Source organism: Cyprinus carpio, chromosome A4, assembly GCF_018340385.1.
Source record: "Cyprinus carpio isolate SPL01 chromosome A4, ASM1834038v1, whole genome shotgun sequence".
Lineage (NCBI taxonomy): Eukaryota > Metazoa > Chordata > Actinopteri > Cypriniformes > Cyprinidae > Cyprinus > Cyprinus carpio.
The window spans coordinates 241,422-310,000 of NC_056575.1; the positions used below are offsets into that span (position 1 = coordinate 241,422).

At 34.8% G+C, this 68,579-nt stretch overlaps 1 long non-coding RNA gene and 2 pseudogenes across 1 annotated transcript; 2 read left to right on the top strand and 1 right to left on the bottom strand.

Annotated features, from left to right (window-relative positions):
* The first annotated feature begins 4,128 nt into the window (after nt 1–4,128).
* On the top strand, nt 4,129–5,183 carry LOC122139452. Its single transcript, XR_006156311.1, has 2 exons — nt 4,129–4,502; nt 4,624–5,183. It is a non-coding gene; the product is annotated as an uncharacterized LOC122139452 (long non-coding RNA).
* A 25,215-nt stretch (nt 5,184–30,398) lies between these two features.
* Nucleotides 30,399–58,327, bottom strand: LOC122139281 (annotated as a pseudogene).
* A 9,790-nt stretch (nt 58,328–68,117) lies between these two features.
* The window catches only part of LOC122139285, a 5,665-nt pseudogene continuing 5,203 nt past the window's right edge, over nt 68,118–68,579 (top strand).

Consider the following 68,579-nt stretch of genomic DNA (forward strand, 5'->3'; position numbering starts at 1 on the left):
ATTATCTTTATTATTCTTTATTTTATTTTTTTTTATTTTTATAATTTTGTATTTACATTGTTTTATTTTATAATTTATTTTTTTTATTTTTTATTATATATATTACTTATTATAATTTTTTTATTATATTTATTATTAATTATTTGATATATTATTTTACATAATTTATATTTTTCTTTTATATTTTTATTATTGTTTATATATTTTGATATTATATTTTATTTATTATTATATATTATATTATAGTGAATCTTTATAATGATTTTATTTTTTGTATTATTTATATTTTTATATAATATATATTTTTTTTTTATTTGATTTATTATTTTTATATATTTTTTATTATATTCTGCTAATCTTATTTTTATATATTTTATATTTGATAATATAATGTTTTTTATTTTATTTTGTATTTTTTAATTATTTTATTTGTATTTATTATAATTATTTATATCTTTTATATTAAGTTGGTATAAATATATTATGTTATTTCTTAATATATATTTATATATTTTTATTTATATAATTTATATTTTTTCATATTATATAAACTATTATATAAATTTATTATATATTATTTCTTAGTATATTTTAATATTTTGTATTTGATATTTATTTTATTTTCATTACATTATTTTTTTTATTTATATATCCTTTTTTTTTTATTCTATCTTAGTTTCTTATATTGTCATAATTATGTATTATCTTACTTAACCATTATATTTCTTTAGTTTAATTATTCTTTTTATTCTTAATATTATTTTAGTTTCTTTTTTTCTATTTTTAATTTTCTTTTTTTAATTTTATATGTATCTCTTGATTCCTTATTGGAACTGTTCATACATCTTTATAATTGTTTTATTTTGGTTCTTTACTTATTCATATTGTTTAGTGTTTTATTCTTGTATTTTATTGTTTGGTGGATATTATTTAATTTTAAATTATTTAATTCATTTTAATAATACTTATTACACCAATTTTTTTTTGTTATTATTAATAGTATTTAATTATATTATGATTTTAATATTATATATTAATTTTTTATTTAATTACTTATTATTATATATTTAATTTTTATTATTTTCTATTAGTTTTTTTTTATTTATTTATTTTTTATTATCTATTTTTATATTAAATATTATTTAAAATAATATATAATTATTATAATAAATATATTTTCGTATATTATTAGATTTTAATTATATTTTTTTAAGATATTATTATTTTATTTTACTATTTTTTAATATATATATTATGTTTATTTTTATAGGATTTAGATATTTTATATTAATACTTATAAACCCTAATAATTCAATATTCTTTACACCATTTAAGAAGACAATTATATTATATTAGGGAAACGTCCAACAAAAAGACACACATTAAAAAAAAAAATTTTGTTAAAAAAAAAAAAAAAGTTAATACGACAAACCATTAGATATTTTTATTATTCATATTTATTGTATAATTATTCGCAATATTAAATTTAAGATTATTTTATTGTGTTGTTTTTCAATATTTAACAGGGAGGCCCGCCAAATTCAAATATATCATCATCTATTATCCTATATATAGTTTAATTTATGTGTTACACCAGATGAACCATTCAGAATGACTATCCTGACATATTATATAAAATCATATAAATCGTCTATTTGTGAGCTCGTCAAAAATAATAATGAGATATATAATCGAATCGACCTATTACTCAGATTCATAACATTAAATGAGAGTTAGTTGTGGACTTAAATGTCATGGAGCCACAGAATAGCAAGTTATTTTACAGCAATGATTACCAAGGCAATGGCTGCTTTAAGACAACAAGAACAAAAACTAAAAAAACATATTAACCAATTACACAACTAAAATTTACTCGAACTAACCATCTGAGCCCGCCACAACTTTTATGGAGTTACCGAAATCTTATGGGAGTGGGCTTAATATATCTAATATTCGAAGTCTGGTTACTGTTACAAATGCAGGGTTCAACAAGAACGGCTATCAATACGATCAATGTCATTCAAATATCACAACGAAATATCAAATCCAAAAAACACAACACCAAACTGTTTACTTTTTTAAATTCGTTTTTTTGTATATTATTTTATTAATCTTTTGTGTTTCGTTTAGTGTTACATTGTTTGATTGTTATCTTTATATTCAGTTTCATGTTTCAACCATCTTTTTTAATTCGAGAATGAATGGAGGAGGGGAAACGCGAATATATATTATGTTTTGTTATATTGAAATCAATTACATATAATTTTAGTGTTTTATCTAAGTCTAAACACAAACGAAAACATTGCTTTAGCTACTTACGAAACTTAACTGAAGTAAATTACTATACTGGAATTAAAAATTACAAATTACACAATTAAAATATGTAAACTTAAAAGTTAATCAAACTTATATAAAACTATAATAGTATATAAATAGACTAAAAAAAACACTGCTTTCTTACATAGGTTACGCTTTCTCTATTACTTTTAATAAGGGTAATAAAAAAAAAAAAAAAAAAAAAAAATTTTATAATTATATCTAGATAATTTCGAACGAAACTGGCGCTACTGAAATTAAATTTACTTTACCGGTTAAACTTAATATATCAATGTATAATTAAATATATAATAGAAAATGCAAACAATATTATTAGTTAACCCTAAATATCTGTGACAACAAAAGCATTTATGAAAAAATAAATTGAAAATGGAAAAGAAAATAATGAAGCTACTTCATATTAATAAACAATAGAAAATTACATAATAATAATTACCAGCTTTTAGCATGTTATGCTCAGGCAGAAGCTAGACTTTTAGATGGGTTTGTAATTAACTAAACTTATAAATATTTTTTGTAATTGAAAAAAGTTGAAATAAATACGTGAAAGTTGCATTTCAACAACCAATAAACATTACTACTGGAAATAAAAAACTAAAACTTAATGATAAAGTAAGTTCAAAATTTAATAAAAACTCCAGTAGTAGGAAAAATAAAAGTAAGTAACACTATTTCTAACATGTGTCTCTCTCTCAGGTGGAAAGACGGGTTGTTGGGATTTCAGATTCTCTATAATCCGATCGTCCCAGCATGCCAATGGCCCCTCTGAAACCAACCGTTTGACCTTTCAGATCCCCAGACTGTTTTCTGGTACGTCAGTAGCCTTTAAACAGCCCTTCTGTTCATTAAATAGTCAGTCGCGGTGGTTTGTAATGTTTTGCTGTTACTGTTCCAACGCTGTCCGAGTGGGCACGCTGACTCTGCACATGATTCATCGCAAAGATAGTGTCTGAAGTCACCTCACCGAGATGTCTCATCTAGACCAAACAGTTACGTGCACCTTAGGGATGAGATAAGTCAATGCATCTGACCGCAGGCTGTTGTAATCTGTCCACACAGGGGCCGAGTGTATTCAGTTTCTTCAGGAGATCTGCGTCGCTGCAGTCTCATGCTGAAAAAAAAGCACACGAAGGTAACTGACTGCTTCATCAGGATTCAAGCATCGCATTTCAGTCCAACCTGTAAATAAAAGTTCGTTTACTTCAGTGACACGTGACACATTCTCATGTAAATATAACGCTCTTGTCAGAGTAATCTATCCTAATAAAGGTAAGCTTATTTTTAGGTAATATCACAATGTACTTACTTTTCATTTTAACAGTACACCTGTTCAATAAAGATTCCATTTTAATTTGATGAAAGATTTAAAATTTTATGCTTCATTTGATTGGCCAGCCACTATTTTTGATAATGGCATTTCTATAAAGCTCATCAAAACATACATATAAATAATAAAAACACCAGAGAATTTCTGAATCAATAAAAGTTTGATTAATAAAATCTAATTAAATCATCAAATAAATGATTAAATTGATAAAATGTAATTTTATTCAATTGATTAGACATGGCTTTGATTAATTAAAATCTAATTAAATCATCAAAACGCAATTTAGGAAATAAAAAATAATAATAGAATAGAATAAAACCGATTTCCTATGGCCCCAAAAATTAAATTTTTGCTAAAAGTTTCATTTTTAATTACGAAAAGTTAATGTATCCATTAAAACGGAATCCAGAACAATAAAAAAAAAAAAAAAGGGGGGGGGTTTGATTACAAAAAATTTATTATCCAATAAATGGAAATTTTGAAAAATTTAAATGCAAAATCGAAATTTGGGGAAAATAAAAATGTCATAGGGCTCTATATAGGCCAGTTTTTGCACCTGCTCCTTAAGAGTGTGATTTACAGATTTAAAAATCATTTTTAAATACATTTTAACAATCTTTGCTACTGTCACAAGTTCTGGCAACAACGTGTACTTGATCATATTAGTCCACACTTTCTAAATCTTCTAGATAGAAGCTGTGGAAGCACAGACGCGTGCATTTTTATTATATTTCTCTCTCTTTTAGTAGTTCTGATTGAAGTCAGCTGTGTTTCTCCTCAGGAGCTGTGTCAAGTGCTCCAGCAGCCGGATGTTAAGGTTCTGAAAAACTACATGAAGGTATTTCAGCCGCTTATGATTGAAGCGCTAATCCATGATGTCTTTGTGTGTGTGTATATAGAGACAGAGAGAGATTTCATGTGTCCTATTTAACCCTTTTTATTTATTTCTGTGTATGCAGGTTTTCTTCCAGCAGGCCAGACTTTAAAACTGAAATTGTCAGGCGGAGCGTTTTGGGAGCTCAGCAGTCAACAGACCACCATAACGACAGAGTTTAGCGTAGGAGCTACTTTTGCACTTAAAGAAGCGTAACCACACCCTTCCTGTCTGCGGGACACGGACCCCCGACGGGAGTCACACGGGGATTGGCTGTCACGTGACGTGACCACGCCCCCACACCGACCTTGGCCCAATCAGAGTTGTGCTCTCCATGAGGTTTAGCCGCCCGGGCCGGAGGCGACGTCTGCGATTGGATGAGACGCCATACTGTAGGAGGAGTTTGTGAAAGGTGGGCGGGGCTTCAGTCCTGGACACAATTTCAAGGGAAAACGGCATTTCCGTTTGAAATACAACAGTTTTGGTAATTGTTTGGAAATATGACTTAACTGTTACAGGAAATTCTAGAATTAATTACAATTTTTTTTGTGTGTTTGTTCGAGAAATCTGGATTTTTCTCAAATCTCATCTTAAGAAGGGCCGGTTATATTTAATTGCTAATTTTTCTTTTTTTTTTTTACATGCCTAAATGAAGCATAGGTTTTAGTTGGACGTGACGAGGCTATCAAATGGAAGTGCTCTTGATGTTATCTTCGTTGGATCTAAATGTTTTTTTTTTTTTTCTACATTAATTATTAACCGCCAATCACACATCCCGTCTATTTTCCCATTTAACACTGCATTCCCACAAAGCTGTTCTGTAACGGTCCCTCAGATTTGCTGGCGTTTTTAATGCGTTTTAACGCCTATTTAAAATAGTGCAATTTAATGTTACGAAACTGAAATCTTGCATTCTTGTTTGGAATGTCTTTGTTGGTGCATTTTAAACTCGGGGCCAGATCTTCTGCTTTTACTTCATTCTGTTTGTAGAAGTGAGGCCGTTTGCGGCTGGACCAAGCGACAATCTGTGTTGGCTTTAAGGAGACGCTGGCGCATGCTGTTATTAACCCCCTTTCAGCCCTGGATTCCGCTGAACCCAAGCACCATCAAAGGTTTGGACCTAAAACAACAATCACACATCGATGGGAAAAATAAAACTGTATGAAGCTGATGTGATTGTTTTTCTTTGTCATTACCCATGAACCTTTGGCTTCCAGATCGTCCTGTGACCTTTACTACTCCAGAAATGCTCCAGTCCTGCTCGTCTGTGTTTATGCCAAAAAAAAAAGAGGAGAGAGAGACACACACAAAAGGTAGACTGTAAACTTTTTATTTTTGAGATGCTTGGACAGGCCCTCTCACTCCCTTTCGTGGCTCTTTAGTCCATGACTCAATAAGTATTTCCTGTTCCGCCAGATTCAGGACGGTGTATTTTGAAGCAGCTGTGTGTGTGTGTGGTGGAGAACCATTCAGGAGAACAGCGCTGTGATGCAATGGTTTTATTTTTCCACACTAGTAGCCCTGTGGTAAACAGTTCCACCCACCTTAAACCCAACACTAATAATGCCTCTTGTCCACTTCACCCTCACAAGTGCTGATGTTGAAAACGAAGATCTTCAGCGTTACCGACTCGTCTCTGCGAGTTTCAGCCTTTAATACAGCGATTGGGTCTGAGCATTGTGGCCTTTCTTACGATCCTTCGTCGTGGCACGTGTCCACTACAGCCGTCCCGTTCTTGTGGACTCGGATCCCTGTGGGGAAAAGAAAATGCATTTTAATAAGAGATTTTTTTTTTAATGTCTTTTAAATTTCGGTATCTATTGAAAAGTTTAAAAATTTAAAAATATTTACAGCAGGGTTTTAAAATAAAAGGCATAAAATTTTTAAACTCAGTGCATTTTATTGTGATTTATACAAAAAAATAAAAACAATCTTTTCCCCTTTTTTGGGGAAATTTAAACGGGAATTTTTTAAAAAAAAAAAAAAAAACTTTTTTTGCAAACAGGTGAACAAAAGGGGAAAAAATGGGGATTTTTTCTTTGATGTAAAGTTTTAAACATCACAAGGCAACAAAATGAAAAAGGTAAAATTTTCCGGCATTTTATTGGGATGATTATTAAAAAAAAAAAAAAAAAAAAAAATTTGGGTTTGATACTTAATTGAAATCAAGGGAAATTTTTTTACTTTTTTAAACCCAAAGCTCTTAAAGTCCCAAAATTATTAAATGCTTTCTTGTGGGATGATTAAAAAATAAAAATGTAAAAAAAAAAACCTATGCTTAAAATTTGATTTAAAAAAAATTTGAAAAAAATGTGCACATCAGTGGAAACCCGGGTTTACCCCCCCTATTCTCCCTTTTAAAAAAAAAACTATTTAAAAATTTTTTTTTTTTTAAATAAACATAAAATCAAAATTTAAACCTTATTTGTGCCCCTTTTAAATGGAAAATGAATTGCATCAAGGCAATTTAAAATGTAAAAGTAAAATTTCCCTGCATTTTTTTTGGAGGATGATTGAAAAAAAAAAATATAGAAAAAAAAATAAATTTTTTTACGCTTTTTTGGATATTAAATTGAAATAAAGGTTAATTTGTAAATATTTAAAAGCTTAATATTTCAATGCATTTTCATTTTGGGATGACTCAAATCTAAAAAAAAAATTTTTAAATTGTTTCGGTTTTTTTTGATGCTTCAAATTTAATTTGTTTAAAAAAAAAAAAATTGGGGCCGTAAAGAGGAACTTCAGATTTAACAACTATTCTACTTTTTTAAAAAAAAACAAACTAAAAAAAAGTTAAGCTTATTTCTAAGTGATACAGTTAAAAACTTATTTCAAGTAAATACATTTTAAAAAAAAAACCCGAATTGTGACCTTTAGTGGTAACAATTTAAGTTTTTTTTTGTATTATTGGGTGGGTTATTTGAAAAACAACATTTTTTTTTTTGGTTACTAAAAAAAAAGGGAAACCTGGCTTCGGTTGTGAAAAATCACCCCCTCCATCACCACCGAGAGCCACTCCCGAGGCGATGCCCGGTCTGCCAGTTTAAACCAGAGGGCCTGGAAGTCCAGGGTTTCGTCTGGATTTGGCTCTTTGGGCAGGCCTTTGACCCCGCAGCGTTCCCAAAAAGGGGTCAGACAGGTGAGCAACACCACGATCACTGCAACAATCTGATCACATGCCCCACCGCTCCGTGACCGTGGTGCCCAACGTCCCGTCATGCCCTGCTCTGTGCCGGGCCCCGTAGCTGCGGGGCCCCATGGTTCCTTCCCTCAAACCGGCTTACCCCTCACTGCAAGAAAGTCAAACATTTCAGTGGAAGTGGGTTTCAAACTCCGCGTTAAAAGCTTTAATTCACCCGGAAGAAGAATGAAGCCCCTTGGGAGTCGACAGGGGTGAGTTTGGGTGGTGGGGGGAACCCCGCGTTTAGCCCCTTTCCCGTGCCCCCAGAAACGTCTTCTTTTGCCCTCCGCATGTGCTTCCACCTTTTTGGGGTGTTGTGGGGAGCGTGGAATGGCGTGCATGTCCCGATCGTCTGGGGTGGGGTTGAAACTTTTGGGAAGGGCCCGGGTGGAGGTCATGAGAATGAACAAAGTATTCACATTCTTCTGGATTATATTCCCAGGAGTAAGTGTGGGCCCGGGCCTGTCGGGGGAGGGAAAAGGGCATGGGGGAAACGGTTGACCCCCCTGGTTTTCCCGGGGGCCGCCATTTCCCTTCAGGTCCCGACCCTCAAAGGGGGCGTGAGGGGGCGCGGGCCAGCGGCCCGGGGGTTCACAATGATGTTGTCCCCCTTCAAACGCCTTCTCCCGCCAACCAAAAACATCTAAAAACCAGAGTGAGTGACACGAAGAAACCCTAAAAACAAAAACACTTTAACGGGAAAAAATATTTTAGAATTTATAGGGCTGGGCAGTAAATTGGGTCGCATCCCAAAAAAAAAAAAAAAATTTTTACTATTGTTTGCTTTCTGTGTATATTTATTATGTATGTATAAAAACACCAGCGTGTATATATTTAAGAAAAAAAATCTCAAATAACTATATTTAAAAAATTTTCACCATTAATATTAAATAGTTAGAAAAATATATAGTAAATATTAAAAATTTTTTAAAAAAAAATTTCGTTAAATTAAGTAATTAAATAATATTAAATTATAAATAATATCAAAATATACTGTATTTGAGTGTGTGTATTTATATACACATAATAAATATACACAGTACACACGCACATATTATGTAAACAAACTTTTGTTTTGGATGTGATTAATCGTTGCCTAGCAATAAAATAAAACAAAAATGAATAAAAACTATTGACATTTTACTTATAAAAATAACAATTTATAGATGTTAAAACGTACTAATAAAAATTATAAAACACTTACCAAAGTTATCAAAACTAGTTAACTAAAACCATAGAAAAATAAATAAAGAATTACTTGAAAAAAAAAAATTTAAATGAAAAGTATTTTCTAAAAAAAAAAAAAAAAAAAAACTGACATAAAATTAAAATCTACAGATATAAAAAAAAACTATTAAAGTTAACTAAAACTATAACTATACTATATATATATATTATATATATATATATATAATATATATATATATATATATATATATATATATATATATATATATATATATATAAAGTTACATGAAATAATCCTTCACTGACATTGAAAGTTTTAAACATTAAAAACCTTTTCGAAATATAATTACAAAAACACCAAAATGACAAATAGTTTAATTATAGTTCACTAAAACCAAAAAAAAAAAAAACTTTTATTTGAAAAAAAACAATACTGAACTGTAATTAAAAAAATAATCTTGAAAAAAAATAATAAAAAAAAAAAAAAAATACACTAAAAAATTTTTTTTAAAAAATGAAAGTACTTATACGGGATTTTACGCCCCCTTAAAATTAAAATTTAAAATCCTTATCTAATCATGAAAAACCATTTATTGTTAAAGGGGCTAAGACCCCCTAAACAGAAAACTTACCAACGTTTTTTTTTAAAAAATTAGTGGGAAAAAGGAATATTTTTAATTTATGACAAGAGTGCACCATAAAAAATCACATCATAACAGGATTCTGACCTTTTTAAAAAAAAAAAATATTTTTTTTCCCCAATTTTAAAAATCATCAGAAATTAATATCAACTGAAAAACTTAATCTCAAAATCATTTTTAAAAACCCATTTTTAAAACCCAAACTTGAAAACCATGAACATGGAATAAATTAAAGTTACAAAAGTTTTGGGGGGGCCATGTTTTTAATAAAAGTGAAAGTTTGTATCGGCCCCAAACAGCGCTGGCATGGCTGCCGCCACCCGCCACCTGGTGGCAAGGCCCCGGCCCCCTGGGGATCACCCCAACAGATCTCCCCCCTTTTTGGTCGATCCCATTTTCTTGGCGGCTATCTTTTTTAAATTCATCCACCCCCTGAATCTGGGGTTTTGATTCCCCCCTCCCACCCCCCCCCAAACCAACACCGGCAGGAGAGAAAACACGTGAGATGGGGGAAAACCCGGGCTCGGCAGGACTGTGGGGTTTGTGAACGGCACCGGGGTGGCAGGCCCCTCTTCTTGGCTTTGGACAAACTTTTTTTTGGGATCGCCTGCAGCTCCGGCCGGTTTTCCTCACGTGCCCCCTTACCCCCGGGCCCAAGCGTACCCCTTTCCCCAAGACCAGTCCATTTCCCATCTCTAGGGGGTTTCCCCCCCAGATCTCTGCCCACACCAGGAAGGGCAAACTAAACACAAAACCCAATGTGAAAAACCATAACATTACTGGCAATACAAGAAAAAAAGTCATTCAAAATATAAATAAACCTAAAATAGTCAAAAATAAATCCCCCTCTCACACCCAGGACATCTAAAACTATTTTTATAAAAGTTTTTAATATTATTTTGCTCATAATACACAAATTAAAGGAAAAATTTGTTTTGCTTTTTTTTTAAGTTAAATTTTGGGATTTAAATTTTTTCCCATTTGTTTAATTTTACATTTTTAAAATTTTTAAAATTTGTGTTTTTTTTTTTTTTTTTTTTCCCATTTTGGGTAAATTTTTTTATTTCTTTTTTCTAGTTCGTTTTAATTTTTATTTTTTCCATTTAAAATTTTTTTTTAAACCCTTTTAATTTATTGAAATTTTTTTCAATTAATTGCCATGGCAACAAGTTTTTTTTTTTTTTTATTTCTATTATAATGTTTTAAAATTTTTTACGGGTTTTTTCCTCTTTTTCCCGGTTTTATTTTAAATTATTTTTAAACATTAATTTGATGTGTTTTTTGTCACTATTAAATTTTTTTTTTATTATTATTTTTTAATTTATATTACATTTAGATTTCATTTTCATTTTTTATTTATTTCCAGTTAGTCTTTTTAATTCAACAAAACCCTTTTTTAGTTGCCAAGGCAACTTTTTCCCTTTACATTTATTTTTAGTTTTTTTTTAAAAAGAAAATTTTACCCCTTTTAAGATTTTTCCAATGATTTTTCCCCTTTGAAAAAATCTTTTAGAAATTAAATATAGGCTTACTTCATTTTTTTTTTTTGTTTAAATAATTAATTAAATTTCACTGAGGGCAGGGGTTCAGAGCATAAACAAACAGACCAAAAATACAAAGTTTTTTTTAATTTGAATTAGTTTTACATCGAGGTGAAATTTCAGATGTTGGCTATATCAGGGGAGGTTTCCCTTTGCCCCAGGGGAATGACCCCCGGGCCCCCCCGACCCGCGGGGATTGGCCCGAACAGGGCCCGCGCCAGTTTCTCCTTCCCCCGGGCTGCACCCCCCCCCTGGGCCCAGGAAAGTCCTCGGGCACCCCGGGACGCCACTTAAATTTAAAAAACCCCACGCCACCCGCGAAAACCAAAGGGACCGTGGGGGCCCCCGTGAGCCCCAAGCGGGGACTTTGACCCCGGCTGGGTTTTAAGTACCGGAAGACACCAGGGGCCCCGGGGTCCCCAGGGCAAACCCCCGCCATGTTTCCGGGGCAAAACCGATCCGGAGTGAAACGCCGGAAAAACCGATGGAGCGCCGGAACAGACACAGGGGTGAACCCAAACCCCGTTTGCGTTTCCTGTGACCATAAATCCGGGATTTTTTTAACTCACGGACGATTCCGGGGCAAGCGAAGCCACGTTTCCAAATTTGTTCATACAGGCAAAAAACCACCAAAAAAACCCGGGAAAGAGAGTAATGTCACTATTCCCCGGGGGAAGTTTAAAATTCCCATTTTAGCCAGTTTTAACTGTTTTTTACTTTTTAAAAAAAAAAAAGGAAAAAAAAAAAAAAAAATTAATAAAATATATAAAAAAATAATTTTATATATATATATTTTATATACACACACACAAAAAAAACCCCCACACAAAAAATATATATATACAAAATATAAAAAATATACATAAATATTATTATATATATATATAAAATATATATATATATATATATATATATATATTTTAAAAAATATATATATAAAAAATTTCAAGTTTATTAAAATGTTTAAGAATAAATATGGGCTGGTAAATATTGTCCCATAGTGCATATAATGATGAAAAAAATATTTTAAAAATTTTACAAAATTAATATTAAGTAATTAAATATAAAAATTTTTAAAATAAAAATTTTAAATATTACACCATTAATTTTAATTTTTAGATAATATGAAATTTTAAACTTTTTAAAAAAATTAAAAAGTTAATTTTAAGAAATTTAAAATTTAAAATTAAAACATTACTTTTAAAGAATTAAAAAATTATATAATAAAAAAAATAAAAATTGTTAAATAAAGGGAAAATTAAATAAAATATTAAAAAAAAAGTAAAAAATATTACACAGTTAAAAATTAAGAAAATATTATATAGTAATTTTAAAAAATATAAAAAAAAACTACAAATTTAAATAAAGAAATTAAAAAAAATAGTAATATTAATTATATAAAATTATTAATATCAAGTAATTAAATATAATATTAAAGTAAAATTTTGAAATTTTAATATTAAGTTTTTATTTTATATATAAAAATATATAAAAATATATATTTTATATATATATTTATATATTATTTTAAAATATAAAATAAAAATTAAAAATTAATTAAGAAATAAAAAAAATATAAATTTTTAAAAGTTAATTTAAATAATTAAATATAGAATATTTAAAATAAAAATAAAATTTTTAATATCAAGAAAAATAAATATTAAATAAAAAATGGGAAAAAACCCCTTTAAAGTTTTTATGGAAAAACCCATTTTTTTTTTTTTTTTTATAAATTTTTTTTGCATAAAACTTTGGGAAATCTATGCATTTATAAATAAGGGCTTTTTACAAAGAAAATTCAGAGCAGATCCCTGGGGTATTTTTTAAACCCCCTTACACTGTTAAATATTTAATTTCATGTTCCCATTAGAAGAACTTGGGCCCTTTGGGAGTCTGAAAGGGGGTGTCAGGGCCTGACAGTGTGTGTGTGTGGTGTGTGTGTGTTGTTGGTGTGTGGGGAAAAATCATACAGCACTACCATCGTTTTATAAAGTAAGTTTTTCTAAAATCATTTCTAACCCAAAAACCCCAAACCCACCATCGTTGTGTTTTCACAGGGTTTTTAAAGATAAAAAACACTTCCCCACAATAAAAATTTGATTCATAAAAAAACAAATGATCAGAAATGTGCAGTTCGTTCACCTCCACCACGCCCAGGCTTTCCTAAACCCCGAACATGAGTTTTCTCCAGAGGATCTTCACATAGAAACCCCCCCACCAACACAAACACACACACCACACTTCACAAAAAAAACACAAATTACATGGGGGCCCCCCTTATCAAAAACCACGTACACCCCCAAAAAACCCGATGTTACCGCTCAAAACTCAGTACTGTTACCCCCGAGCCCCTTTTTTAATTTAAGGTCGTTTTGGGAGTATTTGGGAGGTCACTGCTGGGCGTAGAGGTTTGGTTTCCCTGCACCCGCACAAGCCCTTTTTTTGATCCGCCAGCATTTTTTTGGGATTTTTTTTCCCGATACTAAAGCTCATCGTTAAAAGAGGACTATTTAAATTTTTAATAAAAAGCATTTGGCCCAGCAAGGACCCTTTCAACGCGTCGCCGGTTTCCTTCTTCTTCCGGTCTTCTTTTTTCCTTTGTTTTATCCCGGACTGTCACGGGGTTTGGGGGGATTTGGGGCGCCACCTGCTCGAAGCGTTAACTTTTGGCACAGCGGGCGGGAGCGCTATTTTTTAAAAAAATTTCCATAATTCCTTTATGGGCAAAATTTGGGATTTTTTTAATGGTTTTTTCCCTTTGATTTTTTTTGGGCCCCCCCGGGCTTGTCACAAAACGCATTGTCTTGTACGGGGCCGCAAATTTTAGTGGGTTTTGAAATTAATGTAGTAAATTAAAAAAAACCCTTTTTTAAATATAAAGCCCTACCAGATACAAAAAATTTGATTAATAAAAAAAATTATTAAAAAAAAAATTTAAATGAATTAATAGAATTGCCCCTGTAAAGACCTATGACAATTAAACATCTTTTTATGGTATTTATTTAAATTTTTTTTTGTTTTTTTCCCGGGACATTTACAAAGCGAAAATTCAGAAAGGGAAAAGAAATGATGCTTAGAGAATGTGTTTCGGCACAAAAAAAATTAAAAAAAGTTTTGAATTTTTTTAGTAGGCCCCCATTTGGGTTCTTTGTCAAACCTAGATTATATTTCGGAAATTAAAAATATTTTATTCAATTTTTTTTTATTTTACAGTATAACCCGTAATTTACAAGAATGTTAATTTTCCCCTTTTATTTTAAATTTAAAAAATTTTTTTTAAAAATATATATTTTAAAACCGGTAATTTTTATTTGATAAAATATATCAAACAATTTTTTTTAATTTTTCTATTTCAGGGCCTTTTTTTTTTAATTAGTTTAAAAATAAAACCCGTTTTTTTGATATTATATGATAATTTATTATTTGATATTTTATTTAACAGTAAAATTTAAAGTTTATAACAGTAATTTTATTTTTAGGCTTCTTTTTTAAAATTAGTTAAAAAAATTTTTTAAAAAAATTTGTTTTAAAAAAAAATGGTTTGATAACATAAAAATAATAAAGTGATAAAATAAAACCGCCCATTTTATTTATCTATTTTAACATTTGGGAGTTTTTGTTTTACTTGCGGGTTTTTTTTTAAAGGTCCAGAAACTGCAAACCCAAGAAATCTTTTTTAAATTTTAAGGTAGTTCCCCCCGCGGTGGGGGGGGCTAACCACATGGGAGCGATCCCATTTGGTTTTAGAGGGGTTTATTGCTCGAAAACCTGCCAGAGATCAAACAAAAAAGGGGAACAGCAGACAGCTGGAAACCGCTTCAGTCAGAATTTTGAACAGGTGAGCTTCCCGGGGCTTTAAGAGGTGTAGAATCACTTGTCCAGCCTGTTTTTAGTCTATATAGTCTCTTCTTGGTTATTGTTCGGCGTTTCGAGCTGCGGGAGATTGATGTGGTTGGTGTGTGTGGATGTGTTTGTTGTTTGTGTGGTTTGTGCTGTGTGTGGTTTGTTGTGAAAATGAACCATGGTTTTACTGCAGCTACACCTTGTATCTTGTTCTTAACCGGTAACCAAAGTTTTCCTACCTATAAGGTTGTAATACAGGATATTGTAAGCTTGGCTACCATTATGATTATGTATGTATGTTACTCTCGCTTTTATTAGAATACACATTGGTTCATTGTGTGTCTATTTTGTTAACGTAATGAACAATTTGAGATTCTCACATCCCAGAAGAAGGTCTCATGGTTCTACGTCGGCGGTAGAAGAATAAGGTTAATATCCGGTAATCTTTTTTATGTTGCAGCCCTGTATCCTGAAATTATTTCAGCACGTGTCCTTTGCAATTTTTAAAGCCACTGTTGACAGATGCAGTAAGTTTTTTACATTTTTTAAATTGAATCTGTAAATATTTTAACTTGCGTTGTGTGTGTTCTGAGACTTGTGGCTATCCTGCCAGGAAGAAACTTGTTTGCGGGAAATGTTCGAGCTGTTTTGAGTTTCTGCTTTCCCTGTCTGTTAGTGGGTCTGTTCAAGTTCGGAGCTACCGGGGGGGGTTTCACGAGGGTCTTGCCGGGAGGTCACGAGGGGTCTGCCGGGGGTCACGAGGAGCTGTCCGGTGGTCAAGATGGTCCCTGCCGGGGGTCACGAGGGTCTGCCGGGGTAACGATGAGGCTCTGCCATGGGGGTCACGAGGGTCTGCCGGGGGTCACGAGGGTCTGCCGGAGGACAGGGATGGTAACCGCTGAACCCTCGCTGAACTCTGAGCTTGTTCTGGACTCGGGTTGCTGCTGTGGATGCTCTGAGCTCGTGGACCGCTCTGATCTATAACTCGGACGCCGTTCTCTGGGGAACTGCTTTGACGGAACCGCGTTGTTTGTTAAACAGAACGATCATTTGCAGTGTGTCGTGATAGGTGTGTGTGTGTACAATAAGAGGACCAAAACTGATTGTTTGTGTGCTGTTCATGAATCCCAGATCTCTCCTCTGATCCGAGTTCTCTCCAAACCTTCTTGTGAGTTCTGATCCGGTCTGTCTGTTCGAGTGAGGTTTTGTGTTCAGGTTTGTTGTGGATGAGCTGTGGCTTGATGATGTGTAGTCTGAAGTTAAAACGTATCCAGTTGTGTGTCCTGAACAAAGCGTGTCCTCAGATAAAGGCAGGCTTTAAATCCAGGACGCGTCTGCATCTGAGATGTGAACGGGTTTTCATAACTCCGTCCTAGTGTATTCTCGACACGGATCAAAGACCACTGTACTGGATGCTGAATGGATTCACTCGCCGTGGTGAGAATTTTTACAATTTAACTTGTTTATAGACCTCACAAACACACTCTTCTTCTTCATCTGCAATTGAGTCCGATGTGGAGGCAGACCTAGTCCAGGAGCATATTCGCTTGCTGGAGCTCAGATAATTGTGTGTGGAGGCTGATTAATAGATATTATAACGACAAGCGATTCCTTTAAAAGATGTTTTAAGAAAAAAAAAGATTATTTTATAATAATAAAATAAAATTGTTGACTTTAGCCTCTGAGCTGGATCAATTTTTTAGAAGTCGAAACAGAAAATTTGTTTCCTGCTGGAATAAGCGCTGCTGCTGGGTCTGGTGTCTGAGTCCCAGGGGGAGCGTCTGGATCTTCACTTCCCCCCTTCAGGTCCAGCCTTCTCTCGTCGTCTGGACGCGCTCTGATCCGCCTGTACAGCTTGTTCCAGCTCACGACCGGACGACCGTCACACAACCGTGCGTCAGTGGACCAGACTGGGACTCGAACCCAGGACAATTTCTCCTTCAGAGAGACGCGCGCAGCCCAACGGAGCCACTGGCCACTTCCACGACGCTCACAGCTCTTTTTTTTGGACTTTTGTCTTGTTTTTTCTTTTCTTTAAAGACTAATGAGGACAACAGGATTCACACAGGATTTGAAACCCAGAGCTCTCGGGTTCTGGATCTGATAGCTCAATCCGCTGGGGCCACAGGCTCTTCCACGCCACGCAGTCCCCTTTTTTTTAGGTTTGGCTCTTTTTTTTCTTTCTTGAAAGTTCTAGATAAGCAAACATTTTCCGTTCTTTTTTCTAACCTTAACACAGTATTTGAACCCGGAGCTCTCGGGTCCTGGATCTGAACCGCGTCAAGACCACTTGGGCCACAGTCCCGCTTCCACGTGCAAACCATCTTTTTTTTTTTTTTTTTTGGAGCTTTGGTCCCTATTTTTTTTCATTTAAAGTCTAGAGAGAATACATTTTTTTTTTTTTTTTTTCACTTTACCAAAGGATTTAAAGCCCAGAGCTCGTGGGTGAGCAGCTGACGCCAGACCGCTGGGCCGACCAGCCTCCTTCCACACATAAGGCCTCTTTTTGTTTGGAGTTTTGTCTTTCTTTGTTTTTTTTTTCTTTAAAGTCTAGAGAAACTAAACTTTTTCCATTTTTTTTGTTTTCGACTTTAACTCAGGATTTGTAACCCGGAGCTCTCGGGTCTGGATCTGACACTCAGGTCCACTTGGCCACAGCCTCTTCCACCCATAAAGCAGTTTTTTTTGGAGTTTTGTCTATTTTTTCTCTTGTAAAGAGTCTAGAGAAAATAATTTTATTTTTTTTTTCACTTTAACACAGGATTTGAACCTTGAGCTCTCGGGTGAGCAGCTGACGCTCCATCACCGCTGGGGTGGGCCACAGGCTCATCCGTGTCTCTGTCTCTGTGTCTCAGTGTCTCTGTGTCTGTTTCTCTGTCTCTGTGTCTTTCTCTGTCCTCCATGTCCCTCTGTGTCTCTGTCTCCATGTCTCTGTGTCTCATTTTGTTTCTTCAGCTGAATCCGTGAAACTAAACTGTCTCCAGCAACAAGAGTTGAGGCTTGAAGGCACATCGAGCTCTGATGTTCAGTACCAACCGTCTCTTTTTGGAATTGGTTGTTGTTCTGTGGTCGGTCAGAAACACTGAAAACTCATTTAAACCAAGAGTGAGGTTTTTGAACCAGCGGCGTCCGTGTTAAGAACCGCGTTTAAACCACGGCTCGCTCGTCTTATTCCTATCGTTAAACACTGGGAAGCACCTGAACACTGGCTGTGTGTCCTGGAGGAGTGTGTCAGTCCTGTAAAAGGCGGACGCCCAGTTTGCTGCTGTTTTTTGAACTCGTGAGAGGCCTTTCTTGACCTCCCTTTATAAATCGTGAGTTCCTGGAGGCACCAGTATCAATGGATATGAAAGGAGTTCCAGCAAATCCTCCTGAAAAAAACAGTCAGAGAACTTAACCAAACTGTAAGAATTACCTGATGTTTTAAATTTTTTTTAAAAAAAAATCAGAAAAATTCTGCTCTTTATTTCTAGGCAGAGGAAACCTTTATCTTGCATTGATTTAATATTTAATAAATTGTTATTTACCATAAAAGGCAGAAAAAAAAACCCTGTCAAATTTATATATACATAAATATATACAGCTGTAGTAGACTTTTAGGAGTAGGGTTTCATCGCCCTCCTGTGGTGAATTGTGTGAATTACATTAAAGCGATTTATTTCTACAGATTTAACGCGAGACAGAAGAAAACCTTGCATTTAATTACTTTGCGTTGATTTCATATTTTTAATAATTAATAATCACGACCTTCTGCAACAATAAAACATCTGGACAAAACCGCCCTTTTTTTCAGTCAGAATATATTATTTTATACTCTGAGCGCTCATCCTGGTGGTTGAGAATTGCACTGTTGCAAAATTGTTGTTAAAATTTATAAATATATTCATTTATTCAAAAATTTAAAAAATTAATAAATTATTGATATATACTGTGCAACAACAAAACATCTGATAAATGCATTTTTTTTTTTTTTTGTAGAATATATTTTAGATCAATAAACCAAAGAAAAAATATTATAAAAATCCTTGTGTGGGCTGCTTTTGTTAAAATAAATATACAAATAATATATTTTTAAACAGCGAGTCATGTTAATTTAGTTTCCTAAACTCTTTATGTTCTAGTCGTTGTAAACCTTATTTGCATTAATTTAATAATTAATACATTGTTATTTTACCATGAAAAGCCATAAAAATATATTCTATTCCATATAATATTCATGTTCAAAATGTTGTGCATTTAATAAATTATTACCTATCTAAAACTTACATTTGCTTGTGGAAAGTTCTTTTTTGCAATCAAACATAAGGTGTTGGCCAATTAAATCCGATTATTTATATATATTTTGTATTGAATTACAAAAATGTTTTAATACTTTGATATTTGCAGTACTGGAAGTTATGCTACTTAATGTATAAATTATAAAAAAAATAAGGGCTTTTAAACTCACAAATAAATTCAATTCAAATTTCAGTAAGCTTTTAAACTGCTGTAGCACAAAATCTAATTTAAAAATCTGTATTGATTCATTTTAATTTATTATTTTACGGTGAAATGACCTGGATATGAGGTTCACACTAATATAATATTCCAATATCATCAATAATAATAATTATTTATATTAAAACATGATTTTTTTTTGGTAACGAGTTTTGTAATTAGAAGTCCACTTCCACAAAAATGGCGTTAAGAGCAGATTTACACCTACATAAACACTTTATCATTATACATTAATATTTACATTTTAATCATTTTAAAAATATGTTTGATATTTTTATATCAATATTAATATTACACAAACACACAAAAAATACATAAATATTTTTTTTTTTTTTTTTATTCCTTTCTTATGTCAGATATATATATATATATATTAAAATTAATAATTTATTTATTAATTTTAATATACTATTTTTGTTTTATTCTCTCATGTCTTATGTCAGATATTGTTTTTCAATCTCTTACTAATTTTTTTTTAATGCGTCGTATATAATATAGAGTATCTATTTTATACCTTTCAATTCAAATAATTGAGAATTAATAAACATTATTTTACTGGAGTGTTTTTCCTCTGGGTTAAAGTCAGTTGCGTCGCTGATCCACGCGGTGGCGCTGTTGCTGTTTGTATGAAGGCGAGTCAGAACAGGCTCATATTTATATATTAATATCTGACTGAGGCATAATTGTAAATTAATTGAGTTCCTATTTATAAAAGATTTAAATAAAGCGGTTCGTATTATGTCAAGCTTATTTGTTACTCAAAACAGGAATAAAAAGAAAAAAGCATTTTATGTAAGAAAGACTGTAAAGATTATTTGTACTTTTAACATTTCATTTAAAAATGTAAAAGTTAAAATTTAAAGTGAATAAAACTAATAGCCTACATAAGCCGCAGATCACGTGACTGATATTCAAATCAAGCAGCACGATTGAAAGCCTGATATTGCTTTTACGATTCAATAAACAAAACATTAATATTGACTAACTTAAATTAGTTTTCCCAATTAATTTGTGTATTTTCATTTCTCCAAACAAACTTAATGATTGAATGAATCGTTTGAATGAAGGAACGAGTCGTCTGAGCGAATGATTCATTGATTCAATGATTCATTGAATCGCGGCAGTTTCGTTGCTAGGCGAATCGGTGTTGCTGAATGAATCGTTTGAATGAAGGAATCAATGACTCGTGTTGATTCCGGAGCCGTGTACTAGCATACTACTCTTACTATTCCTGCCATTAAAAAAATACGCTAGAAAAAAATTAGAAATGAAAAGCAAGCATTCACGAATTTGGAATCACTTGTCAGTTTCGTTCCTTAACGAATCAGTTAAATGAATCGTTTGAGAATTAATGAATCAATGACTCACTCACTCATAAAAACAGTCGTTTGTCGCCACCTACTGGAGAAATAATATAACGCGTCTGCAAATCCTTTCCACTAATACACAGTGTGAAATCGAGATAATGTAATGAAATAATAAATTAAATAATATTTCTGTGTGTGTAACGTCTTCGGTATAAAGACAAAATGCTCTCTATTTTGGGGCTGAGTGAAATTTTTGACATGCTTTTCTAAATAATTAGTTTTTTTGTTGACTATTATATTACTTGATTATGTTTTCATTACTCACTATACTACGTAATGCGTTAGAATGCATTTATTGAATTCTTTTGAAATATTTATTTTAATCAATTTTATACTTTTTTAATGTTTTATTGTTTTATTTTATTTTAAGTGTATATATATGTACTATATAGTATATCTATGTGTGTGTGTGTGGTGTGTGTTTAATATATATACATTTGTGTATCTATGTGTGTGTGGTGTGTGTGTAATGTATATAATATATATATTATATATATTTTTATTTTTTTTTTTTTTTTTTTATTTTTTTAATTTAATTTTAAGTATTTTTCTGTTATTTCTTCCACAGGGCTCCTAGCAGTACCCCTGGGTACATTCTGCCATTTTTTGTAAGTGTTTGAAGGTTGCAGGTGGACATCTGCTGGACGTCACACTGACCTGAAGCGTCGAGTCTGGAGCTCTGGAGTCCCTGATGATCTTCACGCTGCAGGTGCTGCAGGACACGTGGAGCAGAACGGATTCATCCACCCTGATCTCCAGCGAGGACAGCAGACCCATGAGAGGGTCTTCACACGGCTCGATGACAGTGAAGACACACATTTATCTGTCTAAATGAGGACAAGGCCACAAACCATTCTTTACGAATGTATATGTGTCCTAAAACCAATAGTAGGAAGTAGTTTCTTGAACTTTAGAGTCTGAGTACAGCTATTAAACCCACGCACATGAAGGAAAGTCAAAGTACCAGCGAAAGGCTCTTTCTGATCAAACATAGGCTCTGACCCCTGCGCTGCTGCCCAGGTGACCGCCGCTCGAACCGGAGAGCAGCAGGAGGTTCATTAGCAGGGAGTGAGATCCTCACCGTCGTTCAGGTCAAAGGTCACAGCTCCTGCTGCTTCTAATCAGGCCACCAGTAATTAAGAGTCACTGAAGTAAACACACTAACTGTCGGACGGGGAGTTCACTAAACGAAAACAACAGCGATGCTTCAGCGTCAGTCCTGACCTCCTTACTTTGTGTATAAAGAAAAAGTCACCTTGATTATTGAGAGTGAAACGTTTGAAGACTTTAAATCGCTTATATAGACATATACACATATATATAATGAATTCATTAATTTTAGATTATGCACATACATATATTAATTATACATGAATCTTTTAATTGTATTCATTGTTTTAAAAAATGGTTTGATATTTTTATATAAATATTGATATTACACACACACATTTTATTGAAGAATTCCTTTTCTTATAATTATATACTAAATATCTGAATAATTTTTATATAGTTTTTTTTATCATTAATTTTTAATCTCCTATATTGTCTGATATTTTGTATTTATATTGATTTCATTATATATATATATATAATTATTATATATATTCTATATATTATATCATAAAATATATCATAAATATTTATAGATGTTTTATGTAATTATTTATTTATATATAATTTTTAAACATGAATTTATTTTTACATATACATTTATCATATATGTACACAAACACGTATATTCTACAGTAGAACTACACTAATAATTATATATTTTTATAATATGTGTGTGTGTGTGTTATATTATGTTATACTATATATATCTGAATGTATAATAACTAATGATTTTTAGATGATAATAGAACACCAACCAATAGTGTATTGTTTTTAAAACACTATTTAAAAATGTGTTAAAAAAAACAGCTATCAGTAGGTGGCGCTGACGGAACATTTGCCGCCGAGTTTCTTTGATTAGCCAATTAGAGGAGCGCGTCAGCAGGCGTCTGGAGGCGCAGCGCTTATTTATTTTGGGTAGAAGACGCCCCTGACTGCCAGCACAAACACACACACACACACACAGAGAAATCCTATTGAATATTTTTGTGAGACTTTTGGAAATGAACCCAGAGACACGCATCTGACTTGAGGATCATCTCAGCTGATGATGATGATGAAGATGATGATGATGATGATGATGATGATGTGTCTCCACATGAGTGTTGATTAAGAATCATTTACTCTGGACTGGTTCCTCAGTCTCCTCAAACCCCTCTAAACCAGCCCCGCAAACCACTTCTGATGGAAAATGCAGATGTTTGCAAGTTTCCCCCGTGCGCACGTGCAAGTGTTAACTAAACGAGAAGATTTAAACAAACACAGACAGAATAAACAACCACCTTAACAACCCATCAAACAAAACATAAGTCAAAAACGAGCCTGAGACGCACCACACCAGCACTGAGTTAGTTAGCTGTTTCTAGTAGCTTGACCCGCCCGTTATCCCATATCTCACATCAACATAACAACAATACTACAATGTAACAATTAATAACGTTAGCAAAAAAAATATTGTTTAGCCTATACATCGTTCATGAACTGTTTTGTTAATGTTACTAATTGTTTCAGAGAACATTTCCATAATGTTTGCATGTTCCCTTAACGTTCATAAAACCAAAACGTTTTTAAAGCATTTAAAAAAAAAAAAAAAAAAAAAACCCTGGACATTCAGATATTACGTTTTTTATAACTCTTATGAAAAGTTGTTATCTGGCCTTTAATAATGTTCTCAAAACGTAAGCATAAAAACATCACATACATGGAGCGTTTTTTCTTGAAGGTTTTAGTTGGACGTACATCTGATGTTTTTTTTTTTTATGTTACATTTTTTTAGAACGTTCGGAGAAAATTCAAAAGTAACGTTCCGAGAATGTTTCAAAATTACGAAACGGAGTGTTCCCTTAACATTCGCAGAACCAAGAAAAATGTTTCTAAACTATAAAAAAAGAACTGGATGTTCAGAGAACATCTTCAGAAATCAAAACTTATTAATTATTACTGTATCTGTGCGCGTGCTGGATGATGCTTGTGGGGATTAACAGCACTGAGCGCGTGCGCATGTGTTTTGCACGTGTGATTGATCACTACAGCGTTTGAAGTGCAGCAGCTCACCGACTCTGAAGAACCATCTGGGCCTTAAAACACACAAAGAATAGTGTGTGTGTGTGTGTGTGAGTGTGTGTTGTGGTGTGAGTGAGGTGTGAGAGAGAGAGAGAGAGGATGAGAGAGAGATGAGAAGAGAGAGAGAGAGGATGAGAGAGAGAGAGGAGAGAGAGAGAGAGAGAGAGAGAGAGAGCGAGAGAGAGAGAGGAGAGAGAGAGAATTTGAGAGAGAGAGAGAGAGAGAGAGAGGAGAGAAGATGAGAGAGGAGAGAGAGAGAGAGAGAGAGAGAGCTTAATGGCCGTGAGAGTTTGTTGTTGGTCCCCATTGACTTCCATAGTATGGGAGAAAAAATACAATGTTAGTCGATGGCTACTGTGAGCTGTTTGATTCCCAACATTCTTCAAAATACCTTCTTTTGTGTTCAGCAGAAGAATTTAACCCATACAGGTTTGGAACGACATGAAGGTGAGTAACTGATGACTGAATTGTCATTTTTGGGTCAACAGTCCCTTTAATGCAGTAAATCGATTTATTTCCAGTGTAACTGTATTATAGTAAGTTTATGGAAAGGCACACTGATGTAAAAGAAGGTTTAGTGCTGTTAGAGAGCGAATCGTCCACCTGTGCTCAGAACAGCAGGTTTGGTAACAATCACACGAGTCCGGAAAACCAACATTACCAAGCCATTAGTGTAATAACAGTTATTCAACCTCTGCAGGAACATTAACACACACACACACACACACACACTGAACCAGGTGCTCACATCGTCCAGTGTGCTCTCTTCTAAAGCACACTGATAAATGTACCGCCAACATCTAATTCACCCCAAAAAATCATCCTGTCACCATTTACTGTAATGGAGCAGACAAGGAGATGTTTAGCTGAATGTTCACACTGCTGATTTATGTGTAATGAAAGGGAATGTCAAACTATAAAAAACTAATATATATATATATATATATAAAACTCAAAAATAAGAATAAAAATATCACAACATAAAACTATCCTAAAATGTAAAAAAATATATCAGTATCAAAAACATGAAAAATCATAATTATCATAAAAATATGATTTAAAATCATGAAAGTATCATAAAATACCCAAAACAATAAAAGTACTATGAAATATGATGAAAAGTTTTGTAAAAATAGAAAAATATCACAAGTAGCATAAATAAATAAACATATTATTATAATATGAAATCATTGCAGTGTCATAAAAATATCAAAAATATAATATCAAAATATAAATTAAAAATACAATAAAAACTATCATAAAATTCATAAAAACATAAATTCACTAAAGTATCACAACCACAGTCCATAAAACTAGAAGACCAGAGAATGTTTTTTGGAATATGGACTACTGTTATGATACTTTACTGATTTTTTTTTTTTTAAAGATTGACTGATAATCAGCTTTCACTGTTTGTGAAAGAGCAGCTTGGACATTCTGCTGAACGTCTACGCAAACGCCGACTGGCTGAATTATTGCTGTCATGATTGTCTTTGTGTTTCTGAATCTGAAGCTGAGATGATGGAGCCTCGTTCCAGAGCGTCTGGAAAACATCAGGAGATCTTTGTTATGAGAGCCAGTGCGATGGCAACTCAAATCAACTGCATATTGACTCTTGTATTTCTGGAGTCTGATTTCTTCTTGGATGATGCTAATTTGGCTTGGAAGCGGGACGAGAGAATCCGCTGCGTGTGACAGTATATGTGAGTTGGCCGAGCTCCGATAAACCAACAGAGGAACGACTGTGAACCCATAAAAACAGCTTGAGCGACTCTTCTGGGTGGGCCGCGAATCTGGGGATAAAATCACCGTATGATCTGCAGAGGGAAAGTGTTATGTGTTCATGCAAACATGATCTACACGACGGTTCCAGTGCTCATTAACCGCTCAAACCATGAATCTCTGACTGATACTTCAGATCAGATTGCATGGCTTTATATCAGTTAACAGAGACAAGCTTTAAACGTTCAAGATTCATAGAAAAGTAATGTTTATGGAAACTAATATTTGATATAAATTCTCAAAACGTTGAGAGAAAAGGTTCCTAGATCAACATTCTCTTACGATGTTATTTGCACTTGATGTAACATTTAAATAACGTTCTAATCACGACAAGAAAACGATACATTTTAACGTTCTTAGAATATTCAAAATAAACGTTTATTTTGGGTGCAAATAAAGTATCAGAACATTGTGAGAAACGTTTAAATAGCATTCTAATCAAGACATTTCAACATGTTTCCATGTTTTAATAACCTAAATTCGAGACGTTCTTATAACTTTATTAATGTTTGAAATATGTTCTCGAGAAACCGTTCTGAGATCAACATTCTCGAAACATCCTTATGATGTTATTTGTATTTGACAAACGTATTTGTGACCTTTAAATAACGTTATAACCAAGACGAGAAAACTGACATTTTAACATTCTTAGAATTTTACAAACAAACGTTAGATTTTGGGTGAAAATAAGAATGTTAGAACATTGTTATCATGACAAGAAAACTAAACAATGTTCCAGCAACGTTTTTATAACCTACATTTGTTACCTGTGTAGTCAAGCAAAGTCGGTTCATATTGCCATGCGACTGTATGAATGCCGGGAACAAAACTCTCTTTCTCACTGAATTTGACAAACCATTTCATCTCCACTCACCCAAAATCAACATCGCTGTCCTGCATTCGAGTCGTTTTTAATTGTTTGTGGACGATTTACATCTTTTGTAGACTCCCAACATCATTTGAGCTGGTTTTGAGTTTGGGGGCGGAGCTATAAGGAGGTCTGACCAATGGCAGAACACAGGGGGCGTGTTCATGAGCTCCGTTTGAACACAAACTTTGCTTGCTGCAGAAGAACCGTATTACTGCGAATCCACCGCAGTGAACGTCTCTCTCTCTCTCTTTCTGCACATGCAGTGAAGGAATGTGAAGACGTCGCAGCTCGAGGAGCGGAAAGCACCTGGAAACGAAACGCTCTCGTCTCACTGCACACAGTCTAAACACAGACACATTCAAACATTTACACTGGATCCTCAGCTCGAGTGTTATTATTAGTGTTAAACTATTTCTATCTGATCAAAGCTCCAGCACTGGGCGTTCAAGTCGAGAGTCATTTGTCCTTCTCTTAAAATCAGCACTGTTTAATACTTTATCCAATGGTATATAATTAATTAACAATAGTCTATGGTTGTCAGTATCGATTGTTTTAGTTCTTTTCCATCAACAAAAATAGTTAGCAGCGGTGTTCTGTTCCTTAATGAATCAAAGTTTTTGAATGAATCAAGTGAGTCAATGATTCAGCAACCCATTCATAAAGACAGTAGTGATTTGCTTCATTCGAAAATGATTCAATGTTTTTGAACAAATCGAGTGAGTCAATGATTCATCAACCCATTCATAAAGACAGTAGTGACTTGCTTCGTTTGTAAATGATTCAACGTTTTTGAACAAATCGAGTGAGTCAATGATTCATCAACCCATTCATAAAGACAGTAGTGATTTGCTTCGTTCGTAAATGATTCAATGTTTTTTTGAACAAATCGAGTGAGTCAATGATTCAGTGACTCACTTGCTTCATTCCTGAATGATTCAGCCTTTTAAAATGAATCAGGTGAGCTGATGATTCAATGACCCATTCATAAAAACAGTAGTGACTTGCTTCACTCCAAAATTAAACAATTCAACATAACAAAACAAATGAGACAAAGACAAAGACAAAGTGACTCGTGCATAAAGACAGTAGTGACTTTCTTTGCTCCTGAACGATTCAGCATTTTAAAAGGAATCAAGTGAGTTGATGATTCAACGACTCATTCAAAAACACAATGACTTGCTTCATTCCTGAATGAATCATTTACTGATTAAATATAAGTATTTACATTTAAAACTCTTAGAAAGTCGCACTGGAAATCCATTTAGCTCCACTTTCCTTGATGGAGAAGTAGATTTTTCTAACTGCGTACAGGTTTGGTATAATTGATCAGTTTTTATCCTGGCTTCTTTCTGCTGTTATAGACACGAACAGGCCGATCTTCCCAGAAACCCTCACATTCCCACCTGCGCCGACAGAGAAACCGCAGCGGGATTCCAGCGTCTCTTTCTCACTGCAGATTTACAGCAACATCTGCACCATAAAGAACATGTGTTTTAAATCGTATAAAAAAGGGTGGATGAAGATTTTCAGTGTGATTTCCATCAGTAAGAAAGAAAGCATCCTCTGACAGAATCAGATCCTGTATGTTCAGAACCAGAGCAGAACTTTTCCTCTAAGGATCGGTTAATGAGAGAAACGACTCCGCCGGTCATCGATTATCTCAACATCTGCGTCCATGCTGTGCAACATCTGGCAACGATGAGGACCAATCGGCTCTGAAATTCGCCGTGTCTGGCAGCGAGATAAGAGACAGGCATGTGAAATGAATTTGCTCTGCTTAGTCACAGGATGGGAGGTAAACTCTGGGCCTTCAGCTGATCTGAGGTCAGCCGCTCCAGCGCCGGGTCACGTTCAGATGCTCCGGGGCCGACGCGGGATCAGGGAAAATCCTGCGGCCGCTGGTGGTCTGAGAAATAGCTGATTTCCTGTCTAGTTTTCACTGGAGCCAAAATCAAAGTGGGGGAATTATTTTGGAATTCCAGTCGTTCTCATGTTTTTTCGGCCAGGAAACTCTTTGTTGGCTGCGGTTGAAATGAAACGAAACTAAACTCTACTACGCTCTAAACGCACTCAGCTTTCGTGTTTAACGGCTTTAACGGCTTTAAATACCTGCTGCATGAAAATACACGGGAATGTGCAGCAACTAAAATGCACTCCATTTACTTTAATTCATCGGCCTGTTCTTACTGTGAACGGTCCATCAGTGCAGGGTTATTAAAGTCAACTAAAAATGAAATATTAAAACCATAATTTAAAATAAACTTTAACTGAAATATAAAATTTAACTATAGCTGCCAAGGCAACATTTCTCATTTTAACTTAATTTAAATACTAAAAATAAATAAATAAACATTTAAAAAGTACTAAAATCATTTAAAAATAAGTAAAAATTATATTCAAAAAGTGAATGAAAATTAAAAAAATAAAATATAAAAAAAAAAAAAACTAACTAAAAATGACAAAAACAAAAAAAATCACGAAATGAAAATATAAAAACGGATTTCTAAATATTTAATTACTAAAAAAATTTTTAAAAAGTACTAAAATAATTTAAAAAATAGTAAAAATGATATTCAAAAAATGAATGAAAATTAAATGCAGAATTTGAAACTAAAAATGACAAAAACAAACAAAATCACTAAATGAAAATATAAAAACGGATTGTAAATATTAAATACTAAAAATAAATAAAAATGTAAAAAGTACTAAAATAAATTAAAAATAAGTAAAAATTATATTCAAAAAATTAATGAAAATTAAATGCAAAATCATAAAAAAAAAAAAAAAAAACTCCTAAAAAAAAAATGACAAACACAAATAAAATCTCTAAATGAAAATATAAAAACTCATTCCAAATGTTAATTAGAAACTATATTAGTATTAGTACTAAAGAAAAAAAAAATGAAATAAAATGTCATTTAAAGATGCTTGTCATCATTAATAATTCATCCAATTAATTTATGCAATTCATCACAGATTAAATCAAATCCCATCCTGTTTTTGCATGTATGCAACTTTCAACCCATTAAAATAATAAACACATAAAAAAAAAAATATAACCTTCTTCTTGTCAAACATCCATTTTACTCAGAAATGTTCATGTTGACTTTAAAACTTGTCTTGTCAGTTTTGATGGAGATTTCGACGTGATGTTTAACTTTAAAAACTTGATGGAGATTTCGACGCGATGTCTCAAACTGATTGAAAAGCGTCTCAATGCTGGATGTGTTTCATCTTTTGTCTTCTCCAGATGTTAACTGATGGACTGGAGTGCTGTGGATTACTTGTGGATTATTGTGATGTATTTATCAGCTCTCGTTCTGACGGCACCCATTCACCGCAGACCATCCATTGCTGAGACACTGATGCAATGCTATATTTCTGTTCTCATGAAGAATAAAAGCACATCGACACAATCAATAATGAAGCATGAACGAGCTCATAAACATGACACCAGCGCTCACGCGTGTAGCAGCTCACGGGAATGTTTATTGTGTACTAGTTTGTGCAAACGGTGCTTTATTCAAAGCAAAAGCCAAAGCGGAATAATCATAAACAGATCTGGATTAAACAATCCACAGTTAACTCGTATATCTGACTCAGGCAGGCGTACATTTACAGGAAAGGAGTAGGAAAAATAAGGGTCATATTTACACTATTAATTTACAAAATATAATTTCGTATAAAATGCATATAATCTGTTTTTCTGTACAAACGTGTCATTTACATTCAGTCGCAGCTCCTTTCTTGAGGTAGAGCGTTTGGGGTTTTTGGCGGCGGCGGCGCTAAGAGCCCAGCGGTGACGTGGGAAAGCTCTCTATCGTCCTGTGATCGAACGGCTGCTCGTAAACACTCGCGTGCTCCTCGTCCAGGTCTGAGTCGGCGTGCAGCGCTGCGTACGGATTCTCGTGAAGGATGACCGCGTTCTGAGTGCACAGCTCCTGCGGCGCTTTCCCAAACGTCCCTGAGACCACAGGCACACGCTTTCATTTACACCTCATTCAAGCAACATCGGTGTTATCAGCTCATGCACTTCCTGGGAATCGAACCCATGCCCTTGACGTTGCTAGCTTTACAGTTAAGGTCCCTTTAGTTAATGCACTGACTACGGTAACAAACACAGTGTTTATTAATCTTTGATAACACGTTGATTGTTAGTTCATGTCATCTCAGGTCCAACAGATGCTACTATTGATTTATTCAATGCTTTAGTGAATGTGGAAATGAGCACTAAGATTAATAAATGCTTTAGAAGTATTTTTTTTTTATTGTAGTCCCTGCGCAAATTATTAAATTAATTTAATAAAATATTTTTTTCTTTTATTTTATAAATATAAACATGAAAATGATTAATTTAATAAATTAATTTCGTTAAATGACAATAAAAGGCATTCTTTTCTATTCTACTATTGTTATAACTATTCTAACTTATTTTTGAAATTTATATATTATGATTTAAAATGCATTTGAACACCGTCTGTTTAATGTTGTGTTATTTTAGTATAATCCACTATTAATATTAATATTTATTTTAATTTTAGCAACTTTTTTATACATAGATTTTATTAATTTTATTTTAGCTTTAGTTTTATTTATTTTACTAAAAAAAGTTACAACATAAAAAACACGAGAAACTATGCCTTGAACAACTATAATTTCAAGTTACTATAATTTTGCATTCATATTTTCAATTCGTTTTTATTTTTACATTTTAATTTTAGTTTAAATGTCAGTAACTTAGTTGCGTTTTTCTATTCATTTTTAATTTAGTTTTATTTATTTTAGTAAAACAAGTTACAACTAAATTAAAAATAAGAAATGTTGCCTTAATAAACTAGATTAATATTTTTTTAAATTTAATTTAATTTTAAATATTATAAATTTATTTTAATTATTGTTTATTTTACATTACAAAAATATATTTTTAGGGTTTTGTAGCTTAATGCTCTGATAATTTGTTAAAATACACATTCATTGATGAAAATTTTTTTAATAAAAAAAAAATAAAATAAAAAAAAATTAATAAAACATGTTAATTGTCAAGTGCATGAAAAGCATATTAGTGTTATTTTAAAGCATTTGTTTCCATGTTTCCTGTTGATAAATATCTGCTCAGACTCACCCATATATGATCCCGAGGAGCCCAGGACACACTCTCCTCTCTCACAGTCCTCCACACAGGAAGTGTCACCCAGCTGCATCATCATGTGATCGTAGGGCTCGAGGGCGGAGCTGCAGGTGTAGAACTCATGCTTCCTGCTGCAGGAGGAAGTGGCTCCGACGGGCCGCTGCTCTGACGCACACGCTGCACGAGAGAAGAAGAGGTCAGGATTAATCACGCAGACGCAGACGGGACGGTCTCTGCGTCACTCACCGCTGAAGGTGTCTTGTAGATCGGGGCTGTAGCGGGGGCTCCGTCTCAGCAGTGAACCCACCGGCCCCTGATAATGACACAGCAGGGGGTCTATCGCCGCCTCCATGTCCGCCTCACTTCCTGTGTCCAGCTGGCAGAGGCCTACAGGAGGAGGAACGCTATTATAACAGTGAAAATACTACAGTAAAAAAGCTCTCATAGTATAGATGCTGAAAAACGGCAATAAATCCAACAGGAAAATGTTTTATTAAATTAAAATACTGTTGAATGTACAGTTCTTGAAAGTCATCGTATAATTGTGACATTCCCAGAAACACATCTGGTTGTTCCCTTTCTATATATACGAAGAAAAATAAATCTGTAATAAATACAATCAGCCATTTCATACAGTTTTACAGTAAAACACTGTACTGTAATACGTTTTGGAAGTGAAAAAGAACAAGTGAAATTCAAAGTGAAAAATCGTTACAATTAAAAAGAAAAAAGTTACTGTCTATTCTTAGTATATTGTTTTAATTTGTGTTTAATATGACTGAGATACTATTATAGATTTATTAATATTTTCATTTTAGAAATGTTGTTTGTTTTTGCCATATTTAGGTAGTTTTTAATAATATTTAGAGTTTTTATTTTTTTGTGTTTCAATTTTAATTTATTTAAAAAATGTACAATTTTAAGAATTTTGTTGTAGTTTTATTACATAAAAAATATATGTCTATTGTTTTATTAATTTAATTTAATTTTATTCATTTTTTTTCACATGGTTATTTTACAAAAAATGTAAAAAAAATAAAATCAAATAAAATCAGAAATGTTGATTAAACAGTTAAGAATCTCATACATTTTAAAATAGTTTGTCGAAAAAAAAAACCACTAAACCATAAAAAAAAATATATTATTATATATATTTTTTTTTTTCCTAAGCAGGCCTAATCTTTTTTGTTTTAGTAAAACTATAACAAAGCCTAGTCACTATATTATAAAGGTAAAATACAGATTTTAGTAATTTGATTAACACTACTACAGTATTTTGTATTTTTAACAGTGCACTTCTGTGCGTATAAAGAGAGCAGCGTCCCGTCTTACTGTTCATGTCTTTGTGCGGCATGTAAAACCCACCAATGAAGGATCCCACCTACCTAAGACTCCATCCACCCTCACACACCATCCGCTAGCGTTCCCTGAGACGACAGATAGCTCGGGATGTCCGCCGGGAGATTCGTCTCATCTAAACATGAGACAACAAAACGGAAGACAGAGAGACGCAGGGTTAGTAGCGTTAAACGTCACCGGTGCGATGTCGGGTCAGGACTGACCTGTGTTGGTGACGCTGCAGTCCTCGTTGCGTCGTCTGTGGTGATAGATGATCACGACCCACACTAGCGAGGTTCCCACCACGCAGCACACCACAGCGATGATCACGATGCCCACCGTGGTCCAGCCGTCCTCCTCCGGCCCCAGCGCCCCGCTGCCCGCCGGCCCCGAGTCACAGTTTGGGTTGGGCAGGACGGCCAGACGCACGTTCCCTCGCTCCGTGCCCAGCGGGTTGGACATCTCGCAGGTGTAGGTTCCTGCGTCTCCGTCCGCGGCGTCCACGATGATCAGCAGCTGGTTCCCGGCGGCGAAGAAGTGTCGCTCGGTCACCTGCAGAGGACTGTCGTCTCTCCGTCCAGTTGATCACAACCACACGACCCACCACCGCAATAAACAACAACGGCGTCTCTGCGGGAAGAACGGGACGCTGCTGATGCACACTGATGCAGTCGAGTTACACAAACAATAATGTGGTGTGACAGATCACTATATAATAATAATAAAAAAAAAAACATATACATATAAAAAAAGAAAGATTTCATCCAGAACCCAAATTCTCATAATATCCATTTGTTTGAGGATGAGGTTGATGCATTAATAAATCATCACTGAACATTATTGGTAGCACCTCACATCTAATAATCTCCATAATTTGAGTGCTTTGTCACTCTTTATGTGTAAAAGTCACAGCTTTCAAATTTTTTTTCACAAAATTTTATAAATAAATGGTTTTGATGCTCTTTAATGTGGTGTGACAGATCACCATATAATAAAATAAAAAAATATATATATAATACACAAAAAATGTCAAAATATTTTATGCATGGATTAGAAGACACAGCAGACGTTTTTGGAGGGAAATACAAAAATATATAAAACAAACTTTAAACATTAAATACAGCCAGTTCTTGTACGTTATTGTGTTTGATTAAATTTTGAATATATATATAATTATATAACATTTTCATTATATTTTACATTTGCTATTAGTGATGTCTTTATTGTTTAATGTATGTTTTATTATACTTAGACATATACATAATATAAATAAAATAATAAAATTTCAAAAAGGAAGTAATTAAAATGTTGACAGAAAAACTGGCATAAAGTTTTCCTAATTATTTAATTAAATATATGTATTAAAATAATTATATTCCAGAAATTAATTAAAAGGTTTATAAAACTGCCTTTATGCCATTTAAATGTTTTCTATGCATTAAATTTGATTAATTATTTGTTTTCTAATTATTTAGTATACAGTCTTTCTTTCTTTTTTTATATACTTTAGTTTCCAGCTACATTAAAATCTTTATTTTTGGTTTTGTAATATAATTATTTTGGTGCATCATTAGTAATTTCACTCTTTTAGAGTCACCTTTTATGACAAACACATGCATCCTCTTACCCAGCACTGTTAGCGTGGCGTTAGCAGAGACGGCGCCGGCGGTGTTCTGCGCAGTGCAGCTGTAAACGCCGATGTCCTCCGTCTTCACGTCCACGCTGAAGAACAGGAACACGCGTCTCTCGGTCATGACGTGCATCCTCCGCTTGCGCTGGGCCGCAGGGAAATCCGGGCCTCCGTCCTTCTGCCAGGCGATCTGAGAGACGGTGGTCCGCTTGGCGGCGTCACTCCAGCCGCGCGGTGTGCTCCGGCGCGGATCGTTCGGTCCATCGGGGCCTTTGGTGAAGAACGGCAGCACTGCTGCGCGTGAAAAGATGGATGAGTGGGATTGTTGTTTCACATAACTTCACAAACGCAAGACATTTTAACACATTTGGCACAGTTCAAAAAATAAAAGCATAGTTTTTTGTGTAGTGAAACAAATCTTTGGATGCAAATTACTTTTAAGAGCGCTCAAAATATATTTATTATTTTTTTTCAGTTTTTTTTATTTTTTTTTAGAATAACGTGTTTTAAAGCGATTTAAACCATTCGGACATCCTTTGAACCCGGGAATGTATGGAGGTCCCTTAGTGTCAAAAATTAGTATTGTAAAATTACCAATGAGATTTTTAGACTTGGTGTCAAAAAAAAGTGCCATAATATATGTGGAGCCTTTGTTCCCCAGAATCACACCACAAGTTTGCTGATGAACATGAATGTGTACACGTAAACCACTGCAGCATGTGAAAAATGTATCACTTTTTTCATCTGTAATTGAAAGTTCATTCATTAACAGTTCAATTTGTATTTAGTTTGAAAACTGATAAATCACAGAGTACTATTAATGTTGAATTCTCGTTAGAAATAACTATGTCTTAGTTTCATAAATTTGGACTTTTTTTTGAGGCAATTATGGGTTTATATATACACACACACATATATTTAAAATATATATATTTGGGCCGATATATAATATTTTTTTTGGTGTAGTTCATGCACAAATGTAAAAAAAAAAAAAAATCTTTACAAGTAGGTCTTAATTCTGGTTGTTGTCATAATTCACTACAATAGATATATTCCAAAGAAAATTTCTCATCAACATAGAAAAAAAGACATATTTTTTTTTTTGGGGTAGGTCATTGCGAAAATTGTTACAATTTCAAATATTTTTTTTTTCTTAACACTTTTTAATCAATAAAGAGTGGGGGTAAGCTCCAGTATCATTGTCAAAACTTTTGCATATTTTTCCAACATTCACGTCGTTTAATGAGAAGTTGCTGATCAGATCACAAATATGGTTTTTAGTTGAAAATATAAACTTTTTGACTTTTTAAAAAAATTACATTCACTCTGGGTCCCATATATAACACGAAATGTGGAAAATAGTAAGATGACGGATACGTATGTAAGTGAGGGTTATGAAACAGATTCAGCATAATGTTATTAATACCATAGTCTGTTTGTAGTATTACGTAACATGGTCTGTTAGATGTATTGTGTGATTGAGCCAACCCCAACACCCTACTTGGACGGTGAGTTTGGCTTTTGTGGAGTACGAGGAGCCGAAGTGGTTGGAGATGATCACCTGGTACTCGCCCTCACTAGTGAACTCCACGCTGCTCGAGGCTGCAGTGTGGTCGTGTAACTCGGATGACCTCAGCTGAACCTTGAGAGCTCAGGTTAGCCCTGGTTAATAGGATCTCAGGCGTCGTTCCAGGATCCTGTTGTCTTTCTTTCTTCCAGGGCGAAGGTCCCATCGGGGAGTCGCTGGCCAGTCTGGCCGCGGAGGCAGAACGAACGTCACGTTTGTTGCCTTTGATGGCTGACTGTGTCTCGGGCTGCACGTGATCTTGGGGTTTGGGGAAGTCATCTGCGAAGCACAAAAATATCAAATATGAACAGTTTTTATGATGTTTTTAGTATCTTTAGGCTCAAGTTCCATTTAGCTTAATTTTTTAATGCCATTTTTTTGTCAACAAACTATTATTCTTACATGTTTCTGAAAGAAAATCTCTTCTGCTCACCAAGACTGCAATATATTTAAATTAAAAATCATCCAGTAAAAACAGTAATATTGTTATATATATTTATATACAATTTAAAATAACTTGCAAAATGTAAGTTATTCCTGTGATGCAAAGCTGAATTTCTCAGCAGACATTACTACCAGTATTAATTTAACATATTTTTATTTAATTTTAATTTATTTTAATTTTTATCAAAACTAAATACAGTAAAAACAGTACATATTAAACTGAATATTAGTATTATTCCAGTCTAAAAACTTGTCTTGTATGTGGCAATGTCTGTTAAAACTGCTATTTCTTTCTCGTGACATCAAAGCTGTAGTTTCAGCATCATTACCTGCTGTTTTCAGTGTCACATATGATCTTCAGAAATCATTCTATATGATGATTTCGATTTTTTCCTCGATGTGTGAAACAGTTTTTGTGCTGGCTAAATAAGATTAATAGCTGGAAACCGTGATACATTGATGTTTTTTTAATAATGTTGAATAGAAAGTTCAAAAGAACAGTTTTTCCTTATTTTGCAAAATAAATGCTATCTATATCATTAACGATGTCTTTACTGTCACTTTTCATCGATTTAAATTTGTCCTTGATTGAAAAAAGTTTACTTTCTTTCAAAGAAAAGACCACACAACACAGTTATTATTCAGCAAATTCACAACAGTTTTGATTGTTAATATGAAGAAGAACAGCTTCTGTGGACGAATTCACGAAAATGGGAATCATGAGATAACATCCCAATGAACGGCTGAAACTCGCCCCACGGAGACTCCAAAACGCACCGCACACAACTTCTTTGGCGCCGCGGCGTCAAGACGCGTTTTTTGCCCTTCAGCCAGATGTGGATGGGCGCCAGCTGGGCGTTCACCAGAGGAAGGAAAGGCCTGTTCGCCCACCCAGCGAAAAAAAGAAAACCACTGTGAAGCTGGGCATTCCGCACAGCCATGCTGACGTGTCTTGCAGGTGCCTTGACGGTGACGAGAGAGGCGTGACCATCATCCCCGCATGTTCACCTGAGCCGGCTTTAGTACCAGATTACACGGATTCATACTCAGCAGCTCTGCCAGCTATCTTCATCTGAGACAGAACGCTTTGGCTTTGAACCTGACATGATGGCGTTGTTTGCTCAAAGTCCCGAGGCGATGAGGACGAGCACAGACAGACTTTTTACACAATCATTAAGCCATCACCACTCAAATGGTTTCAGAAGCTAGAAAGAGAGAGTCTCACAGCTGCTCCAGCATGTCCATGGGGTCCTTGAAGGACTATCCGGCGTGAGCTCGATATCGCTACGATTTGCCTTTGGCAGCGGAGTCCTTTGTTAGGAACAGACAAAAACGAATATAAACCTATTGTAAGAGCATTTACTAGGGCTGGAATGGTGGCTGTCACGCGAATTCAAAATTCCAATTAATCTACAAATTAATCGCACATTCGATTTTGGCTTTAGAAAGAATAATTTTGATTCTTTTACGAATGAAATTATACTCTTAAATATTAACCAAAAAGCGCCCAGATAGGTGACTGGCGAGTCGACTGTCTTAATGATGTGAGTTCCATTGAAATCTTCCATGCAACCGATTCATTCAAACGGCCAATGAAGCAAGTGAATGAAGTCGCTGGAATCATTCACACTTCAACTGATTCACTTCACATTGACTGAGTCATTTTGGAAGCGAAGCACTGAATCACTGACCCTCAACTTGATTTGAATCACCCAGTTCCTGCTTCCCTCTTGCTTTACTGGGCGCGATTTTCATTATTGCAAAATTGAGCAAAACAGACAACGTTACATCTAAAATGTAACACAAAATTAATTTCTTGTTCCAGTTTTGACTGTGGTGATCAAATCAAGAACTATTAACAATGCTGCAGAATACTGATTAAAACAGCACTCTTTGCCGGTGTGAAGTATTGCTAAACTATATTCATTGATAACATGAATAAAAGAGAGAGTCATTTTTTGTTACTCAGAGCTTGATGGTTAGGCTTCCTATATACTGCGTCAAGCAGCGGCTTGTCTCGTTCACCAGTAGTAAATAACACAGGTTCTGATACGCTGAATACACAAACAATGCATAAGCAAATAAGATCACTCACAGTTTTCCTCCCAGATTGTCGATAGCCGAGAAAGGGCCGTTCATGGCCGCGATGGTCCACGAGATCTCTTTATACTTCATATCTCTGTGAAGACTGGACGATAGAATCTGAGAGAAACCACATTTTAAATCCAAGCCTCCAAAATCACTGCATTATAATTTAGGATCATTTATCATCTTCATCTCTCATTACGGAGATATAGAGCACAGATCTGATATTTAGATCAGCTTATATTCAGTATCTGCTCTACTTTTATAAAAGATCTTCATTGGTTTTACCATCACAACATCAGAATCCTCACTGTATAAATATCAGCATGTTTAATGATATGAATGGGATTCATACAGACTTTCTTGCTTCTTCTCTGAAGAGTCTGATGTCCAGTTGCGAAACATTTAATTCAAGACTACACGCCTCGTTGATTATCAGAACGAACTCACAGCGCCTGCAGGTTGGCGAGGCCTCTTACTACGCTCGAAAACCTCCGTCAGCGATGAACTGATGCGGGTGTTTCCGATGTGAGCTGCTCGAGGACCGCTAAGTCCCACGTAAACTACCTTCCTCCACAGCGGCTCAACTGGTTCCAGCTCAGAATCGCCAGACAAGACAGAGAACGAAAATATTAGTGAAGGATTCAACAAAAACAGCAGCCATAAGCTTCAGTGAACGGACTAATCACGGTTCTTTACCTTAGAATCACTTTACACGCTCCAGAAAAGTTACTTAAAGCTGTCACTGGCGTATAGTCCCTTTTCAAAAGGAACAAATACTTTTTGTACCTTTTTAGGGACTAATATGGACTGTTTTAGGTACAAAGGTGTGCCTTTTGAAACCTTTTGTACCTTTTTCTTCTGAGATGCCTAAAATGTTTTGCTCCATAATAATATAATTATAAAATAATAGAAAAACTATATAACAATAAAATATAACAAAAGAGATAAAATATACAAATAAATAATAATTTCGCCGGTCCTTTTAAACACAATTCATTCTAAAGGCGCCAAGAATCATCATTATTTAACCTTATATATATCAAGCCTGAACCGATGGCTTCGTGTTATTAAAAACGTCAAGATATTGGAAGAAGGTTTCTAAAAAAACCGACATGTTAAGATATGTTAGTTTAAATAGTTTACATACAGAGCCTTAAACTCTTCCCAAAAGAGCATTAACCGCTGAGCGACCGAAAAAAAGAAAATGTAGGATTTTATTTTGAAACCATTTTTTACTCAAAAAAACTGTTCACAAATAATTTCTTAGAGAAGTGGCAAGTTACACATGTTAATTAACATTGTAAATTCCTTGAAAATAGTAGTTTCCCTGGCAAAAAACGTACTTTCTTAGTATTTCTGAAGTTTTCTAGTAAAAATATCTAAAACATTCTAGATTCAAAGTTAAATTTACTTAAGTAATTGGACTTCAAAATATAAAGTCCTGTTTTTCAAAAAAATTATAAAATTGTTTAAAAACAATAATAAAAGTCTCTGCAAATGAGGCACGTTGTTCCCTCTTTGAACAAAGATTGTTTCTTCTTACGCCGTCGGCAGTATTATTGAAAATGTCTCTTGATTTAAGAAACACAAGTACAAAAATACTAGACAGCATTTTCTGCAGTGTTCGTGTCAAATGTACCCAATGATCTTTGCTTTCTATCACAATTTCAAAACATGGTTTTTTTTTACCGTGATAGTGATAAAAATCTTAATAAATATTTTTTAACTCGTCTTAAAAAAGTCTCTTAATGTCATAAATGTAACCTAGGGCTCCGGCCTTTCACAATAATCGAATAGCCTTCAGTGAGTTAGATCATTAAGACAATGAACAAAGATCAGACGCAGAAAACAACAGCAAAAGAACACACTACTTTCCCGTTTTCCTTGCCTGCACTAGAGGCATGATGGGTGTGACAGAGAGGTTAGGAAGAAGAAGTAGCTTTAGACTCCACAGCTCGGCGAAGTTATCCTGGCAGAACTCCCCAGGCGTCCGGGGTTTGAATGCGGCTGATTGCGTTGTGTGCACATGATGCAGCTGGCTTTTCGCAGCTTCAGGGAGGGTCGTAGAGCCAGCCTTTGCTCACGCCCGTCAGGTTATTGTACTACAGCTGCCTTGCTCACACACACACACACAACACACACGACACACACACACCACACACACACGCTCACGCACGAGTTCTGGAGTAAACGTTAAGCTCCGTCACACGTGTCCGCTTCCACCTCCAGTACTTCCATGTTGTTTCATATTACCCCAGAAAGCCGCACGGCCATGAGCCGCGCGTGTGCGATTCCTCTGGCTCTTCAGCCAGGCGAGTCCGTGGAAGCCCCTGAAACGTCAGATTCCTCGAGCCCTTCACGCGGTTCCGCTCAGCTCTCTGTTCAAACCACAAGCACGGGCGGTCAGGAGCAGTCACTGCCGTGGCTAAGAGACGGAATGTGTAGCGTGTCACGTTAAAGTTGCTGGCAGGTGCGGCAGATTAAGACCTTGATGGCGGGATGGAGCCCAGCCGGTCCTTGCTGAGCTTTAAATACACCAGCAGCCAGCCGGAGAGATTACTGTACAGCCGCGGCTCCACGCTGGAAATACGGGCATTATTTTTTTTTTTCCATCAACCTTGCGGTCAATGCATCTGGGTCACACACAGATGCAGGACAGTTGAACGCCCTGTCTTGATCCCAGTTCTAAAATCACTGATAGATCTGGCAAATAGACAATAAACTACTTCTACCGATTCCACATAGCAGTAGACGACCGCACTGGGTGCAGGCAATTCTTCCTGGCTGATTCTAGTTTCTTCTAAAAACTATAACTGACAGTATATACAAAACAAAATATATACTTTTTTTTTTCAATGCAAAAAAATAAATTTATATAAAATAAAATTATTAAATATCATAATTCCCTGTAAATCTGTACAAAGTTCTCTCACTTAAACAACTCTCAAAATAGCGGCTCTGTGGACTGGAAAGAGATAGGAAATGAGCTGCTGAATGCAACAAAACAGATGCTATTTCCCTCTGTGTTTATAAATGGTCTTTTATTCCATTACTAATCAAGTATTAAATGTGTCTCGATCTTACACATCCAATTCCTCTTTAAATTACCTGAAGTGAGTCTAATTAAGAAACTGTAGAGTTGCTACCATTCAGCAATAAATCTCGCATCAACAAACGCCATCTTTCCACTGCAGGAAACACAGAAGCGTGCATCTGAAGTGGCTTTAGTATTGTATCGATACAGACTGTTTGATGAAGCTGGAGGTGCCATGTATCTACACTCATCATAATTTGCAAATGCATAAATAATTTTATAAGATTAGTCGTTTTTAAATTTTTTAAACACACAATTAAGAAATGATGTGGAAAAATGATATGATACTTATAAATAAGGAAACCAAACTAGCCAAACAGAGCTTTAAACAAAATAAAATAAATACACAATTGTTTAAAAAAATAAACTTAGCTCAACTGAGCTTTTAAACTATTCTAAAGCAGCTTAAACTAATCTAAAAGAGCTTTTAACTATTTCTTTTAAAAGCTTAAACGATTCTAAATGAGCTTAACCTAGTCTAAAGTAGCATTATCGACTCTAAAACAGAAAGTTTTAAGGAATTGAAAAACTTAACCAGTCTGAAAGACATAATTAATCTTTACAAAAAATTTTAATCTAATTGTGAAGCTTAAACTTGTTAAAAGTGCGTAACTAGTTTAAGCTCTTTAAAAAGCTTAAACTAGCCTTACAGATTTTAAATTGAAAAAAAAAATAGTTTACAAACTAGACTAAAAGTGAACCTTAAAAGTGTCAAAGACCTAAAAACAATAACTAAAAAAACAGTTTTAAAACAAAATATCTGAAATGAACTTAAAATCGTCTGGTATAAAGGAGCCTAAATACTCTAAAAGACTTACACTAGTCTATAGAGCTTAAACTAGTCCTAAAAGAGCTTAACCTAGTCTAAAGGCTTAAACAGTCCTAACGAGCATATACTATCTAAAGGAGCTTAACTATCTAAAAGAGCTTAAACTATCTAAAGAAGCTTAACTATTCTAAAGGACTTAAACGTTCTAAGGAGCTAAAACGAGCCTACAGGAGCTTAAACTATTTCTAAAGGAGCTTAAACATCTAAAGAGCTTAAACCGATTCGAAGGAGCTTAAATAGTCTAAAGGACTTAAACTATTCTAAGGAGCTTAACTACCTAAGAGCTTAAAATCGCGTAAAAAGCTTAACATAGGAAAGCAGGTGACTGTTAGCACTGAGGAGCGCGGTGAGCTGACGTGAATCTCCTGGCGGTTTCTGGAAAGCAGGTCAGTTGAAGACACAGATAAGGACTCCCATGTTTTCGAGAGAGGAGGCAAAGCCCCGGCGCGAACCTCCATACTATTGGTTTTGTTGCTAAGGTCCAAGCGTCTCCATAAGCGCACCAATGACGAACTAGGCAGCTCCGCCTAGATGCTCGAGAATTCCTGTTGTTTGCTCACAGAAAACACCAGCAGAGGCATTCAGAAACATGTTTGGCGCTGGGTGAAGAAGCGTCACTTGCGCTTCTCTGGCTCGCTCGATGTCAGCACACTCACAAAAGCTTAAAACAGCCGCTGGGTTCAGAAGTGTGTTATTTAGTTGATAAGGTAATTGGCTAACAAGGTATTTAACAAAAAAAAAAAAAAAACCCTGGCAATTATAGAAGCCCATTCCCCTCCAGTGAAGCGCCGCTGACGAGGCCCAGCAATTTTCCCCGAGCTGCACGGCCCTCCTAAATTGCAGTGGCAGGAGCTGGTCTTGTGTTAGAAATACGAGGGACAAGCTGGGGCATGGCCGCCTGTGTGTAAGACCGCGGCTGAAAACATTCCCTGTAATGGTAGGTCTAAACCTGCATACAGTCACACACCCGCGTTTGAGTTTCATACGTCTGAAATTGGGTGTAACTCAACATAAATACTGTTGCAGGCGTCATAAGAGTGGACCAAATGACACCCGCGGCACATACCATGTGATTACACCGGCGCTCACCCAAGACACTTAAATATAACATCTTTTACGATAACATGCTTGAAAATCATCGCAATTAACTCTTTTCAAGATACAGTGTATATGAAGACATATTTATATATACTGACAATGAGCGTTAAACTAGTATAGCGGATCATATCTAGTCATAAAGTTGAAACTAATTTGAAGCTAGAATTAGAATACAGGACATAAAACTGAGTCTTAAAAAAGCTCACACACTAGTCTAAAAGAGCTTAAACTAGTATTTCAAAGGCTAAACTAATCGAAAAGGGCTTTAGATTAAAACAGAGCTTAAACTCCCTGAAAATGGCTTCATTAGTCAAGAGACAAGAACTTAAACTTTACTGGAGTACAGATACACAGATACAATTTTGTACATTTTAAATGCATTACTAATGATACATTTATACTTCAGACATATTTTCATATCAAATCTCCAAATCAGTGTAGCAACAACATGAAGACTGCATATTTTTAAGATCTGTTTAATGGCATTTTTTAATTACTTCATTAATAATTACATTTTTTTTTTTTTATTAATTATAAAATTAGTAAATATAGCCATGCAACTTGTGTGTGTGTGTGTGTGTGTGTGTGTGTGTGTGTCTGTGTGTGTACCATAAAACACACATTATTTTCAATGTTTCAGTTTCTCATCTTCAGCTCAAGGCAGAAATCTGAACCTCTAATGTCCCTCTCTCCAATCGTTTAAGAAAAGCCCACGGTGAAAAAACAAACACCTTTCAAAAAAAAAAATCAAAGCATTAAACTGTTGTGTGTGAGCCGTGCACAGGAGGCATGAGTGGGGAAGTCTGTTCTTTTGTGTGAAGTGAAGGGAAGAAGGAGTCAAAGGTGTTGAAACCCAGAGAGATAAGACGCTGGAGGCGTGCCGGAGCAGATCCTCTGGGAGAGACAGACGTGTGACATCCAGCATCCGACGACAAAAGCAAAGAAGTCGAGAGGTCATCGCGAGCATCTCATTTATGCACAGTCCCCCACCCCCCCCCCCCCCCCTTCTACATAAGAAACCTGTTTTATTTTGAATAAGAAAAAATTTAAGTCCGTCCCTCAGATTTACAAAACAACACACCAAATACGTTAGTCATGTTCATTCTCTATTCTAGTTCCTGTTTGTTTACCCTCAGTAATTTCACTCATGAACGCCCATAAATTAGCCCAGCACACCTCCTCTGGCTGCGTCTTTAACATCTGCTAGTGTGTGAGTGTGGTAATGTGTGTGTGTGTGTGTGTGTGTGTGTGTGTTTGTATGTGTGTGTGTGTGTGTGTGTGTTTAGTGTGCTCCTCTCCTCGTTCAGACAAACAAGCAGCTCATATGTGTCTTTCTGCCGCGCCCGCCTTCAAATTTGTTTGAGCTGTCTCATTTGCTCAAATAAGGTTGTTATACGCCGTTGTTTTAATCAGAGTCAGAGTGGGACGGGGCTAAACGACAAAGCTTTGCGCGTGAGTGATTATAATATGACAGATTTAGAAAAAAAAAAAAACGCTCACGGTGAGATTGTTTCCACATAAAGTGGATTGAGAAAGCAGCGCTGTGAATGTTTGGCACATCAGCGCATTATGAGGAAGTATTATTAGACGCTTCGTCTTGAATTTCCACAACCACCACACACTTTCCACACCGTCAGAGGGTGTGTGTGTGTGTGTGTGTGTAATGTAATGTGTGTGTTTCGTGGCAGATTGAGACTAAAAGGGGAAAAGAAGTGAAGTTAGCTCTGGGATATGAGCAGAGAAGAGCTCACACAGCTGCCTTGAAACACATTAATTTAACTTCAGTTTCAATATATTTTCCTCGGGCTGTAAAGCGCCTGCTGCAGATCTCATTAATGATCAAATACTTTTCACATCAGCCCTGCGCTTAATAAAGTTACAAATTCAAACGGAAACAGATGTTCCAGATTCTGACAGTAACCGTGTGGTCGTGACTATTTTCAGATAATCCCCTCATTTAGAATGTTTTTACAATTGTTACATTTAGGCATTTCCACAATAATGGAATAACGCGGAATGTTACAGAATTTTGGATGAATAAATCAAAAGTAAAAACACTAAATCAATAGAATGTTACAGAATTTTGGATGAATAAATCAAAAGTAGGGTCGTGCAATCAATCAAATCGTGATATAAAAGATTTCAAAGGGTCCTATTATCGTTCAATTAAAATGAAAAACACTAAATTTGGAGGAAATAATTTAAGACGAGCACGTTAATATTTTACTGTTATCAACTTTAATTTTCTTTTAATTGTATGCCAGAACAAGCTTTTAGCGGAGTGCTAAAATTTATTTTAACCATTAAATGGAATCCAGAAAAATTTAAATGGAAATTCCCGAGGAATTTGGATGCGTTGGATGCTTCCGATTTTCCTCTTTTTGTTTGGAAACTAGATAATATAAACCAACAAACTCATTACATATTAAGTCTTGCGTCTAATTTTGTTGTTCTCAATGCAAATAAAACATACTGCTCAGGATAACACACTAATAGATCTAGCACAGTATATTGCCGCTGTCATACTAGAGCAAGCGAACGGATAGCGAGCGAGAGAGAGAGGAGAGAGAGAGAGAGAGAGAGAGAAGAAAGAGAGAGAGAGAGAGCGCTGTACGGGGGTCTGGGTATCGGATAGCTCCTCCCTTTATTCAACAGTCTCTCAGACTGAGCGGCTCTCGTCTTTGACCCCTTCAGCTCAACCAAAACAAACGGGCAATCGCTTCCACAGCGTGGGATAATCCACTTCTCCATCACCCTCCATTAATTCAGCAGCCGTTTCACAGGAATCTGTGGCCTTGAACCATTAAAGAGCCACTGCTCAAGAGCAATTAGCTGGAACATTTTTGACCGTCCGTATTGAAAGGACGTGAGCTTTGATAATGCCTGTGTTCACACCTTCACTGCCTGTCCCTGAATAGCTGCAATCAATTTCAATCACCTAGCAACCACCCAGTGCACCCCGAGCAACAGCACAGGAACCTAGAAACCAACACATGAATACACTTGAGGCTGCAGAGCAATACCCCTGGCAACGGGAAACACGGTACGGGGGCATCCTCATCTATCTATCCAATCCATTCTTCTATCCAACGATCCTATCCAACTATCCATATATCGATCCATCTATACAGCTATATTTTTATTCAACTATCCATCTATCTATCCAACTATCCATCTATCCATCTATTCATCCAACTATCCATCTATCTATCTATCTATCTATCCATCTATCTATCCATCTATCCATCCAACTATCCATCTATCTATCCAACTATCCATCTATTCATCCAACTATCCATCTATTCATCCAACTATCCATCTATCTATCCAACTATCTATCTATCTATCTATCTATCTATCCATCCAACTATCCATCTATCTATCTATCTATCTATCTAGCTAGCTATCTATCTATCCCCATCTATCTATCTTATCATCCATCTATTCATCCAACTAATCCATCGATCTATCTATCTATCTACTCTATCCTAGACTATCTACCTATTCAACTATTCATCCCACGTATCCCAGCTATCTATCCACGTCGATCTATCCATCTTATATCTATCTATCCATCTATTCATCCAACTATCCATCTATTCATCCAACTATCCATCTATCTATCCAACTATCTATCTATCCATCTATCTATCCAACGGATCCATGGATATTTATCTATCCATCTATCCATCCAACTATCTATCGATCCATCTATCTATTCAACTATCAATCTATCTATTCACCTATCCATCTATGCTTATCTGAGGCTATCCATCTATCTATTAAACTGATCATCTACTATTTAGCCAACCTAATCCATCTATCCATCTATCTATTCCACTAAAACCATAGTATATACTATCTATCCATCTATTTATCCAACTATCCATCTATCCATTCAACTATCATCTATCTATTCAACTACCCATCTATCCATCTATCTATTCAACTAACCATCTATATATCTATCTATCCATCTATTTATCCAACTATCCATCTATCCATTCAACTATCATCTATCTATTCAACTACCCATCTATCTATCTATCTATCCACTAACCTGCTATATATCTAGCTAGATCCATCTATTATTATCCAACTATCCATCGTATCCATATCAAATATCAACTATCTATTTCAACTACCCTCCTCTATCTATCTATCTAGCTATCCCATCCATCCTCATCCATCGATCTATTCCACTAACCATCCTAGCAATCTAATTATTCAACTATCCATCCATTCGTCTTCACCCTCAAGTTTTCTATCCATCTATCCATCCATCAATCCATATATCTCTCCATCTATTCAACTATCCATCCATTCGTCTTCACCCTCAAGTTTCACACTATATTAAATGATCAGACAAGATTTTTTGACAAGCCACCATGAAACTGGCCCAATGTCATTCTGAACACGAGATTCAACTAAAACGAACTCACCTCTTGATATCAAAACACTGATGTATCTGGACGGTGTTGTATTTAACACCGAGTGCTCAAACTCAGATGACACTCCACACAGGCGCCGCCACAGACAACAGACCAACCAAACGCTGCCAAACTGTGCTCTGAGTCCCTTTGCAAACTGTGTTTCTGAGTCCACATACATGCACACACACACACACACACATACTCTCTCTCCATCTCTCTCTCACACACACACACACACACGCTCCACCTCTCCACACACCACACACACACACACACCACACACCTACTCTCTCTTCACACTTACACCACACACCTCTCCTCGTTCTCTCTCACGACACACACACACACACAACAACTCACCCCACACACACACACAAACACATCCACACACACTCTCTCTCACACAAACACCCCAACACCCACCACTCTCTCTCTCTCTCTCACACACACACACACACACTCTCTCTCACACACACACACAGAGCTCTTGCTCACACCGCTCAGAAATTCACTCCAGACACTCTCCACCGCGGAAATTAATATTATTCTGTCATTTTAAGTGTCACATTTTCAAGAAGATGGAATCTGCTGGAGGACTGTAAATAATCACTAATATGACTATAACGAATGAGACGATGAAGAATATTTCACATGAAGATTAAAACCAGATTCAAACCGTTTTGACTCACGCAGATCCAACCAATGATGCTTTTCTGACGCAAACTCACGCCTTCAGAACAAACTGAACTCTACAGAAGTGAATCAAGTGATGATTTCAGAAGAAAGCTGAAATCTTCATCCACCTGCATGTATACGTTTTTTTTATTTGATTTGACCTCAAATCCAACTTCATTAATCTTTCAAAAGTGCCACTAGTGGATCAGCCGAAGGAAGCCAAATACAGCCATTGGTCAGTCACACAGTCAGAAAGCCCCGCCCCCAAATGCACCCCATTGGTTGAGTTCAAAGTTGTCATGTCAGGGCCGCTCAAGCAGAAAGATCACCGTTTCAAAAGCATCACAGTTTCACTCTTTAGTGCGAGTAAACCAAGATAACGATGATTTCATAATCATACTCACAGAATCAGACTGCTGAGGTTTCCAGCGTTTGGACCCAAATCCGGATCGACTCGAACTTCTCGTTGTTACTCAGTTTTCTGTGAAAACGTAAAACCACAAACGGTCACAAACATGTAGAGGTCATCCGGAAAATAAAATAAACAAAACCCCAAAAAGGGGCACACTCAAGCAGCATTTTCGGTGAGCTGCGGCAGGCTGGCGAGCAGCGCTTCAGGAAACGTGCGTAATCATGTAATCACACACATCCAAAGCAAAAAAAAACACATCAACAATCAAAATTAACTTAAGAGAATCGCCATCTTGTGTAGTCAACAACTGAATACCTGGTCAGAGACAATAGGAGAAATAAAACTAGAAATTACACCACACACCACACACAAAAACTATTCTATAAAAAAACTATTCTATAAAACCATCTTAAAAATAAAGGTTGCAAAAGGATTTCTTCAGCAAAAAAAAAATAGAACAACCATTTTTTCCCCAACAACCATATATCCATCTAGGTACCTATCCAAGTATCTATACAACTATCCCTCTATCTATACTAGGGATGATGCTTGGGTCTAGTCGACTCAACGTTACAGCTCCTACTAATGATCAACACTGAAGCCATTAGGTCGACATAACGCACAGAAAAAAAAAACATAATTATCATTTAAATTACTATCATTTTATTTTTTACTTCATTAAATTACATTTAAAAACATTTATAATAAAAAAAAAAAAAAATATACAACACTATTAAAAGAAAATATTATCTGGGCATAAACTGAATTTTTACCTCATGCCTTGCATGAGTTTTCTTCGTGTGAGTTGTGAGGAGCTCAAACCACGCGAGAGACGAGCAAGGTGTGGGATTATTTTGACTGCAGAAGGAAACGGTAAAGTTTTGTGTTATATGAAGGTTATATCAAGAATATCAAGAATTCTGTCAGGCTATTGATTGATTTTTCCATTGTTCTGCAGTTCCCCAACTGTTCTTTTTTTTTTTAACGACTGCCTAAAATTAAATGAGGATAACACGAGGGAAGCATATGGGTACGGCATAATTGTGATCTATTTTTAGCAGAATTCATTGAGGGATTTGACGTGTGATTCACAGAATAAGTATTTCAAATGCAAATATACTATAATATACACGCAAGCATAATCATAGTTTTTTTTCTTACCACCATCTTTTGTGGGTTTCTTGCTTTTAGACTAGTCGACTATTCGAATACAAAACTTCCGTTTAAACGACAGTCAAATTAGTCATTGCGCACATCTATAATCTATACAACTATCCATCCATCTATACAACTATCAATCCAATTATCTATCCATTTATTCAACTATCCATCTATCTATCCAACTATCTATCTATTTATACAACTATCTATCCATCTATTTCTATTCAACTATCTATCTATAAAACAATCAACCAACCAACAAAACAACCAACCAACCAAAAATATATACACATATTAAACAACTATATACAAAAATATATACACATATTAAACATCTATCTATCCAACTATCTATCTATTCAACTATTTATCCAACTATCTACCTATCCAATTATCTATCCATCTATTCAACTATCTATACAACTATCTATCTATCTATTCAACTATTTATCCAACTATCCATCTATCTATCCATTTATTCAACTATCCATCATCTATACAACTAACCATCTATCTATCCAACTATTTATCCAACTATCCATCTATCTATCCATCCAACTATCTATCCATCTATCTATGCATCTATCTATCCATCCACTTATCGAACTATCTATATATAACTTCTTTTTCTATCTTTCATATTACTTCTAACTAAAATCCATTTTCCCAACATTTTTCCAACTACCCATCTATCTATTCATCTTACCTACCCAACTATCCCTAAATAATCTTTCAGTGAACAGTTTTTAAAATAATCATTTTACTTTTCTTTAATGATCTAAAGAATCTTTTTCCGCAATAAAGAATAAAATATATGTAAATAAAAAAAGGAAATCAGTGGCTATGGTGAGCAAACGGTTGACGGTAATCAGTGGAAATCAGTGGCTACCGTCAAAAATATCCTCTTGTGTTCAGCAGAAACTCATACAGGTTTGGAACAACGAGCGAATGATGACAAATTGATCATTTTGGATGAACTACCCCTCTCATGGACGCCAATAAAGAACCTTTCTTTATCTTTATTTTATTAAAATACAATTTATAACAGCAAAAGCCTTTGTGAACGTGCATCTTTAATAATACACCATCATAAATCCCAAACCACCCACAAACATCGTTCCCCGGTTGAAAAAACTTGTGAGACGATTCCCCCTGAGCACACAGGAATTTTGTGTTGGGGGTCTCAGACCCCGGAGGCGGAAATGTGATTTGAGAGTTTCAGGCCGGTTTATGTTTTGGGTTTTAGCATGGGGTTTTGGGCGGTGAAGCTCCACCTCCATCTGGGCTCCATCAGCCAAAAAAGCAACGGCTGGGGTTAGACTGCTAATCTATTCGCAATGCAGGGAAAGTGAGCGCCGCCTTTGATTTCCAACAGCAAATCATGTCCGTTTGTGGAGTTTCTGGCTCTGAATGAACATTTTACTGGGTTCTAGAGGTGGAGTCCACTGAAGATGTAAACATGAAATCACCAGCCTTTGTTTCTGCTGCATATTTGTGCTTTTTTAGCATCAATTTAAGCATAAAACGGCTATTTTATTCCTTTAAACCTAAACACAGTTTACATAACTAAACATAAAACTTAAACAAAAAGGATTTCTGTGTAAAATCTGATTTATTTACACAGAAGTAGTTCTGCTGGTGATTCACGAATGAAGCGCACAGATGTTTTAATCTCACTGGACTCGTCACATTCAACAGGAAGTGCTTTACAGAGATAAAGATAACACATCGGACACAAACACATTAAAATATAAAACCCTCAAAATCATGATAAGATAGATGCTTCAAACTCATCTTTGGGTTATTAACACACTTCACTTCATGTTATCCACAAGACACATTTCCAGATAGATAGATAGAGACCATTTCCAACAAAAAACTTGTCCCAAACAAAATAAAAATACTTTACAAAAAAATAAAATAATTCTTAATAAAATAATTCTCTAATAAGTCTTAAAATAAAATAATTAAATCCTTTCCAAAAAAGTACAAGTCTAAAAATAAAAATAAATGATTACCAAAAAAAAAAAAAAGTCCAATAAATAAATAAATTCCAAATAATAAATACTTTCCAAAAAAAAAAAAGTTAAAAATAAAAATAAAAATAAATAAAAAAAAAAAAAAAAAAATTTAAAATTTTTAATTATTTTTTAAAAATTTAAATTTTAAATTTTAAAAAAATTTTTTGTTTTATTTAAAAATACTACATTTAATTCCAACAAAAAAAAAAAACCCCCTGTCCAAAAAAAAATTTTTTTCAAAAAAAAATTAAAGTTGTTTTTCTTTTTTTTTTAAAAATAAAAACACCAAAAAAAAAAAAAGTTTTTTTTACCAAAATAAAAAAAAAAACCCCAAAAATTTTTTTGGAAGCTGGAAAATCATTTTTTACAAGCCCCTTTTTTCCCCAAATTTTTCCCGTTACACGGGTAAAGGGGGGGGGAGAAAACAAAAACGGGTGGTGAAAAATTTGGGGCCCAAACCCCCACCCTAAAACCCTCGGTTTTCCCAGTTCAGAAAAAGTTTTTTCCATTTTCCATTCGGGAGATTTTTAAAAATTGGGCCCTTTTTCCCTCCCCCCTCCCCTTTCTCTTTCCCGGGCCTTTGGCTTCCCTTTTTGGGGGTTAGGGGAAAAGGGGGGAAAAAACTCCCTTTTAAGGGTGCCGAGTCTTAAATTTGCTCCCCTCCGAACCCGGAACCTAAACCTTTCCCCTTTTCCCTTTTAAAAAACCTGGGGCCGCCCCAAACCACCCCTTTTTGGGAAACAAGCCCCGGGAACGCGTTTTAAATTTTATAAAGAAAGGGAAAAAAGGGAAACTTTAATTAAATGTGTTCATAAATAAAATACATTTTTAAAATGCCCAAATAAAGTCCTGTGGCCCCCCCTGACAAAAAAAAAAAACACCGATTCATGAGCTAAAATTTCCCCCAAAAAGGCAAGTAGATTCTTTAAATGAAAGGAAAAAATTTTAAAATCTTTTTTTTATTTACAACTTCAAAAATCTTTTTTTTTTGTGTGTGTTGTTGTTTTGAAATAAAATTTTCTAACTTATTTATTTAGTTAAATTATTTAAGTTTTAATTTTTTTCGTTTAAATATTTTTTATTTTTTAACATGCTTTTTTTTGTTCTCATTTTTTGTTGCTCAAAATATTTAATTTTCTTTTTGCAACCGGGTCATAAAATTTTTCGATTTTAAAATCCCAAAAAATTTTACAAACATTTTCAAAAAAAGCAAGCAACACATTTAACTGAAAAAGAAAAAAACCAAAAATAAAAAAAAAATTTTCCCAAAAAAAAAAAATACTTTTTTTTTTTTTTTTCAAAAAAAGTGTAAAAACCTAATAAAAAAAAAGTCCAAAATAAAACCCCTTTTTTCCAAAAAAAAAATCAAAAATTTCAAAAAACAAAATTTAATTATTTCCCAACCCCCCAAAAAAGGTTTTTTTAATTTTTAAAAAAAACATGTCCAAACAATCTTTACCGTTACAACTTTGAGAAAATCCACTTTTAGATTGTTTTGACATCACAATGACAAAACACTGCTTTATTTTTTTAGTCACAAATCAAACTTGTTCTATACATCAAAAAACATGACTTTGATGCTCTTCCTTTAAGACTTTGCATGGTTTTCAACACAGAACATGAGAAAATATTTTTGTTTAGATTCAGGGCCTTTAAACTGAACACACACACAAACACACACACACACACACACAAAACAAAGCTAAATCAATCACTACTCAACATCGTGGGTTTGTCATCTTTAAAGACGGAGGTTTATATTTAACGGTTTGTTTTGGGCGGTTTTTTCAGCAACGTTACACATTAATAAACTGCACCTACAGTTATGATTTTTCTACGCTGTGCGTTTTATCTCATATTTAACCGCAGCTGAATCTCTGAAAGCGAATGTTTTTCTGGATGTTTTGATGTTTAGACACACAAAGGGCTCTGAGGTAAAATCCCACTCACAGACGCCGTGATCCGCGCGGGGAGACGCTCCGCGATGCTGCCGCGCTTCAGGTCAACGCTGCAGTCCGCCGCAGAACCCGCACACGAGCACCCAGGCGGACACGGCTCCGGTTCCGAGGCGCTCCGTCGGATCGCTTTAAATCCCGTGACGTGAAACACGAGCAGCGCGAAGCTCACGGCGCGAGCGGCTGCGGCATTTTCAGCCGGAGACTAAAAAAACTAGTCAAAAGTTCACGAACTCGATCCGTAAAAGTTTAATTTCCGCGCGCGGATATGGAAGAGGGCCCATAACAAGTAGAAAAAGTTCTTCTGGGCGAGTCCGCGTCAAACAGGTCAAAAGCTCATCTCCTTTCGCGAGAGCCCGCGATTAATATCGTGGAGTAAAAGCGCGGGGATATCAGCGCTCAGCACGCGCTCCATCTCGAGGAACTTTTTTTTTCCGCGCGATGGGAATTCGGAGCAGCCTCCTCGGCGCGCGCTCCCGTGGTGATCCGCCGCGAGGGATTCTGGGTAATGTAGTTAAGAGGGCCAGTACGGTTAACCTTCATTTAGTGAGTGCGTTCAAAACCCAGTGGAGTATATTCGCATTCTAAAGAATCGTTATTTTATAAACCAGCAAAAACGACTTATTTTTCCCAACTAAAAACTTATTGTATAGCAAGATCTTTAATCAAAGGAGTGAATCTGAAAAACTGTTTCAATGTCACCATTGTAGAATGATTACCGCTTTTTGGTTGTTATTCTCAAAGATATGTTATTAGTTTTTTCAAACAGAATTTTAATTGCACAAAAACTTTCACTTTCAAGATGAAAAAGTGGATCAGTTTTTTTAATGCTTGCCATGTACATGCATTATTCAAGTTTACGACAAAAAATTCACAGTCCCAAATATATTATTTCACAAAAGAGTTTTGACCCTAAAAAATATTCATAGATCATTTCGCTCCTAATGGTGCCTCCACCTTGGGACGTTTTTACTAAATGGTTATTTCTCTTCAAAACTAATTGTACAAAAATATGAGAAAAAAAGTTAAGGATGTGTATTTTGACGCTCTTAAAGCGTTTGCAAACTATAAACATGCATTCTTTAGGAAGCTTTATGAATCTCGTGCATTCTGCACTTATGAGGGTGAATAATATAAAACAGCCATGGTTACATGAAAACACTTGAACTTCAAACAGCATTAAAAACCTGGAACTCAAAACAGACTTTATGTTTTATAGCATTCTGGCTCTTTAAAGTACTTAACAACTTCCATTAAACATTAGCAAATGAAACACACAATGAGTCATTGACGTTGCACCAGTTTGCGAGGTCGTGTGTGGAAAACAAAGGGCTGATACTCTGCTCCAGTAGCATACAGAAGAGGCTGATGATGGGTCTGCTCCTCTAGTATGAGCTCAATTCACAGTGATGCTTCATTCCTAAACCCATTCAGCAGGGGAGCTTCAGCAAACCATATCTGTATTAGTTAAATCTATCTGAATCAGAATGATTCCTGAAGTTCATGACTCCACGACAGATATTTTTTCTGTTTTAAGCTTAAACTCACTTCATTTTTGATATATTTTTACGAAACCTACATGACTTTACATCATGTCCAGGCTGGTCGTGTTTGCTTTCAACACTAAATGTGCCTTGATTTAAGAATATTTAGTAGTTGTACTGGCAGAACCAAGGGCAAAATACTGCGGTTCAACCGCTTTGTTTGTTGCATGGCATTTATTATCTAGATTATGGTTGACTTCCACTAAGTAAATATATTTCCCCCCTGTTACATTGCATACTAGTGTGTTGTGTGAAATATAAAGTATTTAAAATATGGCATCATTTTTATTTTAATAAAAAATTATTCAAAAATATATTAATAAGATCAGTTGTCACTTTAGTATCATGTATTTTACATATGATTAAACGATCTATCTATTAGTTCTTTTTAGTACAACAAATGATTTTATTTAATATATTATATATAAAGTTTACACAAATTTAAATTACATTTATTCATTTATTTAAATTTTTTTATATATTCATATATATAGCATATATATATATATATTATATTATATATATATATATAGATATATACAAAGTATTATTTAAATATATTTATATAAATTTGGATAGTTTATTATTTATGAAACATGTATTTATTTATTTACATTGTTAATATAGAGCTAGTATAGATAAGTATATATAATAATTATAGGCAATATATATACAATGTAATATTGGATCATAGTATGATATACATTTGGAACATTTTTATTTAGTTATTTAACAGACTTATCATTGAGTAATTGTTTTATTATATAAATGTAGGTATATATACAATGTATTATTTACTATTTATATATAAATTTGAACATTTTGTATTAGATGGAGATAACTGTAGAAAATAATTACTATCATTTTATTTACTTTGTTTTATATATCAATTTTATAAAATACAATAGGTTTTTATCTGAAATATATTATCGTATCAAAGCAACCAGGTTTATTTATTTATGTAAAGTACATTTATCATTAAATTTTCTTATATATATTAATGTAATTTATATATATAATTTTATTATTTCAATATATTACTATATTACATTTTACATGTTTTTAGTTTAAGTACAATGTATTCATTTGATTTACATTTTTAATATATAAATTATTTTATATACAAATATATTATTTCTATGTAGCACGTACATTTACTTTTATTATTTATTATTTAAATACATTAATTAAAATTCTCTTCAAATCTAAATTTAATTATATATAACGAATGTATTATTTAATATATTATAATATAAATGTAACATTTTTTACTTATTTACTTAAATACATTTATTAATTTATTTACATTTGTTTAGTATTGTTTTTGTTTTATGTTTTACTTTCCAGGTTTTTGTGATAAGGTCTGATTCCAACCCTGAAGCAGCGAGTTCTCGGGTCGGGCGTTCCGCGAGGTGTGAGCAGGTGCCCGTTCATTTATACTTCCAGCACAGATAGCAAAAGAGGAAAAAGTGTCTTCCCAGCATGGCATTGCTCTGAAAGGGCTTGGGCTCAGCCAGTACAAACACCGAGACAGGGCTGGTTTGTGCAGGAGCGGGCTGTGTTGTTGTTTTACAGGTGACAGACTTCTGTTTGCACTCCAAGAACACCGCAAGTCAAACGTGTAGAAGAAGAAAAACCCGATTCTGATGCCTGTCTGCCGCAAGGAACATTCCTAGGCGACTGCGCCGCTGCGGCATAGTATTACCGCGCAGAGTTCTGTGGAGGCAAGAATATGAGGTAGAATGCTGGGTATTTTTGGAAAGCGCCCGCCAGTCTATAATAATAACACTATTTCCAAAGTGCACGCTTTAGCCACTGACATAGAATATTTAATACACAGTTATAAGGCCTCTAAATGATCAACGCACGGATTCAATACACTTTGGCCGGTCACATCTCAATCTCCTCCAAATTCTTCTGGTTTCTGACTGCTAGTTTTTAAACATCTAAACACGCCCCTTTCGTGTTAGTGTTATGAAGCGCTCTGCTTTCTGCGCTGAGTCACAAGCTGGATTACTCCAGTGTAAAAGTAAAGGTCAGACGAACTAGCAGTAATATATCCAGATGAACTCTTACTGGAATGAAAAAAAGCAGCTCAAGCTTTACTTGCTTCTCCCTCAATCTCATGTTTTAGAGTCTCACAATTCGGATCAATTCAGGGATCGTTTTGAGGGAGCGTTTGTGTTCCAGAAGCATTACCTTTCACTTGTTCCTCAGCGGAGGAATGATCTTTCACAAGCATCCAGAACACTCTCACCACTCTTCTGAGGAGCCTTATTGCGTTCATCTCCTCCAATCACATGCAGTTATGTTTGGATCATTGTACATCCTCATCTCACTGAGACACAGTTACTGCAGAGATCTAGAGCAACAGACTCATATTTTAGATATCATTTTAGGTCACAGTTATCTGTGGCACTGTTATCATTCGACTGAGTTAAAATCACAAGCAGATTTCTTAGCATCTGCCAAGCAAATTGCATATTTTTGAGTCTCTAAATAAAAGCAAGCTGTTTTTTTCCTACACACTAGATGGAGCCCTAAAAGCATGATGCATCACATCTTTGACAACTCAACAATAATAAAAAAATCGTTCTAACGGTTTAATAATGTCTTCGAAAGCCCTCGCGAAAGGTTTGAGCTGTACGCTGAACCATCTGTCTCATGGTTTTGATGTGTTTGGATGTGTGGCCGAAGCTCATAACATTCTCGCGAGGACCGATACACAAAACCCGGCTCCTGTGAGTGCTTGCGCGCCGTCTCATAAAGAGAGCAGTGTGCACGACACACGCCCGCTTCAAGAATTTATATGAAATTACACACTGATATCATTGAGTTAGGCCTTAACAACCCGGTCTAGGTTACACAACACACACCCGATTGAGTGATTCCCAAAGTTGACAGGTTTATTTTCTCACAGGTGAACATCTATCACACGAGGCTTCAGATGTGACTATTACGACTTATATTATACTACAAAAAAATGCATGTGAAACCACCAATTAAACATTACTAAAACTTGCAAACTGAATATTAAAGTTGAAGATTCAGTAAGAAATTAATTCATTTAGGGGTGTAATATTAAAATTCTAGATATTCGGTGCTATGCTTAATAATAAACATAAAACCACATGTGTGGCATTATATCGATATATCTATATATATATATTATATATATTATCTATATCTATATATATATATATATGTATATACTATATATTATATTATATATGTACATCTTATGCTGTTGGTATTTTGAGTTATTATTTTGTTAATAAAATCTAATAAAATAACAAAAGCATAGTACAAAATTACTAAAACAAACTAAAATTAACAAGATAATATAAAAATGAAAGCTAACTCAAAATATGATGTTAAAAAACTATATTAGAATCGAAATAATAATAGGTTTTATACACGATATATAAAATAATGAATAATGATTCCAATGCATCTTGAAACAAGTAAAAGTTGAGTAAACAAATATTATTGATAAGTATGTTTTACAAGAACAAATACCATTGGAAAAAAAAAAAAAAAGAAAAGATCCTGTTGCAGTTTTCACTTTAGAATCTTAAAAAGTTAATATGAACCCAAAGGTTGTTAACTGATAGTTTTTGGCGTTGCTGAACCTGTTCGCGTACATATTTTTCACTACATCATGTTGATAACAGAAGGAATTACGGTGGTACAACTACATTACCCATCATGCCTGTGCGGGACAATTCCACCAATCACGAGAGTTTGGTGGAGTACAAAAAGAGCTAAACTGTGCATTTCAAACTACTTAAGTATTTGTATATATTTTGAAGATAAAAACTATATCATTAACAACTCTGAATAAATAAGTTTTTATTTTAAGCCATAGTTTGTAATTTATTAGCATCGCAAGGAAAGCACGGGATTGTAGTTTCTTTCCTTCATTAACGGTCGGTAAGGTTCACAGTTTCTGGTCGATTTTAAAACATCTTTGTAGCTTCAAATCGAGTTTGTAATGTTGTGAATTCCTCGAAGCTGGTTGGTTTTGTTCATGAATTATAGACCGCTTTAACAAAGACGGTTTTTAAAATCCCTATGAGAAGAAGAATGTAAACAAGGATCTGGTAGAATAGCTCACTGACGCCACCCTGGAGGCAATATTCAACACCAGAATCATAAAAACTGCTTCTCTCATGATTTAAAAACAGTCGGAGAGGGGTATATCTTTACATAGTGAGAGAATATAGGATAAAGTATCGGCATACTGTACAACTAAAAAATAAAAACAATACATTTTGACTAGAACTTGAAACATCTTAACTCATTCACAGGTAACAGATGCCGGATTTAATGGGTTCATAGCTGGGGTTTATGTGTTCATGCTGGGGGTTTATAGTGTATAGCATACTTGGATTATGTAGTTTCCATACTTGGATTCATTTAGTTCATACTGGTCGGTTTCTGTGTTCATACTGGGATTTATGTGTGTCTACTGGAGGATGTGTTTCATGTGGGTTTAGGTCATACTGGGGTTTAATGGTTGGGGTTAACATACTGGGGTTTATGTGTTCATACTGGGGTTTTATGTGTTCATACTGGGGTTCATGTGTTCATACATGGGGTTATGTGTTCATGCTGGGGTTTATGTGTTCATACTGGTGTGTCATGTGTTCATACTTGGATTCATGTGTTCATACTGGGGTTCATGTGTTCATGCTGGGGTTTATGTGTTCATAGACTATGGATTCATGTTGTTCATACTTGGATTCATGTGTTCATACTGGTGTGTTATGTGTTCCATACTGGGATTTTATGTGTTTCCTACTGGGGTTCATGTGTTCATACTGGTGTTTATGTGTTTTCATACTGGGGTTTATGTTATACTGGGGTTTCATTGTGTCCATACTGGGTTTATGTGTTCATATGGCTGGTGGTTTTATGTGTTCATACTGGGGTTCATGTGTTTCATACTGGATGGATTCATGTTGGCCTGTTTGGTACTGGGTGGTTTTATGGTTGTGTCATACTGGGGTTCATGTGTTCATACTGGGGTTTATGTGTTCATACTGGGGTTTATGTGTTCATACTGGGGTTTATGTGTTCATACTGGGGTTCATGTGTTCATACTGGTGTTTATGTGTTCATACTGGGGTTTATTTGTTCATACTGGGGTTTATGTGTTCATACTGGGATTTATGTGTTCATACGGGGGTTTTATGTGTTCATACTGGGGTTTAATGTGTTCATACTGGGGTTGTGATGTGTTCAACTGGGGCTTGGTTTGACATTAGTGCTAAATATATTTGAACATATAGTAGGTCCATAATTGAACATTAAATCGCGATATAATCGCATCCAAAAAAAGCAAGTTTGTGTTTACATAATCTAAGTGTGTGGGTTGTGTATATTTTATATGTATATATAAAACAACTACTTGTTATATTTAAGAAATATTGAACATGTACACTGCTGTTCAAAAGTTTTGGGATCAGTAAGATCTTTAATGTGTTTTTGAAAAAGTTTCTTCTGTTCATCAAGGCTGCATTTATTTGATCGCCGCTGATTTTCCCAGTACGTAATATTGTAAAATATTATTACCATTTAAAATAAACAAGAAAAAATATTTTAAATGATACTTTAAAATATAATTTATTTCTGTGATGTGCAGGGCTGTATTTTTCAGCATCATTACTCCAGCCTTCAGTGTCCACATGATCTTCAGAAATCATTCTAATATGCTGATTTATTATTAATATTGGAAACAGTTTTGCTGCTTAATATTTTTTTTGGGAACCTGTGATACCTTTTTTCCAGGATTATTTGATGAATAAAGTTAAAAAGAACAGTGTTTATTTAAAATAGAAATATTTTCTAACAATATAAGTCTTTATTATCGCTTTCTTTAATCAATTTAACACATCCTTGCTTTAAAATAAATAAAAAAAAACTGACCCCAAACTTTTGAACATTAGTGTATATTGTTACAAAAGATTTTTATTTTGAATAAATACTGATCTTTTTAACTTCTTATTCATCAAAGAATCCTGAAAAAAGTATCACAGCTTCCAAAAAAATATTAAGCAGCAAAAAAACAAAAAAAAAACTGTTTCCCAATATTAATAATAAATCATCATATTAAGAATGATTCTGAAGATCATGTGACACTGTAGAGACTGCAGTAATGATGCTGAAAATTCAGCTGCGCATCACAGAAATATATTAGATTTTAAAGTATATTAATATAGAAAACCATTATTTTAATTTGCAATAATATTTCACAATATTACAGTTTTTTTTTCTGTATTTTTGGTCAAATAAATGCAGCCTTTATATATATAAAAATATACATAAAAAAAAAAAAAACATTAAAAATCTTACTGATCCCAAATTTCTGAATGCCAGTGTAGGCTATATATATATGATTTATATTATTATATAAATAATATATTTACATATATTTCTTAATATATACATGTATATGTGTGGTGACACACCGCCCTCAGGTGGCTGCAAACTTATAAACTATTAATGAAATGACCAAAGGTAAACACATTTTCATCTTTCTGTCGAGAGGAAGAATAATCTATTTCACATTTATTCTATTTCTGTTATTATTCTAAACAATTCTGGCTTTAAATATCAGCTTATTCTTTTCCATTCTGATATTTCTGACAATAAGGAGTTAGATGATGTCTTAAACTTTATTTGTATGATGGGTTAATACCATATACACAAAGCTAGATACCTTCAGTTTAAACCCAGCTGTAAACATCAAAAAGTCTCCTCTAATAATAATAATAATAATAAAGCTAGTATTATAGAACAGTTTTTAAGTAAATTTTGTTTTTTTCTCTCTCTTCTCTCTTCTCTCCTCTCCCCATATGTTCTGTATTATTTGTTTATTTGTATTTAATTATATTTCTGCAATAAAAAGACATCGTTCTGTTAGTGATGGGAAGATCGGATCATTTTACTTGACTCGATAATTGAATCTCGTTACATCACAGTTTCATATCGTTCATTTGAGCAGAGTTGAATTACATTATATCGTTTTCAAATGTCATAATCGTGTTTCTGAATATGAAATCAAATCATAATGCAGCCAAATATAATTTAGGATGAATGGAAACGATTAGCTCGCCTCTCAAATCCTGAGTCCATTTCGTTCATTTGTCACGTGACTGAATCAAAATGAAAAAATCGTTCATGAACGACTCTTTTTTGTCTTTTATACATTCAGACAGACGATATTTTATTTATTTATTTATTATTTTTTTCTTTTTATTTACGCTTTTGGATGTTCCCTGTCTTATGTTGTAAAGTCTGAAAAGAAAAGAAAAAAGATTAATGTAATATTACTGTCTTTACCCTTGGAATCCAGTGTCATGGCAGAAAAAAAATAGTTTCTCCCTGCTGATTGTTTAAGCAACAAAATTTGTGCGCTGACTGTAATAATACACAAGAGTCGAGCTCAGGATAAATATTACCTTGTAACACAAGTTACCTTCCAGGATATGAACCTAATTAATATTCATTGCAGCCACTGAGCGATACGCCCGCCTCGTAGCCAATCGGAGAGCGCCCACTGGCTGCGCGTGTCGCCGCGTCATTAATATTCATGAGGCAAGCCTCCGCTGGAATCGCGTGTGACGTCACCGCCGCCGCCGTCCGCAGAGCGACTGATTCAAACTCGCGCACGGAGCGTCTGTCTGCAGCGGCGGCGGCTGAAGGTCAGAGAGAGAGAGAGACCGCGCTGATAACCGGACCTGAAGGTAAACGGCGTTTATAGATGATGTGTTCGTGCTGCGTTTTCACACGCAAATGTCAAACGATGATGATGTGCATCATTAGATATTCGCAGTTAATGCGTGATGAATATTAATGAATATTGACTGGATGCATCCGGTCTGAATCCGCATCAGCCTGCCAGCATCCCGGAGCAGAGCCGCATCATCGCTATATTTATCCCGCTTTGATGCTGTATTCCTGTGAGGTCATCTGTCGGATGAGATTCTTCAGCATTACATGCGCCTTCATCAAGTTCACAGACAGATTACAGGATACACTCATATAATATAGTGTTACTGTAATTACCCAGCACAACATTCCACTAATGTTAGAACCAAACACTCTGAAAGTAATGTTTTATGGAGTATTCTTGCAACTTTATTAATATCCGAGATACATTCTTGTAATCTAAAGGAGTGCTTCACTTCCAGAATAAATGTTCCTTGATGATTTACTCTCCTCCGTGTCATCAGAGCTGTCATGTCCTTTCTGTCTTCAGGTCGCAAAGAAAACAAGGTTTTTGAGGAAAGCATTCCCAGGATTTTTCTCCTTATAATGGACTTCATTGGGGACTGAACGTGTGACCTTTCCAACATCATTACGTCACGCGTGAAGTCCAGCTAGTGCAAGACCAGCATTTGTTGTTAAAAAGTATATAAATATGTTTATTTTCTTTAGAAAACGAGCGATGGTTTCTCTTGATAAGACACTTTATTCATCTGCTGGGATCCTCAGAAGCTGCACTGAAACTGTGATTCGGACCTTCAGCCGCTGGTCCAAACTGAAGTCCATTACACTGAGAAAAATCCTGGAAAGTTTTCCTCAAAAACCTTCATTTCTTTGCGACTGAAGACAGAAAGATATGAACATCTCTGATGACACGGAGGAGAGATTTTATCCTGATCCTTTAAGAGAAAACATTCTGAGATCAGCTTTCTCAAAACGTCCTTATGATGTTTATCTGCACTTGAACGTTTTCTTATCATGACAAGAAAACTGGATATTTTAATGCTTTAGAAACCCATTTTTATAATCTAAATTTGTTACCTGGTGAACAGGAAGTTATGAACATTAATAAACAGGACATTTCACAGTGTCTTTCAAAAACATTATTTATATAGAATTCACGGAAAGTTTTTTCCTGTGTTTTGATCGTGTTTCATGTATCAAATATGATACAGAAGCTTTACAGGCTTTTATCAGAAGAAAATCTGCTTTAGTGTGAGTTATTGGTGGTGTGTTTCTGTATCTGCTCGTTCTTTCTAAGAGAAGCCGGTCTGTGTACGCGTGTGCATTATGTATGTTTTTCTGTTATGATATCTCAGATGTTTGTGAGGTTAAATATCAAACAGTGTGTTCCTGTGACTCAGTGTGGTAGTGCAAAAGGTTGTGGGTTCAATTCTCAGGGAACACACACACACACACAAATGTATAGCCTGAATGCACTGTAGAATTTGTTCAAAATTATCGAGTCTTTAATAATGTTCTCAAAAATATATATAAAAACTTCCCAAAAAATTTAAAAAATCCTACTTGTTTTGTTACTTGTTACAGCAAACGTTTTTTCTTCTAGTGACATTAATTGAACATTTGTTCAAAATTATCGAGTCTTTAATAATGTTCTCAAAAACACTATTTATAATTTTTTTTCTCTAAGGTTTTTAAATGTTACTACTTGTTTTGTTACTACTTGTTACATTCAAAAATAACATTCCGATAACGTTTCAAAACAATAAAATGGAATGTTTGCTTAACATTTGTATAACCAAGAAAAAACGTTTTTAAAACATTCAAAAAGCTGGACATTTTGGACGATATCTAACATTTTTTAAATGTAACAGCTTGTTTCAGAATGTTGAAAAGTAACATTCCCTTTAATGTTCTCTTAACATTTACATAAGAATGATTTATTTATTATTGAACTGGAAATTAAATGTTCAGAGAACATTCAGAAGGAGAGTTTTTTTTTAATGAAGTAAACCTAAAATTGAAACTAAAATTAAAAACATTATAATTGTTTTTATTTCAGCTAGTTGCCAAGGCAACGTTTCTCACTTAAATTTAGTTTAACTTAATGTACTAATATAAAATGAATCAAAACTATATAAAGATATATAAAATAAAAACTACTAAAATGGCAAAAACAAATGACTAAAATTCTAAATAAAATTAAAATGCAAAGAATAAAAACTGATTTAAAATATTGATAAAAACGATAATAGTATACTAAAATAATGTTGTTCAGAAGTGTTTCCTAACTCAGTAGGAAGGTTTTGTTAGCTGGGTGTCTGTTCACAGTCACACTATGAAGAGTTAACGGCAGTGAAGTGAAGAAACTCTCTGTAGCGTTTATTAAGACGTGATCCGGACTGACAGAACTCTGGGAGTTTTCCAGCGGTTCCGCATGACCCTCAGTGTCCTCGGCACAGTCTGTGAGTTTGTAAATATCAAACCAGGACAGACGGAGACCTTGAAAACAGCCAGCTGCATCAGGCCGGTTTTATTGGTGTTTGAATAGTGCTTTAGACAGCACAGAAGAACTACCACATGCGTGTTCGTTCGTGATCGTTCAGCAGTAATGGAGATGAAGAGAAATCATGGCTGAAGATGAGGAAGGCCATCTCATTAAATATTCATGAGGCAGCACTTGCTGCTTCAAACCACAACCTCGACCTTGAAGCTGAAGGAAAATGCAGACCTCAGACCTCTTATTAACGTCTCACTGTGTCTCGTTTAGTCAGCTTAAGTCTCCAGGTGTCATGTTACAGCGTCACCTGCAGTCCTCTGCCGTCAGCCAAATCACATCGCTGCATTAGTAGTGTACTCGCTTCAGCTTCTGATTGGATCAAGACGAACCTCGTCGCTTTAAACAAGACAAGTGATTGGTTTATAATTTGAGAGCCAGTGAGAAATATCAAAGTCAATACAAATGATAAAAAAGGTATCTGCAATCTCACAAATCTTATTTGATTAAATCTCGCAATTCTGACTTTTTTCTCTGAATTTTTTGTTTAAATCTCGCAATTCTCCCTTTTTTTTTCTGAAGTTTTTGCTTAAATCTTGCAATTCAGACTTTGTTCTCTGAATTTTTTTTTTTTTTTTTTATCTCACAATTTGGACTTTTTTTCTCCCAATCCTCAATTTTTTGCTTCCACTTTGGAATAAGAAATAAAAAAATAAAAAATTGCGACCTTTTATCCCACAATTCTGACTTTTTTGTTTCAGTTGTGAGTTTATATCTCACAGTTCGGAATTTCAAGAAAAAAGTCACAAGAAAAAAGTCACAATTGTTAGATAAAAAGTCACAATAACCTGTTTTATTTTGTTTCTCCTGTGTGATGAGTTTTGCTCTGGCATGTGTTTGCTGTAGTCACAACATAACAGAATGTCACACAGAAGCACGTTGTTTGTTATTTTGAAATATAGAAGTAAAATAATTGTCAGCATGCAGTGATTTCATTTACAATAACTTTGCAGGAAGGTTATTTGGATTTGAAGAGTGCAGCCAAAAACAAAAGCTTATCTTACTCAGGGGTTTAGTTCTGTGGTGTTAACATCACATGAGCGCTGTGTGTGTGTGTTTGGCTTCAGAACTGATATATCACATGATAAGAATCACTCAAGTTTTGTTTGGTTTGTAAACAATGGACTTTGTTAGTACGTCTGTAGCCCCGCCCACATTTCCATAAACTCAAGCAGCGGATTCTGAAGGGATCCTTTATTGGTCAGTGACTGACAGCTGTAAACACTGTTGCCATGGCGATGACTTTTGTTGTCTCAGTGACCTGAGTGGCCTTTAATTTCCTAAATCTCACACCCTCTGTGTGATCTGGACGTGAAGGTCAAGCTTCAGAAATGTAACTAGCATCATGGATTTCTGTAAAGCAGCTTGTGAAATGCACCATACAAATAAATGTCTATTTTAGTGCCGTTCTTTCAGTATTATTTGCCATAGAGTGTGTTCATGATGTAGCCAAAGGTGTGAAAAGCATCTGTTTTGGTTCTCTTTATGCGTGTTTGGTTTTAATTAGTGCTCATTTACAGGCTTCTTCCACCCAGAGCTGCTATATCTGCTCTTTCTATCCACCCACCAGAGACTAAAAACAGAATCCAGTGGTCATTCCTGCAGGATTCAGTAAAAAAAAAACACCTGTTTCCAAAACAGGTTTCCTGAACACACCCATGGTCTCTCTCATTGGTCAGTCAGGCAGATGGTCCCGCCCTACACTCACATCATTGGTTGAATGTCACAGCTGTAACATAGTGTGTTCTGGTCTCCGTCTCTCCTGCAGTGATATCCAGGGCTCACGATGCCTCCACCTGTCGGACCCCCCAGCCGTGCCGCCTCCAGACGGTGGGTGGGGGCTGGGCTGTGGTGGGCGGGGCCTTTTCATCTCCATCTGGATTCTCTTATTGCCTTCCCGAAGGCCACCACCTGTGTTCTTCAAAGACATCCAGAGGATCTTCAGCGCCTCGTACAGTGAGGTGGCCTGGATCTCCTCCATCATGCTGGCCGTCATGTACGCTGGAGGTAAAACATTTCCAAAGGCAACCCTCTAACACACTCCAGAATCACCAATCACGGTTTATGTCGCAGACTGATATACTATTTTATATATATATACAGTATATATATACATACACTACCACTTAAAAGTTTTTAAACAGTTATATTTTTAATGCTTTTTAAAGAGGTCCCCAATACTCACAAATATTTTATACAAAATAAAAAAAAAGCCGTAATATTGTGAAATATTTTTTACTATTTAAAA